The following is a 72,089-nucleotide window of genomic DNA, read 5'->3' as shown; positions in this document are numbered from 1 at the left end:
GGTTTCTTAGCTGATCTAACTGAAAATCCATCTCTGTCTGAAAGTTAGTATTTTTAAATCTATAATTTAATTCTATACTCTCAAATTTTGTACATCTTTTTGCTTATTTAGAGAATGCAGACACCATATAAATGACCTATATGTATATACAGAGGAAGAAAGAGTGGAGTGTTATTATAGCAAGCAGTTGGAATTCAAGATTGTTGTGGGTCCTTTCCAAAAGAAATTATTCTATTCTATTCTATTCTATTCTATTCTATTCTATTCTATTCTATAGACCAGAATGTAGGAGAATGATCTCTTGAGCAAAATTTGCCACAAAATATCACTTGGTAATTTATGTAAACTTTGTTTCTTTGCTTCTGTTCTGCTACTTTTCACACTGGGATAAGACTTACATAGGCATCACCTCTGGTGCTCCCACAAATTACAAAAGATTTTTACAATCCTTGCTAATGCCAAACAACTCAGTACTCTGTTCTCCCCAGCTTCTACTGAATTCAGTGAGAGTAGGGATAGGCACAATGCAACTGATTGTATTAATTCAAACACCATATATGCTGGCTTGTTTGTGATGCAAGCTAAAACTACCTGAATCTTTGGTTGAAAGTTGCATTTTAAAAACCCAAGTGAGCAGAATTTTGCAAAGGAAAGAAAATATGAGGGATGAGAAACAGGACTTGAGATGTTCAAATGGAAACCGGTGCTTTCTTCTGCAGGTGAATTTAATCCTTCCTGTGAAACAAAAAATCTTGCCCTGCTTAAGACTTTATTTTGTTAGTCAAGCAGTGTAGCTGGATAGTGTCAAGTCTTGGATTCCCCTACCTGTGTAATGCTTAATAGGGACCTTTCACTAGATACCAGAGGACAAAGTGATCTTTCAGCTAACTACTTTAATTGGTCTTGGCAGCCTTGAACTGTTTTAGTTGTTTTGTTAAAACATAAAGTTTTCTTAGAAATTATTGCTGCCCCTGTGGCTTATTGAACATTTGGTTATAGCGAGTTATATTTCAAAGTGTTAAATTAGAAATGGATCTCTCTACATGTAAAGGTTCCTTGGGGAGAGATCATTAAACGGGATTTACTGACACTGTTGTATCAACTTTGATTCTGTTTGATGAATGAGTGAGGTCATGTCCATCTTCAGTTTGGTTGATATTGGTTGATAAGTTAGTTTCTTCCTCCTTCTTTGTTCTCTGGAATGGAAAATTTCTGTGATGAAGCAGCGCCCTAGAAGAGAGCTAAAATCAGATAAAAAGGGAGATTTCAGGCAGAGCCTTATTTAATGCTTTTGAACAGGTCTCTAGCATTCAAAAATGTTCATTTGAAGCAGTTCTGCTTAATCCTTTGAAATCTTCTAGGCAGGCAGCACCTTTGAAAAATGGCTTCTTGTTGCAGGTGCAAAAAACCTGGGAATGCTGACCAAAATACCACTATTCTCTCAGAGTCAGAATCTGATGTGACACAAATATTCCTTAGTCCAGGACAAGCTTTTCAAACATTAATAAATTAGGCTGATGCTGGTTTACTACTGTAAGTAAACTAGTACTCTTACTAGTACATTCACAGTTATGGAAATAAAGAGTAATTTAATAGGAGTCAGGATAGTTCCTCTTGCATAAAACCAGTTGGGAAAAAAAGCGCCTCTACTCTTTTTCTACCATTTCCAAAGTTGCAGTTGACTAAGAATATTGCAATACCTTAGACTTTTCTATCCTTAGGAAATGTAATATGGTGACTACTATCCTTCTAATACACTTGGAGGAACACCCAAACCACACAAATTAACTGTTACGTGTTCAGAGCCTTCTTCCTCTTTGATGGATGGAAAGTGACAGGAAGGTAATTTGGAGGAGAAGCCTGATCAGGGTCTAGGTCATTGCAGTTGAGCCCAGGAGGGCTACCCTGTGTACTGAGCTGGGTACAGGTTGTACTCTGTGTCAGCTTTTAACTTAATTCTAGGTGAAAGTCAGCTGTGCACCTCTACTTGGTGCTCTGGTTTTCATAAACGTAAACATATGAATGAAGGCCAAAGAGTTCCATTGTATCTCACAGAGGTCCTTACACATAGCCACTGCTGCCTTTTAGAGCAATCTCTCTCTTCCCACCAACTGCCACAGAAGCCTCAAAAGATATATTGGAAAGCTCAGCTTTCTACTGTTGGAGTGGTAAAATTCACTTTCCCCACAGTTGAGAAGCTTTGAGTGGACACTGCCTAAACCATGTCACAGGGCTGTACTCTTTCTGAATGCTAATGCACAAAGTCACCTCCTTTGCCATCACGTACATGCTTCAGGCATCCCACACCTTTACAAGGTGATTTCATTAGGATTCTAATTAAAAGCCTGTGAAGAAGTCTCTGTTGCTCTTTTCCTTGTAAATATTGTACCTTTGGTTTGCTACTGGAATTTTGAAACTGATATCTGTGCAATTATAGTACCAATTATACTGTTTTTCAGCTTCATTTTGTTATTCACTTCCTGATAAGCACCCTTACTATAGCTAATAAATTTAAAAAAAAAGAACTAATCAGAAAAAAAGAAATGCATGAAATTCTAAAGATATGATCTAACCTTTATAAGACTCAGAAAACCACTTAGCACCAGCATTTGTTATACTGTTCAGCTCCATGAGGGCAACAGCAGTATACCTACTATAGTAATGTTTTTGCCTCTTTATAATATTAATTGATTGAATTTAAAATGGCAACATCAGTGTCAGCAGGACATCTTCAAATCCCTGCCACAACTTTCAGAATGTGTACAGAGCATTTCTGGTTGGAGCAGCATGTGGACAGCCTCTGGCTGGTGCAGAGCTCTGCTTGATCTCCGTGGTTGGCTGATGTAAGCACTAAAGTGTTTTCCCCTCATGGAACAACTCACCTTTGCTACAATGGACAATGTAACAAGCAACCAGCACTGATTATGGGTAATGCTGCTGTGCACTCCTGTACCCTGTTGCAGCTGTTGGCTTCTAAACTAAAAGTGACAGAGGAAAATTGATATAGTATGTATAAAAAGAAGACTGCTTTTAAAGGCATGAATACATATCTTGCTACCAAACAATTTTTTTTTAACAATAAGATATCATTTTCTAGCTGATATTGGTTTGGTCTAAAGCCCAAGAAAAGCATGGGGAATGGTTTCTACTTCCTTCTTTAGGCTATGGATAAAGTCCTTCAAGTAAATTTTTTTGTCACATCCATAACTCATGTAAGTGATGTGTAGAATCCCTGATTAAAAAAAGTATTCCTTAAATTGTGCTTTGTAAGAAAGGAGCAGGAGTTTTTCCTATGCCTTTTCACATCGGAAATATACCCGAAGCTGGGAAGTACTGCATGTCACTGCGGCCATAAGCGTAAAAATAGCTCATCTGTTTATACGTGGGACCAGATGTTCAGAAATGCTCATCTTGCACAGAAGGACTAAACTAAATAGCCAGAGCCATGATACGAGCTAGATGACATCAGTCGTAGCAGTCCTCTGGTGGTCTTGGGGCAGGATATGATGGTTGTGGATCCATCTGATGGCTTCTAGCGGCCAACACCACATTAGTCCATATTGACTTTGGCCTCTTTTCAATGCCACAGATTAAGGTCATCATTTCAGATGAACAGAAACAGAAGCTGAGCCCTTTCTGTGAGCCTTCACTTGAAAATTTAGCCTCATATATACCTATGTCAAGTAGCTGTGAATAAATGCTGCATTAATAGTGAGACTGCTGTACATGTGGAAGCCACACTTGGCACCCATAAAAAGATAAATCTATGTCATTTTCCTCTTCCATTTTATCTCTTGCGACAGTATTAATCGGTCCCAAGTGACATATTTTATGATGGCCTTTTTTTATTAAGTGCTAAGCAAAACCTGTATTTCTCCAGAGCACTAAGGGGCCACCAGTGTGAATCTGTCATTAACATGCTAAAGAGTTCTGCTCCAAGAATAGTGTGACCTGTTCGTTTGTATGTTAATAGAGCTTGTGTCTAGAAATACTGGAAGGCAGTCTTCCACCAGGCATTGCCTGCTCCTGAGAACAATGCTCAGGGATCCGGTGAAACAACAACAGCAACAATATTAGTACCTTTCCTCTTCTATAGCACCTTTCATTCAACCAACTCCAAGCACCCTGAAAATTTATTAGGCCTCACAGCAATTTTAGGACATTGCATCCCCAGCAATCTGTTGTGGGAACTAAGAGGGTGTAGGTTGGGAAAGAGTGAGATTCGCCATAAACTCCAAGGGAAGTCAATGGGAGAGCTGTGGAGAGAAGCTGGTGTCCCAGTTCATACTCCCCTGAAGCTAGCCTATATAAGGCAACTTTGCTCTATACAGTGCAAGGAACACAGTGGGTTTAGAAGACTGAGAATGAAATTTCTCTGTAATAAAATATCCATATCAGTTATTAATTTTCAGTCTGGGTTCCTGAAATCAGGAAACATAAACACATACATAAAAGTGCCCTTCTTTTCAGTGACATTGAGCATAAACAGCTAAATCTCAGCTTAAATTTAGGCATCTCAGTCTGAATTTAGATATCTGGCTGAAAGCGTCTGGGAACCAAACTCTTGGCAATTCAGCACCACAGGTAAAGAAAATGGATGTTTTTTGAATGTACAGTTGATCTGTTTGGTTTTGTTGTGGTTAAGCTGCAACATATCTATGTTAAAATAATAGAATCATCTCATAGGATCAGGTTATGTTGCAAAAACCTACTGCTGACAGGGAGACAGACTGACGAGAGAAGATCATAATGCCATGCAGCTTCAGAGGCATCACCCGAGTGCAAAAGTGACAAAGGTCTGTGGAAACACTGGGAAGTTTTCCTCGCATCAATCCAGGAACCCACAGCCTTCTGTAAGCACAGACTCCTCCCCACTGTGTGTGGTTAGAAACACCTCTCCTGTAGCTTATCCAGTACAGGATTTCAATGACTATATAAATACAGTCCTATAGGCCATATTAAATACTTTTGAAAGAAATTCAAAAGACTCACTGCAGAGAATGGAAAAGATTGTCTCTGCTTTGTACCCCAATTTCCTTGTCATCTAGACAGAATTAAGGGGAAGAATGCAAAAGTCAATTGCTTTTCCTCACTTGGTCCAGATTTAAAAACACGCCTCCTCAGGAAAGCTGTGAATTGCACATCCCCAGCTCCGTACTTGTTCTAGGCAGCTTTTTGTATTGCACAGACAGTGTAAATGGGCTGAATGAAATTTAGTAGGGCAGGTCAGCAAAATTCAATTTGTAGTTTTGCTCTGTTCCCAGGTTTGCAGGTTTTGCAACTCTTCAATTCCCCTTGTTGGTCATTCACGTGGACTGATAAATAGAGCAAAGCAGGTGCATGTGTGTAGTAGAAAAAGTTACATCTTTAATCAGAAGGAGAGTATGTGGCTCACCTCTGTACCAGTGTTCATTTGTGCATTTGCTGTTGTGCTCACAGTGGATGTAGAGCAGACCATGATGAGCACTGAATCTGAGGGACAAGGAGAAACAACAAATCATACATATAATTACTTTGCCAGAGGAATAAGTGAGTTTCATCTGGCCAATTACAAGGACATGTATTTAAATGAAGAATTTAGGGGAAAAAAGTAATTGCTTTGTGGAAATAATGGCAGGTACCTGGGAAGAGATGCATAAAAAGAATAAAAATTATTCATTAGGCAGGAATCAGAAGAGACCTCAAACACACCAAGGATTTTCTTGCTGCATTCAGATGAAGCCAGAAGTTGGCATTATATAATGACAAGGTTGTTTTTTTTTTTTTTAATTCAGGTGGAAAGTAAGTGTCTAAAACTCCTGCATATTCTGCACTCCTGCATATTCTGGCTCTCATCCAAGCCATGGTTTAGCCATGTTGTGTAGAAATTCTTCCTATTTTTCCTCAAGAATTTCCTACTTTATGCTAAGGATTAATGTTGTCTGTCACTCAACAATATATCAAATTATTTAATTTATCCAGCAAGGTAAATGTCAGACAATAAATAGAAATATCACTTGATAAACTAACAGTAGAGTCTAGTAACAAGGAGTTTTATCAAACAAAACAAAACAAAACAAACCTGAGTAATTTCCACTTTATTCCCTTTATGGTTCAAGGAATGGGTTGAAGTTTACTTGGATTGAAGGAGGTAAAATCAAACAAATCATACTCTGTCTGTGTGGATTTGAATCCATGATGTCTAATGATAGAGGGAAAGTTTTGAAAACCCAAGAGATGTGAAAGAGAAAAGAAGCATAAAAGTAAAAAAAAAAAAATAATTCAAACAGTATGGAGGAGATCGAAAAAGGAAAACTGGGAGATAACACAATATTTTGGAGAGGGCTTTCTGTAAATGAATGGTTTTGAGGGGCATTTTTTTTCCATACATGTTCATGCGATACAGAGTTCATTCAGGCTAAGGACCACAGCTAATTCACTCACAGTTGCACCCCAACTGCAGATAATTGAACTCAGAATATTTTTAAAGTTTGTTTTGCTAATTACAATATTCAGAGTTCCTCATCATCCATGCAAGGCTATGTCACTTTAGGCCATTTGATGTATCTCAGCCTAGTGGTAAAACTAGACATAAAATTTACTTAACTGAGAGAGTCATATCAAAATCAGCAACATACTTCTAATTGCAACAGCCCAATTTAGATGTGACAAATCAGCTAAGGAAAAGTTAGCATCAGCTCATAAAAGCACTCATGACCTTCTTCCAAAGGGCAATGACAGAGCATTTTGGTAAAAGAATTAATGTGAGTCAGATTAGGGTTACAAGTGTCTCTGGGAATTACCTGTCATGTAGAAGTGAAAGAGATGATGTCTATCTTACTGAAGTCCAGAGATGTAAATTTTATTGCAGGTTGTATGAAACTGTCTCCCTAGGTATTTTTTCTCCTGAAAAACAAATACATTTTTACATTATTTAAAAAGCGTGTAATTAAGTAGCCAGGTTCCCATCTTGTTTAAATGAGGAAAAACCTCCAAAACTTCCCTATGTGTCATGCACTCCAGTCTCAGAGGGTGACTTAGGAGCATAGTAAGGGGGGGGGGGGGGAGGAAGAAACAGAGAATGTTTAACATTCAGAATTTGTCCACAGCTGATAATTTATTGGAACTCATCTGTAACAAGGCCTGGCACTGATTTATAAGTTGATTTGAAAAATAAATAAAAGTGATAGAAACCTGCATTTGGTTTTAATGATAGACTGTTGCAGCATGAAAAGTAAGGATATGAAACATTGCAAGGAAATTAGATATTATGCCCTGAAGACAACTGCAGCTACCAGCCCATTAATTGTTAGATATTTATTATTAAAAATTTCTTTTCATGAGCGAGTGCAGAATATTTGCACTCTTAAAGTTGTTGAGTTCTGACATGAGTGAAGCATATGAAGCTCATTTTTTCTTCCCTCTGTGTGTGTATGTGTGTTTGTGTTTGTGGAGCTGACAAGGTAGCTGACCCAAGAAAATGATGAATCCTTCCTGCACAAACCAAACACACAAGTGCTGCCTCTGAATTGATACTGAATAGGATAATGAATGTTGGGAAGTTTGCTACTGTTCTGAATTTCAATAGCAAGGGTCTTGACAGTGCTTGAAAACAAGTCTCTCTGGAAGAACAGAGGGCCCAACACTCTTTCCAGTGAGACGAACAACATTCCCAAAGAGCTCTGACAGTACGTATGGATAGCATATAATTTCCTGTGTGTTCCCAGAGCTGAACTGATTATACACCAAATGCTGCAGAAAGGAGGAGACAGGTATGTAGCAAAAACCAGCAGTATGTGTTTGACAAATCAAAAGGAAAGCAAGTATAATTTTTAAAAGTGCTCTAAAGCTCTTGGCAAACCGAGGCATTATATCACGCCTTAAAACTACAGAGGAAATTCAATGAAATGAATTATGAAACAACATAAGTTCACAGAAAGGCAAGACAGTCTAACATACCCACCTACTTCTCCACTCTCAACTTAAAAAAATAGGCAGCATTGGTGGCCTTTTGACTAAGCAGTATCTAAGGGAAAGAACATGTATAGGACTGATGCCCATGAGGCATGGCGCAGGGAGGGGGGGGTGTGTGTGTGTGCGTGCATGTGTGTTGATTGCCACATGTAATGGCTGAATAACTGTGGGTGCTGACCTGCCTGTAGAAATAGAGACATTAACATGCCCTTTCTTTCAAAAGCACTTTGAGCACAACCAAGGAAAATGGGAAAGGGCCAGGGAGAGAGAAACATAATGTTTTATTATTACATGGTTGCTCTATTGTATTAGTATCTAGACTCACAAAACATTGCACAAGTACACAAAGAGAAAAGGTCCCCATCACAATCGACCTACGATTTACCTGTCTCAGAATTGTCTATGAATTATTAGAAGCATTTATATTAATTAAATATGATAATAATGTGGCCACAGAAAATGGAGGAAGATCAGATTTAAAATCCTTGTTCCTTGGATTGTCTGAGGCAAATCATGATGAGCTTGTACAGTGTTTTGATCATAAGAGGCAACTCTTGACTCTGTTCCAAGCAAAGCAATATATGTGTCCTTGTTCCTCTTTTCCCTTCCAAGTTGTACAAGCAATTTATCCCCATTTCTCTATACTCAATTCACTCAGAAGGCTGGATCTCTAAGGCCACATGCACAATAAAAACAAGATTTTCAAAGGCAGGGATGTATTCAGCTCATGGTAAAAGATATCTGATACTTCATCCTTGGGATGTGAACATTTCTTTCTCCATAATGAAATGTAACTTACTTTTCTTTCCTCACAGATACTTCTGAGTTGTTTCTAATGAAGATACACTCTGGGAGGGCAATACCTCCTTTTCAGAACATGGATTTAAAAACAGAGGAATATTTTATGCAGTGCAAAAAAGATAGGCAGCTATTAAATAAGATTCACAGTTATAGGCAAATATATTAGTGGTAGGGTTAGCTTTTGAAATGAGAATTTATAACATGCCTTAACCTAATCCCTCATTAAGATAATTTATTTCCACCCTCAAGGTCTCACATCCCAGCTAGCACTAGGCAAATAATTAGTAACAAACAATTCATTTGATCAATTTCAACTCCTCTTTTTTAATGAATTGTCAATCAATGCAGTACAATTTTCTCAAACATATTTATAATTCAATGTTATTTTCAAATTTTTGTGGTGCATTTGTAGTCTGTTGTTTATCCAGGAAGAGTTGGGTTCTTGATGGTTGAGTGGATGCAGAAGGTGTATGATATAATTGTGTTCTCTGTCTGTAAAGTGGGATGAAGGGGTCAATTTTACTTGGCGAATACTCAGGTTTTCAAGATTTTAATATTATTTCCCCTAAATGAAGTTGAGCACATGAACATTTTAATCCATAACTCGTAGATGACGATGGGATCACATTGCCCAAGAGACTGACAGCTCCCTTTGTAGTAAGGTGGGAAAGGGACCTACTTCTGTCTTGCTGCTGTGAGATAGCATCCTGGCAGCAGGATGGTTGCAAGCCTATGTGCTAATTAAGGTAGCCTTAGGAAGTTACTGCATCAGAAGCATTTCTTGATTAATCTCCAGCAAGTATCCAAACACTTGCTGAAGTACTGACTAAGCTCCTTGCTCATCTGCCCTACTGCCTGCTGTGGAGAAACCTGTGGGAGTCTAGTTAGTAAACGTGGCATCCAGAGGACTGAAAGGTTGTGAAATGAATTGGGGTCTCTGACACAGCCCTATCTGGGCCACCACAGCAGCCCTGGAAGGTATTTTCAAACTACATTTTTTCATTTTATATCAGCCAGAATGAGAGCAGTTATCAAGCTAATGAAATTCTTACATCTCTGTCAGCTGATGGGAATATAGTCATGCAATACTGTTTCCTAGAACAGCCACATAAAGCCACCGACTGTAAGTGCAACTTATAAAACAAAGGAAGAGACATACAGAGGTTATGGTATGAAGGCAACAGGCTGGAATCCAGCAGGCCCACATCAAAGTCACCCTGCCCAGCATCTCTGTGTCAGCCATCCTCTCTTCTTTTTCTCTGAAATGGGGGAGAAATGTTTTGTCATTTTTCACATGTAGCTGATTGGGAACCAGCAAGGCAGAGCTGGTTGTATGTTACCCAAAACAAACAGTGATAGATGGTTCAAATAATCTCCCTAAACCAAGTACTGTAACTCCAGAAGATTCAATTAAAGTTACATTTATGAGAACACACAGAATATAACTAAAGCGCCCAGCCTCACCTCAGCCTTGCAGAGACATAAAGCTGCAGCTATTCAACGACAGACAAGCATTTTAGCTCTTCAAATTAAGCACTTTTAAAACTATTCCATACATTTTTTCTTCAGTGTTTTATCCTTTGCATGGCTGGATGCAAGGCAGAGAAAAGGTGTGGGGTCTTTGGGACGGGGATATTGGTAGGTGGGTAAAGTGACAAACTGTACTGTTCTGATTGGGGTAGTTACATCCCCACAACATTTATATTCTGTAGATTACAATATCAAAATATGATCTTAATTTTAATTTCTCAAGATTTTCCTTAAGATAAACTATTAAAAATCTGTTACATTAATGCCAGTTAAGAAACTCTACTAAAGTACAAGCACTCAATATTCCTAATGAAGACACCACTAAAAATAAAAAAATCTCAACACACATACAGATCCCTACTCCAAAAAAAGTCTAGAGAAAATCAAAGAAAAACAAGGAAGTATTTTGACAGTTTCCCCCCCATTCACTTGTGGGTTTAGAGGAGTTCTAGAGTAGCAAGATCTCAAAAGGATCACATGCAGAATGCACTCTTGACCTCCTGCTAAACTAGCATCGCAGTCTGATTTTGGAGGAGTAACAGAAGTGTAAGGAACAGACTCCCAGGTATTGATGTCCAATGACAATGCTAGTGAAATATAAAGAATAAAATTCAACAGAATAATTTGTCCTAATTCTATTCAACCTGTAAAATTGGTAAGATACAATGCACCATTTATAGAAAACCTACATAGAAGACCTAATTCTTTTATTTCACTTCTCTTCTAGCTACAAAATGGCCGAGTAAATTCTGTTGCACAATGTAGTGGGATAGTGTTCCTCCATGTTTTCATCCTCATATTTGAAGCAACTCTATGAATTAGTATCATTACAGCCTTCTCAAGGAAAAGAGAAGAAAGGTATTCCAGGAGCCAAAATGAGTGGCCTGGTAACTAGATCACCGGGTAAAGGTCTCCTATTCCAGCACTTCCAGTTGTCATGGTGAAAGTGATACTAAATGATTTAAAAAAATCTTGCTCAGTATAAAACTAGTAACTAGGATACCAGGTTTTAATCTGTATTCTCCAGTTATGAAGAAATGAAAAGGGTGAGGGTAGAGGAGCAAATACAGCGATAAAGCCATAAGCAATCCAGTGTGGGTTGCTCCTCTAACTAAAAGGAGCAACATTCTCCCAAAGGCTCACATCCCCATGTAGCTACCTCAGCTCTTTTTCTGTTCCTGCCTTACAACATCCACGGGCAGAAGAATTAAGCTTTTTGTGAGAAATAACAGAGGTAACGGATGTACTGCCAGGCCTCCCTGCTGTGGCAATTTGGAGAGGATGATGCATTACGCACCATCTTATTTGCTGTTGTAATGAGCTTCAGACATGTACCATTATTTATTACATGATACTGAGAAAATAATGCATGTTACCAATTCTATTGAAGAGAGATTACAATAATAGAAATGAATATGGAGAAGAAGAGATGCAGACAGTTCTTACTGTGAAAATAAATAAATGAAACAGAGAAGATAAAAGCTTAACATTGAAAATTACTTACAAAGACTCCCCTGTACCACAGAATTTTAATTAGGAAAAATAAAATAAATAAAAAAAAATCAACCTAACTCCCCAAACTGTGCAAAAAGCAAGTATCCACACTTTCAAAAAAACCCACATTTTAACACTGCAAGTTACTAGTGGAAAGAGAACAGTTAAACTGATCAAACAACCACAGCTCCAGAAGAAGAAATCTAGCAGATTGAAGAGACTGCACACTAAATCATACACAGCTCCCTTCAGCCACCTGCATACCTACCAAACATGGCTCATTCATTTTCAATTTGGCTCAGCTATTCTCAGATTCAAAGGACCCGCAATAAAGATGACTGAAAGGAGCCATCCTTCCAAAGGATGAATCATACCACATTGTACCTTTCTGATATACAGCTACACCTATTCTCCATACAAATTTAGCTCTCAGTAGGAAGAAAGCTAGTTCTCTTAACATTTCTATTTAGAAGTCAAACCATGTATCATTTGTACATAATCTATGCTTCAGCTTCTTGGAAAAAAAATCTGTGAAAGAATAGATGATATTCAAGCTGTGTCATACCAAGTCTAAGATGGTCTATTCAAATAGCCTTTACCTATGTGCCTAGGGATCCAAAAGCTTTAGGCAATAACTGGTCTCATCCCTGGCAAGCATGCAAGCAAGCATGATTGCTTAATCTCAGGTTGCTTTAATCCCAGGAAAGATGAAGTCTGAAAACCAAGCTTTCAGAGACAGGCATGACTTATTTATTAAGGATAAGAAGTCCAGGGAAATCAGGTGTGACTCATAGTAAGGATGAACTACTTTTAAATCAGTTCTTATCTACATAGTTACACAGAATTTGTTTTCTTTTATATAAATTTTCTAACAGCAAGAATACAGTCTTCATTTGAAGAGGCCAAGTGCTCACACTCAGATTTTGCATATTAGCTGCACTACACAGGATAGTGTAAACTAGGTATACAATACTATCAGCTGTTAAGTTGAACTGCTTATTAAGGGCAATTTTTAGTGTATATTTCACTAAAATGATTTTCCAGTACCAAAATTTGGATAGTACATAAAATAAACAATCCTAACTTTAGGCTACATCAACAAAAGATTAAAGACATGTTAAAGCCTAAGGAGCTTAAATTCTGCTTGTCACTGCCTGAAGCCTATATGATCTCCGCTTTATGCATTAAAGCCTTCCAGGAGCCTCAAATCCTCTTTGAGGACATAGAATCATAGAATAGTTTGGTTTAGAAGGGGTCTTTAAAGGTAACCTACTCCAACATCCCCTGTGATGTGCGGGAACATCTTCAATTAGATCAGATTGCTCAGACCCCAGTCAAACAAGACCTTGAAAGTTTCTAGGGATGAGGCATCTACCACCTCACTGAGCAACCCGTTCCAGTGTTTTGCCACTCTCATTGTAAAAAATTTCTTCCTTACACCTAATCTAAATCTACCCTCTTTTACTTTAAAACCACTACACCTTTTCCTACTGCAACAGTCCCTGGTAAACAGTTTTTCCCCATGTTTCCTGTGGACCCTCTTTAGGTACTGACAGGCTGCAATCAGGAGCCTTCTCCAGGCTGAACAATCCCAACTCACTCAGCTTTCCCTTACAGGAGAGGTGCTCCAGCCCTCTGATCATCTTTGTAGCCCTCCTCTGGACTTGCTCCCAGCAAGTCCATGTCCTTCCTGTGCTGGGAGCATCCCAAGCTGGATGCAGTACTCCATGTCCACGATTGTCCAAATCTTGTGGCTGCAATGTCTATCTCAAAATGAAACATCCATCAAGTTCAAAATAAATCGCTATACCTTTACCAATTTGTAAGAATAAGCATTACTGGATCAGGAAAGGGAGTATTTAATATAGAAGCTACATTTAAAGACACAATGAGCAGAGAAGCCATACTGATCTTTAAACAGAACCATTCATCATTGGGTGTTGTAGCTTTTCTCTCCTCAGCCATAGATGTCAGAGACCCACTTCCCCCTCAGCTCTCTTCTGAAGGGGTACTTTTAAACCATTCTTAAAGTCGACTGGGGCACTTCCAATTCTTAGTACTATCACTGTTCTTCTCAAGAGGGACATTAAGCTGGACCCTGACATTCAAAGTAAGGCTCAGATGAGTTTGAATAATTCACCTACCTACAAATTTGAGTGCCTATACTTTCTAGAAACAGCCTATAAGGTAACCCACTTACTAAGCATAGCGTGTGGTGCCCTTAATTTTCTATGCAGAGGGCTCTCTATCTAGAATGCATAGTTCTGCAAAAGACTGTGATAGGTCTCACGTAATGAAGCTACCACAAGGGCTTGGAGTTTTTGAAGTCACAGAGAAGCACACAAGGAGGAAGAGCCTCTGTATGCAATAAGCAACACCACATTATGTGTGAAATGGGGCCATGGAGTTTTCACAATGCTTCATCACCGAGATACCACTGCTGCATCATTCCTGTTCCCCTGCTGTGGACAAGGACTTTTCAGAGGTTTGATTATATCCATATTTATGTTAGCACTGAGTACCAGTAGTTACTGTAGTGCTATGGAAACCTAAAAGAGTTCAGGAACTGAGAATGAGGCAAAAATGAAAAAACAGGAACTGTAGCCTGTCAGGAAATTCTACAAATGGTACCAGTAAATGGAACCTATAAATATGTCTAAATTCCCAAAGATGATTCTAGTGGCCTACTGATCCACTCACCAATTGTTTCATAGGCTATAACTGAAGCTATAACCTTTCTCATGTAATAGCACTGTGTTTGTCCATCATAGGGAGGATACTCTGTTCCAAATAGATCAAAAATACACCTTCCATTTTCTTATGAAGACTAGAGACTTTCGGGATGTCTATGTTTCCTCAATATGTAGATTGCACAGGACTTACACATAGATGCTCTTCTTAAAACACGCGCATAGCTTGGCTTGGTAAATCCAGCTTACTGCTAGTGCTACCTAGAAAATTCAGTAATAAGCTGAGGACAGAGAGACTTGCTCTATTAACATAGAGCAAAGCTGACGTACTGACAGCATGGAATCAACCAGACTGTGCATGTCCAAAGCCTGTTGTAATGCAGCCCTCTCCCATGTCTGACTGGGTGTCACCCAGAACATGTCATCACCAAGTCTATTTCAGGACAGTTTCCAGCAGAAGCCAAATTTACAATATTCTGTATTCAAAGGTACTGCACTAACAGACGTGCAGGGCAGATCTATTTAATGAACTTCCCCTTTACTGCTGTAGTTGCAGGTAAACCACAGATTACCCGAGGCAGGCTGTTATTCATGGATAACAGTGGTATTCGTTTTGTGTGTGTGTGTGTGTGCACGAGTTCCAGTGCTGTTGGGATTCAAATGTTCAACCTGACACAGCATCTTTGCTGCAGTTTTCCATTATAAAAGATTTTTGCACAGATATGCTCATATTAATGCCTGTTACTACAGAATTGTATTTAAATGGAATTTATACTGGGGTTCTGAACAAGTACGAAGACATCTACCACAGTTGTCCATGTTCATGCAAAATGCTGACAACAGGCAGAAAGCAGTGTAGCAACACTTCTGGCAGATACCTGCAGATGGTGCACTAAAACACTAAGCAGCACTGCAAGATCTAAACGAAGAAAATAAAAAGCAACTTTGAACTCCTTCATGAATACCTTCAAATAGTTCTGTATTGACAGTATCAATTTCATGTACAAGTGTCTTGCATTTGCTCTTAGAGGTTCACATACTCTTGTTTTGCATTGAGCAGCAGTTACCAAATGGTCTCTCTCTCTCCAAGGGAATGTGCTCTGATAGTCATAGTTCAGCAAGAATCACACTATCAGGTGGTGTCAGCATGACTTTGCCAGCTTCAGCGGAGTTACTGTAGCCAACCCAGTGATGCCTTAGGATTTTCTGGAATCTCGGAGAAGCTCCAAAGACACTATGTACTGTGAAGAACAGGAAGATGAGGAAGAAAGGGGTCTTGGGACCTCTGACTCAATTTCTGGGTAGGCGTGCCAAGGGGGCAGATCTGGGGGTGGGTAGTTCTCGGATCAGACCATAAATTGTGGAACCCCTGGACACAGGGGCACATGCCTTTTCGTACTCCTTGCACCAGAAGGTCTTCATTAAAGACCTGTTCTCTATTTTATCTCTACTAAATTAGCCTGGTTTTTTGCTCCCAATTTTTAAGCAACATCAGAGATGCTTGGTTTATGTTTTAAGTACATTTATTAACACTTTGTAAACAGGAGAAAAAGTGAAAGATACACAGAGATATTAAGATTTACGATCACAGAATGACTGAGGTTGGAAGGCACCTCTGGAGGCCATATGGTACAACCTCCCCTGCTCAAGTAAAGCCAGTTGACCAGGACCATGTCCAGAGTTTTTGAATATATCTAATGGTGGAGACTCCACAAGCTCTCTGGCTAACCTCTGCCAGTCATCCTGATAGTAGAAAGTGGTTCCTGCTGTTCAGAGGAAACCTCCCGTATTTCTGTTTGTGTCCATTGCCTTCGTCCTGTCACTAGGCACCGCTGAAAAGAGCCTGGCTCCATCTTCTTCGCACGCTCTCTTCAGTGTTGATGAGACTCCCCTGAGCTGTCTCTTCTCCAGGATGAACAAACCCAGATGCTCCAGTTCATCATCTTCACGTCCCTTTGCTGGACTCTCTCCTGTAGCCCCATCTCTCTCTTGTGGTGGGGGGCCCAGAAGTGGACACAATACTACAGGCGTAATGAAAATTACAAGGTAAAACTTTACACTTAAAATACAAGTAAGGGAAAAAAACCCCAAGGAAGCATAAACCCGAGAAATCTAGGAAAGAAAACATCTAAATAACCAAAAGTGTAGAGAAGCAATACATTATTATTAAACCTCAAAACCCCAGCAAACTAGCAGAATCCAGGTGTAGAAAAGTATTAAGTCAGCATCATATTCTAAGCTGAGTATTTGTGCATGAATGTTCTCTATTGCATTAGTCTTTGCTTCTCTACAAATGAACGGTGAAAAGATACAGACCTGGCATGACACCATTATGCTCAATTCCTCATGTGATGATAGTTCCTCACAGTTTTCCAATGGCAGCAGCTTTTGACCAGCAGCAAGACGCACCAGTCACCTTAAAGTGAAGGATATTATGCTTCTCATACAACTGCTAATCTCTCTGGTTTGCTTCCATAGCAGTGTTCACAGAAAACGGAACAAATCAACAAGAACGTAACAATGCAAAGAAGCTTCAAATAAAATGCAGGAAATCTATTTTATGGCTGTCTTAATTTCCCTTTAAATTACACTAGTATAGAACAAGGAACAGAAACAATTTAACATCTCTACAACTGGAGTAAAAGAAAACTGAGCTTACGTTGGTACTGCTTTGTTTAAGGTACAGAAGGGCTCTGCTGGACTTGGGGCATAGAACAATTTAGGGTGTTAACATCTATTCCTTGCCCACAGCAGACTCACTAAGGCAACTTTGGGCAAGTTACCATTTCTACATCAGTGAAATGGAGACAGGACTTCTCTGCCTCATAGGCAAGACTGAAATTAATCTCTATAAACTGCCTGAACAGTCAGGAGTTTTATATTAAATATTAAAATTAATATAAAGATTTTTAAGCAGGTAAAACGTAAAAGGAAAAAAAAAACCCCTTCCACTAACAAATTCTGAGCTATTACCTAAACCATATATAAAATCCCTCCAGAAAAAAGTATTAATCCATTTAATTACTTCCTTAACTTGTGAAGTATACTTATTATTTCCTGCCCTCCAGAGTATACATGCAATTTTATACCTCTTTTCAGAACAGTAAACAACTCAAAAAGTTTCCATGACTGAACAAGCAGTGGTCAAACATGAGACAAGGGCTTGTTTCTGCCTGGGAGCATGGGAGGCAGAAAAAAAAAGAAACAATTAAGACACACCAGGTTAGTACGGAAGGCACTTATTAAAGAAAAAAATAGCACTTGCAATAATTTATTTCCTCTTCCTTTAGTTCTCAAAGGCAAGCAAGGGAGAAGAGAGATTTTCTTGGAAGATGGAATGAGGTCAAGGAGTTAACTCATACGTGTACTCATCAAGACCTTTCCAAAAATAACGGAATGTATGAAAGGAAAGAATTTTTTTCATGGAGAAAAGAGGATTTAAAAGAATCATCCAGATGGCTATGACTGATATGAAACAGAAAATATGGAATGTGACCAACCTGCAATAGTATGATGTAAGCCCTTAAATGAAGAAATATAAACCTGAAACAATGCACAGTGCATCAACAGAGCATGCTAAAAACGGAGTTACCATCCAAAGGTAAGAAAGATAAGTAAGGAAGTAAGGAAGACAAGTAGGAATGATGTATGCCTAAGTTTGACTTAAAATGTTTCATAAGTTCAAAGCACGGGAGTGGTAAAACAAGATTACAAAACCCAGTTTAATACAGTATCAGAAAACACTGTAGGTTTGGGGGGCAGGAGTGCAGGCTCAGAGCATTAGTTCTCTCATACTTGTATTCACACATAGGTACCTGAATAATTAGCAGTTCTGGTAATACTGACATACTGAATGAAGAAATAATGAAGAAATCTACTGCACAGTCAATTACTTTGTTACTGAAGTGTGCTAAATAAATGCAAAAATGTAATGTGAAAGCAACTACAAATGCATGCTAATTTAGGAAAACAGAGCTCCCTCAGTTTTCCAAAGGAGGCAGAAGTAGAGGGTGTCACAGAGGTAGATTGCTGACATCAGTGGAGACCTTAGTCAGACTTAAATTTTACTGTGAACTTCAATGCCATTATAACTAATTTTTACATCATAGATTTTTTGTAGAGAGGAGAAAGTTGTGTAGCATAAGAATAAGAGGCAACTATTTCACATTATATTTAGATAATAAATCTTCTGGTGAGAGAACTGAATGTTTTTTTCTGTGGTTTCATCATGCCTACTATAAAGAGCACAGGAGCCAATGAGTATAAAATGCAATAGTTATCATGGCCAGAAAGGATTAAACAACACCTCAATATAAGTGCTCTTACACAAAAACAAAAAAAGAATTTACAGTTACTTTGCGGACAAGCCCTTATTCATATTTCAAAACCAACATACGTATACAGTACAGAAGACTCTAAAACAAAATTTTGTGATAAGAACACTTGTAGTTTTGTAAGGTTCTCTTCCTTGCATGCACTATGAAGCTTATTAAAAGAAACCACAACCCCACAAACAGCATTTCACTGAAATGAAGGCTTTCTTAACGAAAGCATGAAACTGCACAGACCATGATGGGTGGCAAATTATGAACTACTCTCACTCGTGTATGTATTTTCTTTATCACACATATTGTTGATTTGCAAGTACTAGACTCACACCTATGAAAATGAAGAGCTGACTCTTAAATTTATGCTATTAACAGTAAACCTATAATATTCATTTGTGTATAAAAATAATTTTAAAGTACACCTGTAAAACAAAACATACATTTCTACAGTTAAGAAAATTAATAAAAAAATAAATCAAAACTTCCCCCAATGTGACCTTCATTAACTCAGTCTTGTATAAAATAGAGAATAAGTTAAAAGGTGAATTATTGTGATTGCTATGCTCTCCAAAGAGAGAAAATGGAGACAAAACTGGATTATATAAACAGCTTGGAAACCTACATATGACATTTGAATTCTAGTCGGAAACTTTGTGAGTTCTCATCTATTTAAATAAAACAGATGCCAAATGAATTATATTTACTATGACTTTCTGCATGTATGGTAGCTTTCACATAGTTTGTTTTCCTGAAGTTCAATAAAGTTTAGCAACAGACAGAGTTTACAGATGGCAAAACTGAGACTGGAAAATTATCTTACCCTCACTGGAAAGAGCAACTTCATATAGTGAAAAGAATACAAGGGAATGTAAGAAATCATGAATATTATGGGGAAAGAAGTGTATCAATCCACTTGACTTGGTCAAATGCACTCTTACACCAAATCTGAAATTGTAACACTTACCATAAAATTGTAACCTTACCATAAAACTTTGGCTGTAACATGAAAATGGAAGGTCATGGCAGGCCATCCTTCTCTTTCAAGGTGTATCTGTTCATCAAATTCACACCTCTCTACCTTATCCAGGACACAATCAATCATGCAGCAGCTGGGATTTTAAGAAACAAAATTGTCACATGCAATAAACTCTCCCAGCTTGGCAACAGTGGGTTTGTATGGGTTGAAAGGCTTTGCTGACACACCAGAGTAGCTTGAGTGCTAGAGACAGTGCAGTTATGTTAGCACAGCTCTTGACTTATTCATTCCATGTGCTAAGATGGCTATGCTATTCTGTGTTCTATTCCATAACATACTTAATATAGCACATGCTAGCTACCAATTTAATAAGCAAAATTTAAGGCACATTTTGTGTCTGTGCTTTGATTACAAGCTCCTTGGAACAGATATTCTTCCTAAATGTCTGAAAAAGATTTTGCACATTGTGAATACTTTCATCAACTAGTAGTTTGACAGAGGGCAATCCTGTGAGATATTTCAATTCTTTGTACATTCTTTCTGACTATATGTTTCTATTATCGAATTTACTTTTGTCTAAGTTGAAAGAACACACACCAAGACGCATCTAAGGAACACAACAAAAAGAAAAACCATGACCACATAAGAACAGTGATTTGTAAGGTGATTGGTATTTTTAAAGTGCTTTGTTAACTATATAAAATGAAAGAGATGGCAAGTGATTCAAAAGCGAGTTGGATATGAAAGTAAGAGAGATAAATGGACTTAGTCTTCCTAAATTCATGATGAAAAAGACAGACTGGTAGCACATTGTCTCCTCCTGTCATTAAAGAAAGAAAATTGTAATCTGTACCCTAATCCTCTTAACTTCATCAGAAGACCACACAAACACAATACATATTCCAAACAGATTAGCAGATGCTGTTACTTTTTACTCCAATATCGAAATTGAAGAATTTCAATTTGATGACATTAATTTAAAGAGAACTTCCATGTCTCTTTACACCACTACGATACAGAGGGCTATAGGCCACTAAAATTTTTGTACTTCACCACAAAATAAGCAAATAACACTTTCTTCCACCACTGCTTCAATCACGATTTTTTTCACTCTGTGTTCTCACTCTGTTCAGGCCTAAAAGCCCATTCCCCCTTATCAAAGTATGGGTGTTGACTAAACAAACTCAGTCTCAGTTTTGTTACTCGCAAGCAATAGTCAAAAGGAGCAACACTAAGATTTCCATAAAAATTTCAATTATTACGATAAATACCAAGTTCTGAGGTGATCTAAATAATAACTTAAAAAAATCCCAATATTTTTATTTAAAATGTAAAAGAGTGACAACATACCATATTCTAAACCTTCCACCTTTAAAATTGCAATTTAGTCGACCAGTTGGTGATCAGGTTCCATTAAAAGTTAATACAGTATTACATTTAAATTACTCCATCTAGACAATTAACAAAGAACCACTAATCTCAGACCAGCCACATGGCCAGTATTATTAAAATGCCCAAACTAGTCTTCTACAGTGTCCCACTTGAGTGCAGCTTCTCAGCAGTTTGCCAGGAGCTGCTGTCCTTCATTGCCTGATAAAGCCATCTGACAATGGCCTCCAACACCTTTTACGATGAATTCAAGTGCTCTGAAGAAAGGACTCACAAAAGTGTGCATTTACAGCAATCTGCAAGCAGATAATATGCCTTCAGCTCCTTTGGTTTTAATTATGTTCCCTTTGGAAAGTGAATCAGTTGAAGACTGTTCCAACAAAATTGGAAGTCAAAGTCTAGACAAGGCATAAACCACTGCCTATACAGTTTGTGACAACGTCCTTGTTTTTCTCTCTTCCACAGTTTTTTTCCAAAGACCATGTACTGAAGGCAGTTTGATTTTATCCATATTCTTACTGTAAACATTAAGAAATATACCAAGGACAACAAGTAAGCCTGACCACACGTACCTAAAGGGGAGGGAGAGGAGAGGAGGGAAAAAAAGTTACCATTAGCACTTATCTGTAGCAATTACATATCAATATATGTGGATTAAATAAAGCCCCTACATTAAAGAGAGAGGAGTTGAAGAAAAAAAACCCTACAAATCAGTGGGCTCTGAATATCCTTGAATCTTTATTATTACTATCCTTGCACCCTTCTTTCTTCCTGTCCTGGCTGGAGAGCTTTTTAAGGTGCATTTATAGTTAAATAATAACTAAATAGTATCTGTTATTTCTCACATGAATAAAATAATCCTGAGGATTTTAGTATGTTTTTCCTTCCTATGGTTATGAGAGCTATACACTCTATTACTGACCCAAAATGTGTTCTTACTCAGTGCCTTATATCCATACTTCCCAATGTAGGCACATTTTTCTTTCAGCTCTCCATTATTTTAAGCCTCAAGACTTTTAGCTGGAGTAAATTCCATTTGGGTGTTTGGGTGTAAACTTTGTTCTTAAATCTCAAATAAATTTATATATAGAAATAAAATGGAATATTATTTTGTTTCAAACCAGAAACAATTAGGATCAATGTAGCAACTTAGCTGCATTTTTCAATATAAGCTCTCCCTTGAAATTAAAAAAAGGGAATAAACCCAAGCTCAAAAATGTTGTCATTTAATATCTCAAGATAATAGAAGCTTGCAGTTATTTAAAAAGGCTAGTTAAGGACTAAAATCTGAGCTTATAAAAGCAGAAACAATACCGTAATGGAGAAAATCCCTTTCTTTAGCCAAATCTTCCTCCACAGAGAAAGTACCCAAACAATTTATTAAGTATCATAAGCATTAGAAATTATGTAATGTTTTTCTTTAAAAAAAAAACACAACAAAAAATGTCAACACATGGAATAGTTTGTCTTTCAGACCTTTAGAAAAATGGAAACTATTTTCTCTAGTATGATTAGTATCAACAAGCCCGTCAATATTTACAGCAAATTGCCAACATTAGAAGATATGAAATTACAAGCATTAAACCCTGATTAATTACTGTTGTTATATTTCCATGATCAAGACATGATTTCTTATAAAATATTTAATAAAGCATTTAAAACTGTAAATACTTACTGTAATGTAAATGGCTTTGCAAAGAACAAAAAAGAAAGCACAATGGTCATTGCTTTTCTTCCTGTTGTTACTGCAGAGGAAAACAAATATTTACCTCTTTAAGAATTCAGTTGCATCAAAAGAACATAAAATAGGCTTTGGTATTAGCAGGCAACCTTATTACATAATTAAGTGTCTGGCTAAAACGATGATCACCCTTGGTGCAAACACACACTGTGAATGTAGTGCTAGAACTCTACACTGTTTGAAAACAAGGACACTGTGACAGTAGTATTACCCCAGTCACACTATTTGCAGCGAAAAAACTTCCAGAAGAAAATTTGCTCTTTAATAACTTCATGCTAATCAATTCATAGTCTCTGAAAGCAACAAACAACTCTTGCAATTATCTGATGGTATAAACTAATCTGTTAAAGCTTGGATACAACAAATCTCTTGCCATTTCCACCTCATGTTATTAGAGTTCAGCGGTGTTTTGGGCTCTGTTTTTAAGTGGAATGGGATTATCATCTCATCATTCTTTTGAAATTACTATAAATTTACCTAACAGTGCAGGGAAATACAATTTTAGTTAGAAACCTAAGAGAAAAAGGATGTTCTCTTCTGACTTCAATGACTGCATTAGGAAGTTTTCCTCAAAACCATTAAGAGATCCTCTTCTACATGTAATCTGATCACTAAAAAAAAAAATCAAAGTAGTAAGAAGAGTGAAGAACATAATCCTGTTTCCAAAATGGCAGTAACCTCTTTGGTTACTCGCAAATTAACTATAGCTCCAACAATTATTTGAACAATTTCAATGCAAACTGCTATGAACAAGGATACACCAAACTGAGTGCTGGGTAGCATATATAGTTTATCAAAGAAGTTGTAGAAAATGTTTTAAAACAAAGTAATAATGTGGCCAGGCTCACAAGTTTAGCTGCAGAGCTAAAGGGCCTGAGAAGGTGTTATTCTATATAATAGCACAGGATTCTTACTTGAGAAAGACCCCCAGTACAGGGTGCAGTAGGTCTGTACCTAAAGAATATGATGTTTATTAACAGAAAATACTGTGCTTACCATGAGATACTTTTTACTAAAATATACTGGAAAGTCTTACTTGCTTAAGTAAGATTTGTATAACATCTAAATTAGTGTTACTGCAACGTACTGGCAAAAGTTACCAATGACTACTGAGGTGTATTTCATGCTGCAATGGTTAGTCAAGCAAGTTTCATTCTAACCAACTCTCCCCCACAAACAAATATTTACTTAAAAGTATGTTTCACAGGGGAAGAAACAGACTTCACTACTGCTTCATCTGCCCCAACCTCAACTTTTTAGTAATTTTAGTAATTTTTACTGATTTTCTTTACATTTTAAGAAATTTGTGCACATCAAATAAAATGATTTCCTATTACATGAAAAATTAAAGGAGAATGAAAAAGAAAATTGAGTTTTAATTAGAAAACAGTTTACAGATGAATAATTTAAAAAATGGTTAAATTACTTCAGTTTTACTAATTACAATTATTTCTGTTCTTTCAAATCAGTTATTAATTAAAATATTTATGTAACCATTTCCTTCTAATTTAAGTGCCTTTTCTTCTTTTTCCCAATTAAGTCTGATAATTTCTCATTCTGTTAATAGAAATACAATTTTCATTAAACTCTTTCACCCCACTCCCCCCATGAAGGGGGAGAGTGGATGGGGGAGGTGGGAGGGACAGTAATGAATGTGGTGTTCATTGTGGCACAATAAACATTTTCACATTGCTACAGGCAAGACAGAAAGGGCTCAAGTGTTAGAATTGTCAAGGTCAGCATAGGAAAACCTGGGAGAGGTTTGCTATTCCACAGCATTTTTAACATTTTTTAGTACAGTGAGACCATTTTTTTTTTTTTAAGAGCTATTTTAATACATGAACCAACCCTCTCACCTGGGTCAATTTCCAGTCAGGAGACCTACTGAACATTGTTAAAAACAAATGCAAAACAGACATGCTGCAGAGGAAATAACTGATAGGAAATCAGAGCATGCGATCCTCAGGTCAGAAAACAATGTTTTCAACTCTACTAATGTGAGTGAATTAGAGCATCACCTGACCGAAAACAGGGGTTTCTTTTAGCGGTAGAAGTAATAAAGGAAAGTAGCTACATGGCATCTTGCTACACCTTCCACCCCCCTGGCTCTTGTGATTAATGTTTGTATTTTCATGCACTTAGAAACAATGTCACTGCCTACTATGTTTTTCTGGAACATCCTTACTTTTCCTTCCAGGTTTTAAATGATACGTGTCTTTTCCTTACACTTTGCTATATTTTCCCATGAAGGCAGGTTGAAAGAGTTGGGGTTGTTGAGCCTGGAGAAGAGAAGGCTCTGGGAAGACCTTATAGCAGCCTTCCAATACCTAAGGGGGGCCTGCAGGAGAGCTGGAGAAGGACTTTTTACAAGGCCATGTAGTGATAGGACAAGGAGGAATGGCTTTAAACAGAGAGTAGGTTTAGACTAGATGTTAGGAAGAAATTCTTTACTGCCAGGGTAGCGAGACACAGATTGCCCACAGAAACTGTGTTTGCCTCATCCCTGAAAGTGTTAAAGGTCAGGCTGGATGGGCCTTTTGAGTAAACTGGTCTAGTGGAAGGTATCCTTGCCCATGGCAGGGGTTTTGGACCTAGATGTCCTCTGAAGTTCCTTCCAGCATAAGTCATTCCATCATTCTATTTAAATTTTTTGGTTTAGAACAGTGTTGTTTGTTTCTGCACTAAAACACAGTGCACAAGTTTACTTAACAGGCTCTTCAAGGTTGAGATTGTGGCACAAAAAGAACCAGGGAGCTCTCAAACACATTCTACTAGTGCTACAGAAATCAGCCAGCACAAAGAACAGAAAAAAAGCCAGAGCAAGAACAATTCTCAAAAGCTCTGTCCTAAATAATAGAATAGGATTACTTTGTTTTTATACAAAAGCAGAAAAGATATCATTTGTTCATACCTGTTACAGCAAGAAGGGCACCAAAGATTTTAATCAAAGCTAGAACAAAGGATATGCCAAAATACCCAGTCAGGGAGAAAAGGAATGCATAACCGTAAGTCTGAATTAGATGCTGCAACAATAAAAAAAGCTGGTTAGGAAAATGTAAAACAAACCCTGAGGTATTGCAAAATGACATAAAACTACAGACTTTAATCAACTGCTTGAGCAATAATAAGCTGTTTAACAATGCATTCATGCAAAAATCCTTATTTAATTTTAGTTAAATAATGGAAAAATAATAATGAAATTATAAGCTTATAAGTCTGGTCCTGTGATTTTGTTGCTTTTTAAAACATTACACTATCTTATACATCAAAGACTGGAAAAACTTCCTTAATATATGAATTATACAAGTTAACCAGTTTACATGATGAAAATAGGACATTAGAGAGAGAAGTGGTGGGATTTTCTAAACCATACAGAAGAAGGTTTTCATAGAGAAAAAGAAATCTTTACACCTACCTTTGAGCAAAATGTTACCGCAGGGCTTAATCCACTAGTGCATGTTAATCCAAATAAAATATACACAAAACCTATTGAATAGGAATACAAAACCTAGAACAGTGTAAGAGAAAATAATTACCAGGTGATACTATACAAAAGGATAGAATTAAATGTTTTCAAATGCTTGGCCCTGCTAATATGCTCAGCTTCTCAGAGCTGAATTTGCAGCCTTTGAAGATATTTTAACTAGGATTTCTATAGTTGATGTACAGTGAAAAGTCAATAATAAGTGTTAGACACATTCTTCCTACCCACAACAACATAAAAGAAGTTTGGAAAGCTAGTCAGTTAATAATATCCTGAGGTCAGAGTCAACAGCGATAAATCCTTCAAGTTCAGGATTTCACAGCCTAAATAAAACTTCACACAACTATTTAGTTTAATAGTCTGAAAAACACGTTAAACTTATTTCATTTTCCACTACTTATCCGGCACAGTAAAGATCTGTATTACCTTAAAAGTGCAAAGGGTAGCACAGAATCACCATGAACTGCCAGAAGTGTCACATTAGTTTCAGCTGTGTCACTTCCGTTCACATACATAGCACATATGTATCATGGTTATAGGGTATAAGATTTTCAAATATGACCAGCTCTGGCCCAGTTCAGCACTCAGAATACTTAGCAAACAGGTAGGTTCTTTACTTTGTCTGCATCCTTATTTAAATCATAGTTTCATAGACCAACAGAAGAATCTTCACCCTATCCTTTCCCACGTTGAGTCAACAGAATTAGAAGCTGGAACCCATCCACACATCCTCTCATGAAGCAGGAGGCAGTCAGCTGTTTGTGCAACATTTAGTAGCCTTTTCTTATGAAAAAGAGAGACAGTAAACAGAACTGTTCTACACAGTACTGCCTAGAACATGTTGATCATGCTTTCAAAACTCATTGTCAACAACAGGCCTACTTCTTTTGACACAGGTTTCATCAATTGTTTTCTTGTTAGAGTAATCTCAATTATTTGGAAAAAAAATCTATTAACAATTGTTAGCAATGCCATGAGACAACAGCTTTACAATAAAGGAGGATGAATACACGTCTAAAAGAGCAGACCTGCTTTTATTTGACATTGTTCATATACACAGAAGTCAGTCCCTAGTTATTCACTTGCCTCTGCATCCAGCTTTTCTCCCAAACTGCCGTAAGACCTCCCTTTTCACAACCAGGAATGAGCACCACATTGCTATTTCCTTGTTAGACAGTGTGATGTAAGACAAACAAGACAAAAGTCAGGTATAATCTTCCAGAGCAGCAGTTACTATTCCAGCCACAAGACATCTTTTCTCTTTTCATAATTGCTTAAATCCAGGGCAATTTCCAAATTTGACAATGAAACAGAGATGCTGTGGATGACAGGTTCCTTTACTATTCGATTTTATTTACAGATCGCTGTCCATTAAATATAATCTGTGATTCAGATGCAATTTTTACCCTCAGTCTCAAGTAAATGACTTCTAAAATTCTGCTTGTACTTCTCCACTGAATTCTCTAAACAAAATCCTAGAGTGTAATCCCTAAGCCTCAAACAAGTAAAACTTTTATATCCTTAATCATTACACTCATCCTCTATTAGTTGTATGAGTATACAATACGAGGACCGACATCTGTCAGACTGATGCAGAATAAAAGCAAAGTCCTGGAGATAACTGGAGGTCCATAGGTAAGGCAGCAACAACTGTCAGATGACTACTGGGAAGATGCAAAGTAGGCAAGAAAAGTTACAGATTGTACTTTAGTTTGGATTTTGGAGATGACAGCTACAGAAAGCTGCACTGGGTCACGTAAGGTCCATGTACCTAAAATCTCTGCCTTCAGCAGCAGTCAACAGTGAATACTAAGAAAAAGTACAAAAATAAAAACAAGAATACACTTTTAGGTATATATTCTTCCACGTTTCAGACACTTGTAGCTCAAATGTCTTGAGCCATCCTAAATCACTTTGAGCCCTAAACGAAGATTCCTTTTATCTTTTTCTCCATTTTTCAAGCTACATTCATAATGAGAAACTAGATCTTCTAGTTAAATGTCAAATAATGTGCCAAATATGGAAAATAAATTCCAGTAACTTTTTACTCGTGGCATATTCAAATCATGCCTGTTATAATGAAAGATTTACTTGTATTTACTCAACTTCACAGAAAAATATGCCAAATTCAAACATAAGGTTTGTCTAAAAAGAAAAATAACCTCAGATCACATGAACAGATAATCCATATTCCAAGTTAAGTATATAAAAAATGCTGAGCAAGACTTTTGCAAAATTATGTATTTCGCTGAATCAGGAACACACATATTCACCCATTCTGAAAGTCAGAGTTTTACAGATTTCAAAAGATTCAAAAAAGGTAGCCTCCCAAGTGCTAGCACACTCTAGAATTGGAAGTCTAGTAAGTGAGAAAAGCAATGTGTTCCATATAACACATGCTCAACTACACCAGAAGGACAGTATATATTTTTCAGAGATTAAGCACATGATCATAGAGAAAACACTCCGTTGATTTCAGGCCTGCAGGGTAGACAAAGGAATTGTTGCCAGAAATGAGTGTTTCTGTAGCTGCAAGATACATTTCAAGTTGCGCACAGAAAGCAGCAGCCTTGAAAGGTTGAAAAACAAAACAAAAAACCAGCAAAAGTCCCCAAAGAAACAAGCAGAAAACCCCAAGAATAGTACACCAAGAGCTTTTTCTTTCATAAGCAAGAGAAAAGCATATTAAGTTTCATATTTTGTTATTGTAGGCCTTGTCTATGATAGATCATATTCTTTTAAAATTGCAAATCTGGTATTTACCATTTCTGAATTAGAACCATTGTGCAACTTCATAGCTTTTTCCTGTACATTTCCTATAACTGCATCTGCGCAGAGGGCAAGGGATATTAGGACCACACCTAATATAAGAAAACAAACAAACAAACAAAAACCTGTTCAGAATATTTATCAGCAGAGTAGCAGCAAAAACCACTCTGTACTTATCCTGAAAAAAAATATCTCAGGAATAGAAAAATAATAATAACTCCCCTCTATAACATATTCTAAATGCCAGCAAAAATATTTAATTACACCAGTACAAAGCAGTGCCCACCTCCACTCCCTCCACTAGTTACACTCCTGAGCACTGTGTGTCTCTAAGCTTCATGGGAACATCTGGACACTGCTATAAAGAAGCCAGCTGTAGTTTTTGTAGTAACAACAGTGAAAGAGTGTCAATTGCATTTAGTTAGGTATCTTTAATGAAGATAAATAACCAGAAAACATACTCCTTTTCAGTATTTAATCTCATATTATTTGTTTTCCTGACAAAGGCAAATAGAAACTTTATGTGTAATGGTAAAACAAATACAAGGGGATTCATAGTGGAAATCTCTAATTACTGAAACATTAATTTAAAAAAAACACTCTTCGGGTACAAACCCCATGGTTTTAGGTTACCACATATGCTCACAACAAAGTCACTACACAGTCAATAATGTAATGAGCTTTCCAATAACAAAAATAACCCTTTATCCATGTCAGTCACAATTCATTTCTCAAACTCTAAACTCTGATTCTTTCATGACTGTTGTATTTAATGATCCACACACGTTGAAATACCACTTTTTCTAAGTATACATTACAGAAGATATTAATCAAAATCACATTTACTGTCTGCTCTAGTCTTGGTTCCTTAAAAGATCATGTCAGGCAAGAATCAGGAGTGGAAGACTAGAAACAAGCAGTGTTATATTTTCTTAATATGATGTTCTTACAATCAGAGGTCTCAAAATAGGCATTCAGATGAAGTATAAGCTCCCAATAGAGAAAAAAAAAATAAAAATCCTAGTTCCTAGGATTTTCAGAATTGTAAGATTTAACATTTTTAAGGCACATGAAGTTTAAGGTGGTATTTATCTGAATATATGAGAACTTCTAAAACCAGCATTTTTGTTTTGGGAACTACTTCCTTTCCATGCTACACTGTCTATGTCTCCTCATCATTGAAAGTTATCAGACCTTGGAAAAGGTGTGACTCAAAGGAAAATCCACGATAACATGAACAACATTGTTTATGCTAAAGATATAGATATCTCATCTGCATGGATTCAGCTCTGGTCCAAAGATACAGTAAGACTCCAGCTCAGCAACAGCCTTGCTGCAAGTCACTTCTGTAAAGTGACAGAGCATATCTCATCTGTGTTCTCCATCATGCTTGTTCCAGCAGCGCTTAAGGGCCCAGGCACACCACTGGACAAATGCACTGGTTCAGGACTGGACCGAGATGAAAAGGTTACCTGGAATCTGAAGCGCAAGCGTGCACAGGGAGGAGAAATGTGGGGAAAATACAAATGTTAATCTTATGTCCTTACACAGTCTGGAGTGTAAGGAGAACTGTTCCATTCATTGTGGTAGCGCTGCACCTGCTGAGCAGCAGCAGCAGCAAAACCACGAACGGACCAGCAATGTTATACTGTATGTAAAGCATGAGTAAAAATAATTGGAAAACCTGGTCCTAAATCAGTTCTGAAAGAAAACCACATGGAAACAGTTCTAAATAAATCACTGGAATGAACTCAGGAATTGCCATTTGAGAAAGAAATTCAACTAAGCTTTTAAATCCAAGCAGGTTAAAATCTTCCCTTTGCTTCTTTTAGACAGTATAAAAAACTCAGAATGTGGGCACTCCACCTAAAAACTACAGCAAAATTGAGTGAGATCATCAATTAATATAAAATAAATGGTTCTGAAATGGAAAAATACTTAAAAAGTTTAACAAGAAAAGACAACTAATCATTTGAAGTTTTAAAACAGTCCAACTGAGTTTTATCATACTCATTTTAACATATTTACTGGGGTAATTATTTCTTGAGAACATGCATGAGACATTTCAAACAAAAGGGTGGGATTTCCAGAAATTTCAGGAACCTAAAAACTTAACGCTTGGAATAAAGGTCTCTTCTGTTACAGGTAGGAGTTCTGCTAGTGCAAAGTTACAATGAAACTTGCAATTTCTGTACAATACCCGAAGGCACTCCACCAAGAACTCACAGAACTTCCATGGAATGCGTATTGTAGGAAAAAAACAAGCACTTTCCTAAACTCTAAAATATAATATATCTTTACCTGTCAAGTTGAAGTTTGGTGCAACTGTGCTGTCCGCTAAAGTAAACCATATTAATCCAAGACTCATACATAGGGCAGCAGACACATCTACAATATTGTAACGTTTTCCTACAAAAGCAATACAAACAGCATGAATGGACTGTTAGTACTCTCAGAATTTCACATTTATCCTGTTTAACAGACTAGAAGGCAAAGGAAACACTGTTACAACTCTTTTACTTAAACAGAGGACTTAATGCTCTGGTCTTTCTTGAACGGAATTAGTTTCTTTTACAACACCAGTTCCTATCACGGAGGAGGATCCTAACAGGTAGTATCCGATGCTTTTGGTCAGTTTTGGTTTGATTCCTAATGCATGTCCTCCCCAAAAAAGCATTCTCTTAGCAACTTCAGGACAGCTTAGATGTTTTCTTCATACTTTCCCCTCCTGCAAGACATTTCAACTGTCTTTTCTGGTACTTCTAGAACCCTACACTGTCTTTTAGTTTGGGAAAGACAAGATGTGGAGGGGGATGGCAAAAAAAAAGAAAGGAAATAAAAGGCAGGAGCTAGTATATCTTGTTTGAAATATTATATTCCTTTCCCAGAAGCTGTAGTTTCAGTATGAGCTTCCAAGGGAACTTTTTTGAACTGATTTCTTTTTTTACAATAAAATTAAAAAAATAAAATCAAAGCTTCTGAGAATACAATACTACTACAACACAATATAAAGTTTCAAAAAGCTTTAAGGGAATACCAGTCATTTTACATTAAAATGATACAAAATTCTTCCTAGTAAAATGTAAATATGTGCATGTCCATATGTATATAAGTTGTAACCTTCTCTGAAAATTCAGCTTTGCAACCAGAAGGCCAAAATTAACTACAGAAACAGAAATACAGCATTCTAGATGTTGTTCCATAACACTTGCCCATGTGGAGTTTTACTCAATGAATCTTTGTGCACTGAACAAACAAACTTTTATAATATATTTGTCTTCTAAATCCAGACATACTGAAGTATATTTATTCACATAACTATAACCTTTATCTGTTTTTCTCCAGATCTCTTTTTCTCTTCTTGGAATATGAACTATGACTTTTAGGACTAGCCAAAGACATACAAAAACAGGGATATTTCTGATAAACATTCAATCAAAATTCAGGAATTTGTATTAGGAATTTAGGGATTAAGATTTGCAAACAAGAAGAGTAAGGGATTTCTCCACAAATCATGGTTGGATTTTTTTTCCATTTCAAGTTCTCCATTTCAGTATTGAAGCTGTTTGATATATGATGTGATTTGGTTTATAAAACAAACTTAAATTTCGTAAAAATTAAGAAACCTTGTATAAAAATGAAGTTTTGCAAGTGACCTGTAGAATGGTTTTCCCCCACATTTTCTGTCCATACAATTATATTTTCTGAGAAGATGCTTCAGAAATTCTCATTTTTCCCCCCATAGAAAAAATAGTACCATGGGAATTTAACAAAGTACAGGTTTCCACATATAATCGCCTCCCAAAGAAACAATAAAAATTCACCTAAAAGCAAGACTAACACTTACCTTGTATAAAAACCCCGCCTATCATAACTGGAATGAGCTTACAGCACTTGAAGATGACTTGAGTAGGGTAATTCAGATATCCTAAAGAGGTATTTGACAAACCCATAGTTCCCACTGTCAAAAACGCTATTATCATGTAGGTTTTGCCAGGAATTCTACAAAATATAAACATACGAATCTTGGTATTGCAGACTCATCTAGAGATTTAGCTTGGAAAATTTAGATAAAGAAATATGTTTGTAATATAGCTTCAACATCTTTCTCACTGAATTTCAATCCATAACAGAAATTTTAAAATGTACATAAATGTCTGATTTCATATTTCATTTCTTACAGTTACTGTGAATAAACAGTAATCAAATACAAAACAATAAAAACTTCATGGCTCATGAAGTATTCAAGCAGTAATTCTTTAACCTCCTTTGGAGAAGGTATATTGTTTACCCATGAATCAAGACAAAGGCTTCAGGTTATTTGTCAAGGGAAACACAGAATATTGGTAAACCAAGATATCCTGAATCTTAGTCCTTTCAGGTCACTGTGCCAGTTTTTTTGGTGACATTTTCACATGAACCTTGACACTTTTAAAATGAAGAAAGTTGAAAAAAGTACCATTGTTTTACGAAACTCAGCAAAACTAAGAGAGCAGTGATTCAGCTACCGTGAACAGAGGGGCTCATTGAACATTTTCAGATATTTTGTTCACAACTTTATGAAATTATCACCTGACAACAGATGATCCAACAGTAATTTTTAGCAATCGCTGTGCTCACTTCGTGATATTTTACAGCTATCGATGTACATATGTTCAGCTTTTTCTTACGCATACTCAGAGCCACATTAAGCAACATAAGGAGCTGTATTGCTGTAATCCTGTCTTATCCATAACTCATTATGTGATGTAAACATACTCTGAGGCACGCAAGAAAAATTTAACAGATTTCTGCATGTCTACAAGAAGACGGCTAGGTGCTGGAAAATGAAATGTACAATATATTTAAAATCTATATTTCCAACACAACTTACTTAAAGGGTCATGCTCTGAAGCATTATCAATTATTTGATAATAAAACCCCTAAATACTAGTAACAGAACACCCAAAAGGGAACTATGCAATATTATCTGATGTATCTCAAAAAGTCAGATAACCTGAAATATAAGCTGTCAGTGTTTAAAATAAAAGGAATAGTTTATTGAAGTTATGTTGTTTGGATACAATGGAATTCTGTAACCTAAAATCAGTTTTTGCAAAACAATCCAAGGTTGACTATGGGTAAGGAAAACTAGTTATGCTCAACTAGGATACAAGGCAATTTTAAAATTCATGTACACCATGACACCCTCTGTTCAACTCTCCAGAGGGCCTCAATATACAGTTTGCAGAGGCTGTAGCTGGATAGGGAGCCACAAAATGGCCATATTGAGGCAGAACAAACTATCCCATTCCCATAGGATTCAAATTAACAAAAACTTCCTTGGTCAACTGCAGTGAAAACACAGAAGAGTTTTGTGGCAGGGTGTTATGAGTGCTATCTTAAATGAAAAACACAAAACCTCAGCATACCCTTTGAAGCAAACCTACTCAGCCACATGGTAAACAGACAGTAGAGCTCTGACACTCTCCAAGATGCACAGCATGCTGGAGGAACCTTTTGGTGAGGAGGTGCCAATATTTGAGGAAAACATATTCAATGACAGATGGCTTCAAGTGCATGGACTCTATTCTACGTGTGATGATCCCAAGCAACACATACATGAGTCAGTCTCTATCAGCTACCTTAGGGATATAACATGTTCTTTAAGTGGGACAAAATGACGGTAGAGTCAACAAAACTACTTACAGGTCTGAAATCTAAGTGGGTGCTTAAAAAGCATTTTCTAACATTATCCAGCAAATTCACTTTTGTGCAACTGCTACCAAAGCCTCACACTACTCACATTCAAACAACAGAAGCTAAATTTAGTATAAATGTAAAATGATTCTAACTTGATGGACAATGGGTAAAATGCTTGGAAAAACACATACCTTCTCCTTTTGTCCTGAATCAACTGCAATTCTATTAGTCCAAAAATGGAATAAAATCCAAATTGCACTAAAGTGAGGTACCAACCAAAAGGTTTAAAACCTTCCACTGAAAATATCAATTCCTATAAAAACAAAAGCCCACCAAGGTCACGTACATACACCAAAATATCAACTTGACAAATAATCAACAGATCTTTTTCCTTCACATACATGCAAATCTAGCCTTTGCAGCTGCTGGTTATTAACTCAAATTCACCTGCCACATGTAACTTGCAAGTAGTGGAAAAGACAATTTAAGTTTCCAAAATTCATGAAGATAATTTACTGCTGGTGTAAATACAATGAAATTAATGGATCAATTCATCAGGGGATTACATCTCACCATTAATATTTATATAAAATTATAGATAGCGTCCTGTCTGCTTTTCTCTTTTTTTTTTTTTTCAGTTCATTTACATCAGTAGAAGACTTTGTTTTTATCTGGTTTTATTCAGAATTTATAAATATCTTGTGATAAGTTAAACACAAACTTTCTCTAACAAACATACTTACTGACGTAATTTTCAGCTCCTAGGAATGCACACCTAATATTTTGAGTGCCTATATCAAATAGCACTTGTGAGTTTATAAATTTGCAGGCTGTAGGAACATTTTAAACCAGAGCAATTTGTTATAGAAAAATACATGCACTGTATAAAGATTTTTGTAGATGTGTCAGCTATAGAAACAAAAGGCTACCTAATATTTTCCTTTTTGATGCTTTCAGTTACTGATAACGTTGTCTAACTCTTTTAAAGAAAACTTTATATTAAAAATATAAACTTTTGTATACTTATATATATTATATATATTTTTATATATTATATATTTAAATATTTATATTTAGCTGCTTTTGAAAACTGCATTGGAAAGAGGGTGATTTTTAATTATCAACTTCTAAAATCACTGTTTTATTGAAAATGCTTGATGAACTCAATAATAATTAAAAAAAAGGAACAGAAATGTAGCTGTTCAAGATAAAGGAGAAAAGGTTAACAGAAAGATAAATGTTTAACTAAAATTGCATAAACATTATGCTTCCGCTTAAGAAACTACCACAGTATATTTCAGCTCTCTCCTGAGAGCAGAGAGAAAAATAAGAGAACTGTAACTCTACAGCACTCATGGAACTTTGAGAGCTCTAAAGGTTTCAACACCAATGAAGACTTAGGTCTATCTTGCACATGGGAGTAAAAGATCAAGTTAAGAAAGCCCAATTGATCTAAACCTTTTAGGCACATGAACTATAATGGAATCTCACATTATACAGTTACTTGATGCTCTTGAATACTGAAAGCTTGACTTTGCAATAATATCTACTTTAAACATCTATACATATTAAAATACATATTATATTATTATGGTATTGAAAAAAATAGAGGTAGAAGGAATTGGCCTAAGACATGTGTACATAGCATTTACCTGTAAATATCCATAGATTAGATAAAACATAAAAACTCCAGAAACACAGATGAAAAATTGAGTAGGTTTGCTAAATTTGCTGAGATTCATGCCAAGAACTACAACATCATCTACTGATTTGATATGAGGAGACATAGTTTGAGATTGGGAAGGTACACTGATGGAAATATATTTTCTTGATGAAGTGAATTTCAGATCCATGGTTCCTGGCTCTCTGCATTCGGTGCTATTGTTATCTTCTTTCTGCTTTTCTCTTTCTGTGTGTCTTCTGCCTGAAAGCTGAAAGAAATGCTAAAGTCAGACAAGACATAACATACAGCCCTTCAACAACAGCAAATGAATGTGACATTTATAGAGTAAATACAAAGGTTTCAGAGTTTTGCTGGATTGTTTCTATTTTATTTATCTTTTCTGATGTCCAAAGTTAACATCAGTTACTTTGTTAACACCAAAGTTAACACCAGAGGCCAACAACACTTTATGGGTAAGTAGTATTCCTGCACTCTACAAAGCAAGCAAACCAATGACTCAACCCTAAAACATCAGCAACAGAAAACCAACTTCAGTTTCAGCTTTAAGTAGTCCTTTTATGCCAGTACTCACAGGAGTGACTGCTTGGGAGAGAAGTGATCTCCATGATGAACTCACAATAAAAGAAGTGGTTTGAAGCACTGTGGTTCTGTCTACTATGCTTCATTTTCACAGCAAAACATAGACTAGACCATTACATGGCAAGCCTTGCTAAAAACGACAGATTTGAGCCTATGACTAATTAAAAGTGTTGAAGTGGAAGAAGTTACCCCCCCATTCTCACATTTATTCACCATTTCTCGCAACTTCTGCAGAAAAGAACATGGAGATGAAAACAAGCAGACTGAAAAGCCAGTCTCAGAAACGCAACTTTTTATTTGATGAGGTCTATGGTATGGCAATCCCATGGCAATATTTATCACATACAGCTCTTGCCATATGTAACAGAAAACAAAACTGGATGACTAAATCCTATACAAGGAATTTCGACTGAGATGCAAATAATTCTGTTCTCCAGCTCGGCAGGCAGTATGACGTTTGAGGCTTTTTTTTCCTTTTGACCCTCAAGATAAACACAGTGATCAGCCAATTATCCCAAGACTTTTAAGTGTTGGTCAGCATCTAGCTCAGTGAGCAGTCAGTAATTAACTCTGTTTGTCTCAACTATTAAGTGGTTTGTTTTCCCCAGCTCAAGAATAATTCTCATCACACATGCATAAACATTGCTTTTCCCATTGCTTTTAAACAGAAATTGTGCTAGTATATTATAACTAGATCACGCAATAAATGTAGTCTGAAGGAATGCTGGCAATTTATTATACAATATATTATACAAGAAATTACAATCTTAGTTGAAAAATTAAGGATTAGTATAAAACTTGCAATGTGCTTATGTTTCCTTTTTTTCATACAACCTACTATCAGGCTGGAAAAGACTCCTACTAGAGTTCTGAAAGAATAGCTTGGGAAGCATAACAGGGGCTTAGGAATCACAATAATTATTTGTGCTTATATTCATAGCTCTTCAGTCAAAGATCAAAAGTGAGAGGTAGAAAGTTAACCCTTGTGGATTGTTAGCTTATACTAAAATGAGGTGGCCATAAAAAAAACAAAAAAAGGAAAAAGTTTAAGTAGGCTATTTTTAGTAAAAACAGAAAAGTACCAATGTCAGGCAATGTGGCATGAATGAGCCTTCATGTATAATATCACAGAGTTCTGATCACCCTCAAAGACACACTGAAAGAACAATTGAAAAAAAAAGTTATCAGGATGGAGGAACAGATTGTCTGTCTTAAGAACTGAAATAAGACAAAAGTGTTGCTTGTCTAGGCTAGCAAAACCCTGATGAAAACAGACTTTCTTTCAATAAAATTATCAAGGGATTACCACGAAGGAGAAACAAACAATTCTAATTTTAAGGACAGAAGAATGAGAGCAAATGGGCATACAGATCATGAACAAACCCAAAACTACCTTTCCATCTCTAGACTATCTGCATTCTAGAGCAGCCTAAAAATGAAAGAAGGAACAACTGAACTGTTTGTTAAGGTGAAGCTTAAGAAAGCAATTATGTGCAGCTGTTGAGACTGGGCATGATGACTGAGCAGCCCTCATTAATCTCATGTTTATGGCATCCCACCACTATGGAAAGTAGAGTAAAGGTGCCTGTAGAAGATACTTGGTGATCCTACTTGATCACTAAAGCCAGGACATGAAATACTTCTCTCCCCAAACAATTGCAGGCAAAGTTAGAACTTCCAAGTTCAAGCCCAAAGAGCAATTTTCCATGAAGGCAATTAACACAGTTAAAAACCTATCCACTGTTGGCATCTCAGCTCAACTTTTATTTTTTGTTGATGCCTGTTCAGATCTTTTCTGTCCAGTGTACACTTCCTCTTGATAGTCACACTTTCTCAGCAGGAACAAGAGCTACAGAAGTAATATGAGCCTCATTTTTCACCTAAATTAAAACTGAGTATGACATACGCCCAGGACAAGACACAGCCATATACTATCATGGGTGCTTCATGAATCCAAAAATTGAGTGAATTGTGTAATGCATATTTTTATACCTACATTTTTCACTCTGGTTACTAATCTAAATATTATTTGTGTTACCTGAGTTAGCATCAGAAGAAGTAGAAGTAGAAGGAAGAAGAAATAACAAGTGTATTTATGTATTGTGTCTGGCTGAGATGGAGACAATTTTTTTCAGAACAGCTTGCATGGTGCTGTGTTTCAGACTTGTGACCAAAATGATGTTGATAACACAGTAATGTTTTGGCAAGCAGGAGAGGGGGTACAACCAGACAGATGACCTGAACTAATCAGAGATATTCCAGGCTATAAATCCTCATGCCTGGCAATGAAAAGCAAGAGGAGGGGGTTCAGAGAGGTTAGCCAGCTTTTGCTCAGGAACTGAATGGGTATTGATCTATCTGTGGAAGAAGTGATTGCCTTTACATCACCTGTTTTGTTTTGCATCTCTTTTTCCATTTTTCCTCCACTTCTTAAACAATTTTTCTCTCAACCCATAAATTTTCTTTTTTACTCTTCTTTTCCTCTTCCCTCACCCCTCTGGGGTTAGCGGGGAAAGTGAGCAAGTGGCTGTGTAGTGCTTAGCTGCCTACTGGAATTAAACCACACAATTAACACAGTCTTTTCAATTTTCAACTATTTATATTCAACACATTTCCTCAGGAATGCCATCAGATTTTACAATCTGTTCATTTAATTTCTTGCAGATGACTGAGTCTATCATCAAAGTAGTAAGAAACAATACTGATTGCTCTAGTCACGCCCACGGCCATCCATAAAACAATGATACATAGTAATTGTTTTTCTCTACATCCTTCAAAAAACATTTCAAGGAACAGTATTTAACAGCTTAAAAAACTGTAAATGTATGCATCCATTTGCAACACCCTCCACCAAGTAATTTCATTATCAACAGTGACAGAACTCTTCTGAAGTTCACTGTGACTTCTCAAACTGTTACTATTCTAAGTATGAAAATTGTTATTAATCCTCCTCTTGCTAAAATCCCTCAAGCAACTAATTCACTTCTTGAACGAAGCTGCAGCAAAAATCTGTTGTATGAAGAGTCAAGTGGCTTAAGAGCTGTCCTGATGTGCGTAAAAAACCAAATTCCCTCTTTTGTTTTTTCCTCCTGTGTTTAAAAATGAAAACAACACATACTTTAAATCAAAGACTTTGCTTCTTCCCCTCTAAAAAAAGTCACCTGCAGAGCAATATTTGCTACCTTGCACACAGAATGGTAATTATTAAGCAAAAAAGAAACAAATGAACAAGTGACTAGACAGGAAAGGTTTCTCTGGCCTCCAAAAAGTTAACTTTTACCAAACATGGAAAAGACATTATGGAGGGCCTGGGACTTTTTTTTTTTCCACCTTGAAGAACATCAATTGAAAACATAATTTTGGCAGAACCTAGCATCTCAGCACACTCAGAAAATCTGCCCGCCTGGGCCACGCAAGGCAAGTTCCACGTTGGCCCTGGCCACGATCCATTTCCTCTGGAAACACTGCCAGAAATGCTTGGTGGTAAGACAGCAGCTGGCACCGCAAGAGGGATGCTCCCGGTAACAGGGACGGAAACGCACATTTGTGAGGAAACCTGAAGGGATACTTTGCTCCACGGTATCCGCCTCCTGCCCCGGAGGCAGAAGAGGGAAGGGAGACAAGGTCCAGGACGATCCCTGAACCTTCCTCTCTCCGCCCACCGAGCTGCCGGGGGCTGTCCCACGCCCAGGTGTAGCCCTGCCCGAGCATTTGCTAGCTGTCCCGGACAGGGCTGCCACGGAGGCTCCCCAGCCGCCACAGGCCGCCCTTCCCCTCAGGAAAGGAACCGTCCCGCTGCCCGCGGACGCCGCCGCCTCGGACCAGCCAAATCCCTCCCGTCGGCCACAGCCGGACTCCTTCCCCTCCAGCTCCTGTCCCCACTCCCGGCGCCCCTCACCGTCGCGCCCATGGCCCCCTGATGCCGGGTGACGCTTCCCAGGAAGCGACCCCGCCTCCTTCCCGCTAGCCCCTCGTCCCTGAGGGAGGGAGGGAGGAGCGGTCCCGCCCCGTACCTGTCCGACAGGCGAGGAGGGGCAGGGCGGCCCCGGCCAGCTGCCCCCCGCCGCTGCCAGCCCGTGCCGCCCTCCCTCCCGCCGGGATCGCTCCCTGCTCCAGCCCCGCGCGCCGCCGGAAGTGGCCGCGGGAATGCGCCAGGGGCCGGCGCGAGAGGCGAGCGCATCGAGGCAGCGCCGCTCGCTCGCTCGGCGTTCTGCTACCCGGCCTGGGGCGGGAGGCGGTGGCACCCCCCAGCTCCCGCCCGCGCGTGGGCAGGGCCTATGCAGAGACCACCCACTGCGAGGGAGGGGCGGGGCCGGCCGGGGTTCCTGATCCCGGCTGTCGGCGGCTGCTCATGTGGGGATTCTTGGTGCGTCCCTCAGGGCCGGCGGGGATCATAGAATCACAGAGTGGTTAGGGTTGGAAGGGACCTCTGGAAATCATCCTGTTCAATCCCCCCACCAAGACAGGGTCATCTAGAGCAAGTGACACAGAAACGTGTCTTGGTGAGTTTGGAATGTCTCCAGAGAGGGAGACTCACTACCTCCCTGGGCAGCATGTTCCAGTGCTCTGCCACCCTCAGAATAAAAAAGTTCTTCCTCATGTTGAGGTGGAACTTCTTGTGGTTCAGTTTATGGCCATTGATCCTTGTCCTATTGCTGGGCATCACTGAAAAGAATCTGGCACCATCCTCTTGGCACCCACCTGCGAGATATTTATATGCATTGATGAGACCCTCTCAGTCTTCTCCAGGCCCAGCTCCCACAGTCTCTCCTCATAAAAGAGATGCTCCTGACCCCTCATTGTCTTTGTGTTCTCCCCTGGATCCTCTCCAGTAGCTACTTGTCTTTCTTGTACGGAGGAGCCAGAACTGGACACAGCACTCCAGATGTGGCCTCACAGGGCTGAGCAGAGGGGGAGGATCCTCTCCCTCAACCTGCTGGTCACACTTCCCGGTGCACCCCAGGATACCACTGGCCCTCCTGGCCAACAACTCTACCATGTGCCCTGTCCCACCACAGCACAACAGGACGTGAAGAAGGAGCCTGGGGCAGCAGGAACCCAGGAGGGCCTGAGGGGCTCCTCACCTGACTGCACCCTCTGTGGCCACCTGGAGGGGGCACCGCAGTGACAGGGGCAGGTGTGAAGGTGTCACTTCCCTGCCCAGGTGTGGTTTGTTCAGCGCTGCTTTAGGTCCTCAGTGAGCAGGATCACCTTAAATGCTCTGGCAAATGGGGGCTGACCTGGTGGAAAGTAGCTCTGCAGAAAAGGACTTGGGGGTCCTGGTGGGCAACAAACTGTCCGTGAGCCAGTGTGTCCTTGTGGCCAAGAAGGCCAATGGAATCCTGGGATGTGTTAGGAAGAGCATTGCCAACAGGACAAGGGAGATGATCCTGCCCCTCTATTCAACCCTGGTGAGGCCGTATCTGGAGTGTTGTGTCTAGTTCTGGGCTCCTTGGTAAAAGAGAGACATGGAGCAGGTCCAGTGGAGAGCAACAAGGGTAATTGGGGGACTGGAGCATCTCTCATGATGAAAGGCTGAAGGAGTTGGGCCTGTTCAGCCTTGAGAAGAGGCAACTGAGAAGGGACCTCATTAATATGTGTAAATATCTAAAGGGTGGGTGCCAAGAAGATGGAGCCAGGCTCTTCTTGGTGATGCTAACCACTAGGACAAGAGGCAATGGGCAGAAACTGAATCACAGGAAGTTCCACCTGAATACGAATAAGAAATTCTTTGCTGTGCAGGTGACCACACACTGGAACAGATTACCCAGAGAGGTTGTGGAGTCTCCCTCACTCGAAATACTCAGGAACTGTCTGGATGCAATCCTGTGCCATGTGCTCTAGGATGACCCTTCCTAAGCATGGAGGTTGGACCAGATGACTCACTGTGGTCTCTTCCAACCTGACTGATGCTGTGATTCTGTTAAAAGCCCCAGGAGAAGGTGACTGTTTCATGCTGCAGTGAAATTGAGACTGTTTAGAATCCTTGACAAGTTTTGTTCTGGGGTTTGGTTGATGCTCTGCCATTCTGATGTGTGCAGTGAAGTACCCATGCAAAGCTGCTGCCTTCATAAAAAATGGCAAAAATGTGTTGCCAGGGAGGCCTTCTTGTGATCTATCCGTGTGAGGCTGCAGGTAGGAAATAATAAAGGTATTTAATAATGACAAGCAAAAAGGTAAATGAGAGCAATAACAGCAGAATGCATAGAGAGCATAATGACCAAAGGAATCAGGCAAAGAACTGGGAAGAAAGGTAGCTAAAGGCATTTTTTGGAAAATGTGCAAATTAGAGGTAACTTGAAGATACATAAAGTCTAGTTATTATTAATCATATCAGGCTATAAAATGGCAGTGTAAAATTTTCTGTAACAATATGCAGAACTATTTAACATTATACATAAACACTACAGGACAATAGATATGTATTTAGGAAATTCAAGCTTTTATGTTTACACTGTTTTAAAAGTTTTCCTTTACCTTTTCCAGTGCCAGCATAGGAAATCAGTATGTATTATAGATATTAGCAACAAGTGCACCAGGATTTAAAATCATGTTTTAAAGGGTATTTGTTAAGTGACAAACATCAAAAAGAAAATGTGTACTTTGAGTCGACTTAAGAAAGAAAACAAAAAAAAAACCAAATAAAAATTTGAACCCCCTCTAACCTTTCAGCAAAATAGCTGTTTCTGAAAAAGGGGATTAGTGATTGTTGAGAAAAATACTTGGAGCCATCTTCTTGAGAGGTTCTTGGTTTGGATTTCCTTTACCTGTGTTGAGGGACTTCACAGTAAGCAAATATTGTGGTTTTTTACAACAATACGGATGGTGCTTTTCTCTGTCTCCATGACAGAAGTAATGACCCCAATGATTCAAGAAAATATATTCAAGCTTGCACGTGACCCGCTGGCATTTCCTAGCTTCCTATAAGTTCTCTAGATACGTCATCTGTAATAAACCTTACTGTTATGGATATAAGTGGAGTGATTACACAGGAAGTTCCCCCTGGACATGAGGAAGAACTTCTTTACTGTGCAGGTGACCGCACTGGAACAGATTGCCCAGAGAGGTTGTGGAGTCTCCCTCACCAGAGATATTCAAAAGCTGTTTGGGCACAATCCTGAGTAACATGTTCTAGGGGATTCTGCTTGAGCAGAGAGGTTGGACCAGATGACTTGCAGTGGTCCCTTCCAATCTTACCCATTTTGTGACTCTGTGATTGTGTCTTAATGATTCAGAAGCAGGCAGAAAGCAGGAAAAAGCAAACTGCACCACTAAATTGTATTGACTAAGTAACCTTTAAGTGGATGGAAGGAACCTAGGTATGTGAGGCTCTTGACTAATAAGAACGTTGAGGAGAGACACACTGGCAGATATGATTTGATATTCCCTGATATCTGAGACTTGTGGATATCTTATTGTTATTTTTTTTTTAATTCAGAAATGTAGAAGTTAGGCTGCTTTATTTTGACTCGGGAGTTCTCCTGCTTATTAATATAGAACATGTATTTTCCTATTTGCAATGTATTCTTCTAATTCTATTACCCATATTCCATCATTCAAACTCGAGAAAGTGTAGAGTGGGGTGTATGCTGGAGAATGTTCTCTTTAAATAAAGCAGAAGAGTAAACGACGAGTAGGATGTTTATTATTGATCTCACAGATGCTTTTGCAGTCTGCAATATGAACACATATGGATTACTGGTAAAGCTGGAAAGCAAATTACATTTTCTTTTATCGTTTGTAAAAATGAAGTTAGGGCTTATGAAAGGTACTGGATTCAGGCTCTGGGGACTTAACTTCTCTGTTTATCCAGGAAATAGATATTGTACATCACAAGCAGAGGCAGTGGAAGTATTAAAGATCTAAAGTTCTCACACTGCTTGTCTGTACTTCTTCTTGACCAACTCAAGGTATCAATGGGGAAGCTTAGTCTGTGCACAGACTTAATCCTATGTTTTTCTTCTGGAATACATAAGTGAAGATACACAATAATACTGTTGGCTGAAGTTTTATTGACAAGAGCTTTTGTTCACTACAGTCCAATTTAGAAATGCCAACTTCATAATAGGCTTTGTTGCTTTTTTTGTCTAGCTTAGGTTGTTTTCCTGTTTCTTTGACTAAGAGCATTTCTAATTTTCAGCAGTGAAATGGTACCCGTGTTCCCATGCCCTATATAGCAGGTTGTGAATTAACCAGAACAAAGGTGTTGGGCATTTCTTGTTTGTGGAAGGGCTTACAAATATGGAATATTTATAACAGGTGCACATTTTACATTTTGCTTATGGGTCGTGGAAAGTAATATCTTTGTGGCATAGGGTGTATTCCTATTAAGAATTTAAAGGAGTAAAAAATATTTCCTATGTGTGTAAATATTACCCAATACAGGTATGTTTCCCCATGAAACACGTGCATAGGTATACCATTAGTGACACAAGTATCCACAAATATTCAACCTGGGTGATAGGTAAATGAAGTTAATGAAGCAGAACAGTGAGGGGTTTTGTTATATTTCAGCATGAAAGGCAAATTAATACCATTTTCAAATGCTTGAAGCCACCCTCTCAGATCTGTGTGTTATTGGCATAAATAATTTTAGAATCTGCTATGTTGATTAAATCATGACATATGCAAACGAGGATGCAGTTTGTGAGTCTTGAAACAGCTAAACCCAATGTCATTTACTGGTTTAATACCTTTACCAAAAATGGGAATTACATGCAAAGCAGCCAATTTTTTCTGTGAAAATTTTTTTAGGATTTACATTTGAGACAAATAAGCATCACACAAAAGTAAATATTTTGGTTAGATGAAAGTGGATTTTGGCCATCATATCCAGTCATCCGCTGAGTTAGTGGGAGTTAAGTGAACCTATAAACTTGGTTGACAAAAGAAGAGCATCTGTTTACCTCTGTAGCATGAGGAAGAGGAGTAAAAGCAATAGTTCTCCTCTGTTGAAAAATGTAATAGTGTAACTGATAATTTAATACTGTGTGTTCCACAGTAAGATTTTTCTGCCAGCTTTGTACAGGTTTTTATTGCTATTACTCTGAGACATGGTGGAATGAGAACACAATAAATAAGACACACATAGAAGAAAGACTTGATGGGCTTTTTGCTAGGATTATTTTTAAAATTAGGAATAAGTGCCCATCCAAGATGGGGATGGCTAATTAAGTATCACAATATCAATGCAATTAAAAATCCATGTATTTTAATGTATATGCTATTAAAAAATATATGTTACTTAGACATCTCTAATAAATGTTTTCTGAATATTTTCCTCTAATTTTCTGTACTTAAATTCCAGCTACAATGATTTTTCTTAGCCTGATTTTAAAAAACCATTTCTAATGTATTCCTTGTACTACTGCATTTTATGTCCTCAGAAACTAAATTGTGGTTTTAACATTAACAAAAAGCTGTATGATTATAGAATACTGTGTTTGAAATGTGTGATACATCACTTCATATTCAAAGGAAAGCTATTGTATCTAGAATTATAAAGTTAAATTAAGGTTCTGCCTTCTGACATTACAAAGTACTGTAATACTGATTTTTAAATTTTTAAATTGCACTTAAAACACGGAACACAGGGCCAGGCATATAATCTATCAAGTGTTGATAACAGTCTAGATATAACTTCATTATTTCTGTCTCGTCACTGGTGCTTATAAATGCTAGTACTTAGAAATGCAAACAGTAAGTAATGTTTTCCAGAAAGAGTGGATGTGCAGTTGTATATTCTACAACTTGTTTGGAATAACAATTTATGGAATTTTGCAGTCATAACTGGTTGATATCAGAAAAATTGTGCTTAAGCCAGGATGCATTCAAATTGTTTTGTACTTTGTGTTTGGAGGTGGTTAAAGTAACTTTACCAGTCAGTTTAGGTCACAAGCAGCCTTTTTTGGAATAACTTCCTTTTATTCATACGCAGTTCTGAACAGGCTTATGACTTGAAATTGACAGCATTACACTGATGACACTCCAGAGCATGGGAGTAAAAGCTGTCTCACTTGTGCCTGCAGGTCATTTGCTCCGCTGGAGACAATGGCAGAGTAAGTACTAGTGAGGAAGGTTGGTTGATAGAATGTTTTCTATAAAAAAATTTCTCACTGTCCTATTGCATGATTTTTGTAATAGTTTAGGGCCTTCTAGATTGTAAATGTGTGTTGTGGCTGTGCAAGGTTTGAAGTCAGGTCCTGACTGTTGAGGGGTTGAAGTCAGGTCCCTCCCTAAATGTTGACGGATTTCTGCTCTTGAAAGTTAACCTAAGAACAAGTATTAGGTCATATCAAAGGTCTGTCTAGTCATTCTCTGTGATAGAGTCCAAGGAACTGAGAATAGCTAAGTAGTTCTCCTCTTAGCGTAGCCTCCTGGCTTGTGCTAGTAACTTGCTGAGGGTGTGCTCAATCTCACTGTTCATGTCACAAACGAAAATATTAAGCAGTGATAGTCCCAATACTGACTCCTGAGGAACGCCACTCGTTGCTGGTCTCCACAGTGGCCATTGACCACAACTCTTTGACTGCAACCATCCAGCAGATTCCTTATCCGCCAGGCAGTCTAACCATCAAATCCCTGTCTCTCCAGTTTAAAGATGATGACGTAGTTTGGGGCAGTGTCAAATGCTTTGCACAAATCCAGGTAAATTTCTTCAATTGCTTTTCCCTCATTTACCGCCACTGTAACCCCATCATAGAAGGCCACCAGATTTGTCAGGCTGTCACAAGTTGCCTCCTTGTTTTCCATGTGGCTTAGCATAGTTTCCAGGAGGATCTGCTCCATGATCTTGCCAGGCACAGAGGTGATACTGATGAGCTTGTACTTCCCCAGGTCTTCCTTTTTTCCCTTTTTAAAAATGGGTATTATATTTCCCCTTTTCCAGTAAATGGGAGCTTTACCATACTGCCACGAATCCTCAAATATGTTGGATAGTGGCTTAGCCACTTCCTCCACCATTATAGATATACATATGCATGTATAATATTTCGAAGTACATAAACTTGGAAGATGGTGTTTTACAGGCAAGGCATGTTTCTGGAAGACAAACAAACAGGTTTTTTGGTGTCAAGTGGGTTTTGGAAAGGCAAGATTGATAGTTTTTTGGAAGAAGGAAAGGAGAATACAAGGTCTGTTTTATACTTCTGTTTGGTAGCTTCGGGGAGAGAATAAGTTTGGACAGGCTGGGCTGAAGAATGATACTTTTATATAAGCATCAAAATATTTTATATTGTGTTGAAATAAATTTGAAGCAAAATTTCTGAGTTTCTGAACTTCATTCATCATTACATCTTAATTCCTCCTAAAAGGAGATTGAAGTAATTTTTACACTACATTATTTTCTTCTTCTCAATTAATTTATAATATTAGTTAATATTTGAGTCAAAGAATTCTGTGTACTTTGGTCATGTGCTAGAAAAATAAAGCCAGCTGGGAATTAGCCACAATTGCAGTTAAAAGCAGTATACTGTATTTATTACTAAGGACCTAGTATAATAAATAATGGATTTTATCCGAATTTCAAATTTTCTGAAGGCAAGACTGTGAAAACCTCCATAACATAATGTAATCTGAAGAAACTAACATGTTATGCGTAGGAAAGTATTGAAATGAATTTTCACATCACTTGTTTTGTACTCATGGGTGTTTTTACGATATTTTATAGTGTCTTGTGAGTATCTTTCAAACTAAAGCAGCACTCCTGTGAAGCAGTTTTGTCACTGCTTTATGGACATCAAAACTGATATGCTTATGTTTATATGCACTTCATATGGACAGTGTCTAAAGTAAGAAGGGAATGCAGATCTCCCTCCTGTGTTAATTTTTCCTTATGTTTTAGAAGGGTTGAGGACTTGTTCTCTGTGTGCTGAACTGTTTTTATTGTAAATTCTGTTAAACTATCCTAATCTCTACCCTGCAGTTATCTGAGAATGGATCCATATGACACCTAAGAGTACCTACTGAAACTGTTTAAAACTAAGTCTATTTCTCCCTGCCCTAAATCAACATAAAATTATATCTTTCATGGGTGAAAAGAAAATTTACAGGGATCATGCCCAAATTTGTGCTTAACTCATTACACAAACATTCAGGAGAGGACAGTGTAAAAAGCATTTTAAGTTCTAGAAGATAGCAAGAAATTGGAAAAAAAAATAGAGTCCAAAATAGTTTGGATATTATTTCTATTATTTTTTGAATGTTTTATTTTACAATTATATTGGCATAGTTTTTATAGCAACTGAGTCACTCCTGTAGGCATTAAGTTATTTAAAAAGCGCTGCATTTCTTTGAGTGCTTATTAAGTTATCATAAGTATTTAATTTTTTATTTCATTTTTATTAACAATTCATGCACTCAATAGAAGGGAAAAGTTTACTGATTTTGCATGAAATTGCTAATTCCACACACTGTGAGTACCCATTACACCATGAAGCAAAGAATACATTTCTTTTCAACCTGCTACAAAAAAGAATACCTTTTTTTAAAAAAAAAAAAGCACCACAATTTTTGCCCCTTAATTTTTGCTGGAAATAGTAATTGCAATAAAATAGCACACCATCTCCAAATATGCTGAAATGTCAGACTATTTACTGCCACAGTATAGGTGCATAAAGAAACTAGTTTTGCTTTACTGAGTAAACAACCAAGAATATTTTGATTATGAATATGTAAGCGTCATTTATATATGGGGTGACTGACTTTTTCCTATCTGTCAAATCTACACAGATTAAGAGTCTGATGTAAATGTCAATATAAATCCTAGTATGACAGCTCTATTTATTTCTAAACATGATGTACAGTATGGTGCCTGTTTCTGTAACCAGGTGTGTCTGAAAATTAAGTGTGTCATATGCATTCATTTAAAGAAACAGCCTACAGTCTGCTCAAGACATCATATAAAGAAAAATATCCTTTTCAAGAAGGGAATTGGTTACTTGACTGTTTTAATGTGAATTGTTTCTTCTTTGCAGCATGTCTACTATGTCGTTGGTAGCCAACCTGATTACCCCATATCATAAAAATTTAGTACCTTTCTACTGCAGTAGTTACTGGGTTATTGTTCATTTTGAAGGTATAATCAAGTCCATAAATTGCTAACTCTGCTGCTGAACTTAGGCCAATAATCTAAAGTCTTTTTTTCCCCCGTGGTCCATATTGCAAGCTTTTTTCCTTTGCTAAGCAATTTAAACTGATATTTACAAATAAGTTAAGTAGCACTATAACATGCTTATTATTCTCAGTTTATTACAGTTGTATCTTGATTGCTTGGTTATGTTGAAGGTAGTGTGTTTCTATCTTTTTTTTTTCTTTTTCCTTATTTTGAACCCACACAGCATTATTATTTGGGATGATCTGGCTAATTCTGCCAAGGCCTTCAGCATGTTCTTTATAGACCCAAATCACATTGCACCATGGCTAGGTTGCAGTGTACTTAGGCTCCATTAATTATGTTGTTTAGTGATACCTGGAGCAGTAGCATTATTAATGGTGTGTGAGAAAGATGAAAATTACTTGGGGCACAAAAGCTGGTGGCAGAAAATCCTTCTATGAGCAAGAATCAGCAGGGTATGCTGTAAAGGATTAAAGGTAGTGTTAAGCAATTTTTGTTTAGATAGAAACTAGCGGCCTTTAGTTCCAGTGAACCCACTACATTTAAATTTTGAAGATTAATCCATTCTTTTAAAGAAAGAGAAAAATAAATTTTGTAGATTTACTAAAATAAAGAACTGTTCTTTTATGGTCATGGCTGTGACAAATGCCTTGACTGGTAAGCGTGGTTAGAATTTTTCTATTTGTTTGTGTGAGCAATAATGGCAATCAGCCATTCTGAAAATGTGCTATACTACAGTTGTATTAGAAGAGCACCTGCTTTATGAAAATATTCATTTCATGTTCCTTTGCTTCTAAGATATTGCACTTCATCTATCTTAAAGGCCATTCCTTATGGGAAGTAGCTATAACTCTGCTAGTTTGGAACCCCTCTATTAGGAGCTCTTTGATAGTTCACTCCCCAGCCCAGTTCTTCCAGGGTTCACTAACAAGGATCATTGCTTTCTTCTGAGGTGTCTGGACATCTTTCAGTGACTCTTCCAAAACCAACAGATATATACTTTTTTAGTATATACACAAGTTCCTTTGTGTAATTTTCTGTGGGCTTCTTCAGTCTAGAATGTTGTCTTTTGCATGCTGGAGTGTCCATGCAGGTATTTAAATTGCATGACTACAAAACTAAACATCTACTCAGCTCAGTTTAAAGTGAGTGTAGTGACAGGCATGACCTTAAGCAGGGAACACTGATGTTTCATGACATACACTGTCTATTTATAACATTTTCCATTATGAAAGAATGAAAACCATTCTGTTTGCTTGTTTCCTGAAGTGAAAAGTCATCTGCATAGAAATGTGGCCTTTTAATCTAATCATTTATCTGTAATACTTTGATCTAGTACAGTGTCTGATAATTTCTGAAGTTGATGTAAGCTCTCAGAAGTAGTCTTCCAACACCATGCTGTTTTTATTCTAGCTCCTGTTTGCAGGTGAGAAAACTGAAGAAGTGAGAGAAGCATTTATAACACAGTGGGCAGTAGTACTTGTAGTGTTAGAGCTCATTAATTCCTTTCACAGCCCAGTGATCATTGTCCCAGAATGCTTCAGCTTTAAGGAGAGTTTGACTTGACTTTGCGATCTAAAATATAGTCTGATTCTTATATTATAATTTTTTGAATTTGTTGTTGAAGACAGGCAGATTTGTCTTTGTTCTCAAAATTTTGCTGGCTCAGTGCCTTTGTCACTTTTTTTTAAATTTACTTATATGTATATGTTTCTGTTCTGTGATTTATTTTTTTTAGAAATATTTGTGCATGTGTGATAGTCATAGAAAAAGTTTCATCCAAACTGATTTTAGTTGGATGAAATTCAAGAGTTAGTCAGGATCAAGAAAGCTTCTCTAATCATGTATATGAATAGTATTATGGGATAAGTAAATTTTCCTTGTAATAGTTTGTGCCCGTTTCATTACTGGAAGATGAAGCCTGTGGATCAAGTCATAAGTTTTAAGGAACAAAAATGCAATCGAATTACTAAACAAGCTTTTCACATAGATTTCAATTTCTGTGATTTTTTTGGGGAGTAAAGGGTTTGTTTCCCACCAAACTGAGAGTCTGAAAGATTAATCTTTGGTCTTGCTACTTTTGTGGCCATGTGCTCAAATGCTATTAGGCTCAGCAAATGTTGCCTGAATTTAATATTCTTTGCAAAACTATTTTTCATTTTAAGCAATTGGACTATCACCATGAGGTTACTGAAAATGATGAGGTGTTTTCACCTAATACTGAACTGGAAGTCTGGTAGAAGGACGAATAGTTTTCCTGCTGCACACAATACTTGGCAGCCTATGCCTGGACTTCTGCTAGATTTAATTTTGCTGTTCTTGAACCTTGCTTGGTGCTCACTGCTGCTCTGTAGACCTGGAGAAAGACTATTTCATTCAGCTGTTTTGTTATAAATACTGTTAGTTGTGTTTGTTGGTTTTTTTTTTAAGTGAAAGTGCTTTTTAATCTGCTCAGTGCTGCAGTTTGATTCCATGTTTTCCTGGGTAATGGATTCAGGTGCATTTGATGTTGTTCTTCAGAGTTGGAAGTGACTAACCTAATTTCAGCTTTGAATGTATTCTCCACAGTTGCTTTGGATATTTGGCTGGTTGAATAAAAAGAACAGAAATATTAAGGATGCACTTTTCCATGCCCTGGAGGGATGCTCCTAGAAGTAACCTTTGTACAGTTTCTGGTGATAACTAGAAGTGGATATAATACAGACAGACAACAAGGTATTTTGCTATATGTTTATCATGAACATATAAGAGTGTGGACAATCTTGAAGGAGCAGAGAAGAGTAACTCAGTGGTTATATTCATAATGCAATCTGTTATATAAACATGTCTAAAGCTTTCCAAACTTATTCAACTCCTGCTATTTTTGACCTGCTGAATAGAATTTGAGGAAGATAACACATTCACCATGAGCAGAAAATACTTTCTGTTTATTAGTTTTTTATATTTTATATACCTTTCTAATGTTAGTAAATCCTCTGCATAAATATATACACTGTTTCACAAAAGCTTGTCTAAGAAGTGATATTTGCAGAAATGTGAGTTGTAATTTTTTTTCTTTGTGCCAATTTGTTAGAGGAAAGGATAGAGTGCAGTAGTACTTACTCTAGGATACAATAAAAATTAGATACAACAGTATTTCTCAATAAACCACCTTGGTTAAACTGAAACTGTGTCTGAGAGTCGCAGAGTCAGAAGTCAAAAGTGCTATGGGCTGGACTGGGGAGATCTGCAAGCCAAAAGCAATCACCAGCAGCACTACCCCAGGATGGTGGCTGAACATGAACTATTAGGAGAGATGACTTACACCAGAAGTCCTGTGTCTTCTTCACAGGGCAATGGCTGGCTAGGAAACAAACTCGTTTTGGCAAATTCTGTTGGCAGCAGCAAGGAGACTTTGCATTCTCACATTTCTGAAACGAATTTTGATTGCTAGATGGACTACAGTATGCAGGATGATAACTAAATTTTTATCACAAAGTAAGAATTCTTGGAAAACCATAGTACATTTAAAAATCTTTGTTAAACTTGCGTATTGGTTTTGTAATTCTGCTTATTTCTAATAGTCAGAATAAGGATTTGTGAGACCTTCTTTAAAGGATGCTTTTTTAGTACTCAGTTTATATAGTGATGCTGCAACTACATAGTTTTTAACCCTCATTGCACTGTTATGTGTTCTCCTTTGAGATAATGGTGAACAGTTTTTTTATGGGGAAGGCAGCCTTAGTAATAGAAAATGCTTTTAAACATGCAAAACATCAGGTGTGAGCCCACTCTGCTTGTCATTTATCTAGGGTTGTGGGTGTCCATACAAGATTTTTTTTTACTAGACTTTACTGGTGTCACATCTGATTGTGAATTTTGTATACGCAAGAGGTTTGGGCCAAGTAAATGTCATCTACTCCTAGACTGTGCCCATCATTTCTATAATGAGTGGTTCAAGGAAAATTTTTGTCTTATGTAAGGAGAAGAAAAAACTTTGCATCCTCCTACATGACAGAAGTATATTATATGACTTTCACTGCCTCTTGCTTGATTAGTGGGTTACTAAAGACATCTAGGTCAAAGCAACCTTGTTAGACGGTATGGATTATTCCCTCCTTGGTATAGTCCTCCCATATGGTTGCTTCAATTCCAACAGTGCAAATTTCTGCAACCTGTAATTTACTAGAAATGCCAGCATAGCTTCATAGGGAATTGACACCAAGGAAACCAGGTTAAACAGTATGGTGTGATATAGACATACATATAAATATAACATGGTATATAAGTTTTCCATGCCTTTTTGGGTATTAATTGCCCCAGAAGACTGTCCATGTTCTATCACAAGGATGGAAACAGAGAACATTTATAGAAATTAATGTTGTGTGGTTAGCCAACACCAGGACCCTAAGAACTTTGAAAGTATGAATAAACGTATTGCAATTACTGACTAATGCAGGTAATGGGTTTATGGTACTTATAGGGCTGAATCTGTTCCCTGACTGCCTGCAGACATTAGGGGCCCCTCATGACCAGCCTGCAATGTAGGCATTATGGAGTGATTTTTACTTTACTGACTTTTCCATCAGATCATCCCCTTTCTTTCACACACAAGGTTAATTCACTTCTTGATCACATTATTTCCTCGCTGCTCTTTGACAATATAAAAATTCTGAGTGGACAGCTCAATCCCTCTTCCATCTCAGATTTGATTGTTATGGTATTGCCTGGCGTCCCTCAGAGGCCTCCAGCAGCCTTTGCTGCACTTTATGACACTTAAATGGCTGGGCTACAATTTCTCCATCTATTCACGAAATGCTGTTAATAACTCATTTTCAAAGAGGCCCTTCTTTATGTCTTGGCATTAAAGGATTTTTTATTAGGTGCCAGGATAGGTGACACACAGCCCCAGTAACCAAAGAGTTAATTAATCTGTTGAAATTTATTGCCTTTTATACTGCACTCAGTGTGACAGTCCCTAAGAGAAACAGATACTATATTTACAACCGAGCTGAAATATTCAGTAATATAGTCTGCATACTGACCCACTCCATCAGTGTATGCCTTCTGCTTGAGTACTCATTAATCAACTAAGATGGATTTGTGTAATCTGTCTTCTTTCTTATTCTGAGATTCCAATAAATATTGAAATAATAATTTATTGATTACTCTGCAATATAAATGTGTAGTAAAGGCACCCAAGATATTTGCATAGTAATGTATTTCAAAGCTTTTGGCATTCTGTAAGTATGAGGAAGGGAACGATTGTAAAAGGGGTTAAGAGTGATGGAATTCCTTTGGAATACAGAAAACCAAGTTCCGTGTTAGCAGGATATGGTGGTCCTCTACGGTCATTTTTGAGATTGGTGAAGTATAAACTGTAACAGGGTTATAGTCATTCTCTAAAATCTGTATACTGAGGGTAAACCTAAGTTGTGTTATTGGCCTTTCATTTGGGTGACAATAAACACAGGGGTATTTGACTATTTTATTTTGTAAACAAAACTGTTTCCATTCTTTTCAAGTGAGGTGTTTATCAGAAGATACTGGCTTTGTTCTTTCTAGAAATAACAGTGTGGGCTGCCCACTGTATTGAAATCCTGACATAAAGGATGTGCATTCCTATAGTATGCATGACTCAGTGGGTTAGATTATTTGATGCAACTCTCCTGAGAGGTGAAATAGGGAAGATTCTGTCAGGGGAGGGATTATGACAGTTTCTGGCATAAATGAGAGAATTTATGTGGAGTACTGTAATTCATAGCAGACTTTCTTTAGCAGTGGGATGCAGTATACCATGTATTTGCTGTACACTGAGATCCAAGGTTTCCACACACCTAACCATGCTCTGTACTAGGGCCTGGCATGGACTGTAAGGCAGTTTTGTTTACTCTGTGCAGCATTCCTGTGGTAATTTCTCCCCACCTCCTTGTGGTTTACTCATTTGTCTTGTTTATCTTGTTAGCAACAGTTAATCCAAACAGCTCTGCATAACTACTGAAATGTCGTGTACAAGTAGAACAGTTTGCATTCATTTGCAGAGCAAATTTCTTTGTTTATGACCTTGTGTGATACATAGTATTAAATAGGACTAAAACTGTGATAAATTTTAATTCTGTTTTAGAAAAACTACTGCATCAAAAAGTTAAGGATGGACATTCTACTTGGAATATAACCTGATCAATATTGAATTACTTTTGTGAGGTATTCAAAAAAGTAATATCTTTACGCTTTCTCTTCTCTTCCTCATTTCTTTCTGATTATAAGAGCTAGAAGTAGCCTTACAGTAGACAGTGAGACTGTGGTATTTTTACCAGAGAAACTTGCAAGAGAAAAGCTGAGCAAGGCTTTTGGATTGTTCTTGGAGATATATTCTTTTACTGACTCCAAATGGAAGTTTTGCATTTATTTCATGAAGCAGAGCAATGATTACGTAACATTTTCCTGGCTGCCATTTAGGAAAACCAGATCATTGTCTTTTATTTGAGAATACCTACAAGAAACAGTCTGCTCTGGCAAATCTTTTTGCCCTAATTAGAAGAATTAGAATTAGAAGAACCAGTCAGTATACCTGATGATTTGCACTTCACTTTCTAGTATGGCCTAAATTTGTTTTAAAGTTTTCAGTGGTCTGTTTAGGAGACCCTACTGGCTCAAATACTGAGAAAGATCAATTTTCAAGAATTAACACAGAAATACATCCCTCTAATAAAGTAGCTTTCTAATTAAGAGATTACTTATGATTATCAACATGATTGCCATGTGGTGTATGAGATGTTTAGTTCTGCTTATTTCTTATGCAGTGAATTCAAGAGTTTTCTCTTTCATATATATGTGGATAACCACTGTGTGAGACTTTCAATGCAACTGTTGTTCTGTAGGATAAACATGTCTATTTTCCCCTGAAGATTCAAATGTGGGGGGAGATGGCAGGCCCATAGAACCCCCGAGCCCCCTGGAAGTAGAAGAGCTTGAAGTTTTGCAGGGTGTCAGGCCTTTCCCCTGAGAAAAGTAAGGCTAATCACATGTTCCCATAGATACAGCCTTGGGTGTTAGGGAGTACAAGGCCAAAGCTGTATGATAATGTGCAGGTGTTAAATTCCTGTGTGTTTTGTGGAAATATGTTTATGTTCTGAGTGTGAGAAAGTAGAAGTTAGTTAACTCAATAAAAGGCTGCCTGCTGGGCTAAGCAGGCAGACATCTCTTTGTCTCACTATCCTCGTGTGTCTCGTGTGTCTTTCTTTCCCCCTCAGACCAAGACTTCACGACAGGTACCCTGCGACATTCAAATGCAAAATATAATTACTGGTTATCTTTTCTAAATTCCAAATAAGTTACCAAGACAGGAATATTTATGTTTTTTGTTTATGAAGAACTTTATTCTGCTTCTGGTGCTCTGTTAGCCCAATGCTTTGGTACCAATCAATATTATCTACTTCTCTAGTATTGAACATAGCATATTCTCACTCATGAAAGCCATGATCATGAGTGGAGTTTTGGAGGATAATCTTTTTCCTTGAAAAGTGTAGAAGCCCTTAGTTGAATTCAGTCACAAGTGGTTTATGCAGCACATTTCAAGTCTCCATAACAATTTTTCATGGTTTTGGGTAACTGCTTCTGATCAGAATAACACTGCACAGGATTTGTTTTCTAGTGTCTTGTAGATAAGGTTAACCAGATGGTGAAGTATAATCATCTGGGCAGTACCATAGATCATCACACACACCCACACACACAAATAGGTAAAAATGGAGGTTGATAAATTTTCTGTTAGTTTTATGTGTACATGAATAAAAAAACCCCTTGAAACCTACAGAAAACTAACCTTTTGAAACTAAAGAAAACCAATGCCATTCTATATTTTTGTCTATAGCACAACATTCTAAGGAAGTCTAAACCTTTTGGTCACACTTTTTTCTTTAATGAGATTTCACCTATTGTGAATTTTATGTCAACTTTCAGGAATGCATATTGTGTTTCATAATTCATGATGTTAAGTATCTTAATAGCAAACACAAGGGGTTAAAAATGAACAACTTAATATGTTTTTCTTATGTCATGTTGCTTTAAGCAATCTGAAGTCAGCTATTGTAGGAAGATCACAGAATTAAGCTTCTTTGCACTGTGATCAGGCTGTTAACCCACAATTGTATAATGTTATAAATAAGCAATTTTTAAAATTTTTTTCCTAATTATTTAATCCCTGTTCTCAGGAACAAGGACTTCAGTGACAGAAATTCTAGTGACAACAAAAATACCAGCATGGTCCTACGGTATCTAGTGAGAATGTGCATTTTGAATATTAAGTTATCAGTTGTTTCTTTAGTCAATAGCATTCCCCAGGGCAGTCTAGAGATTACAGGGGCTTGATATAAAAATGATTTCAGGACACAGCGTTGCAAGATGCACAGGACTCAATAACTGTGCTTCTTTAGCCACAAATTAAGTTGTATTGAGATTGACTGTACTGATTGGATATGATAGACTTTGGGTGTCATGAGATACATTGCTGCTTTCCGTTATAATAGTGGGAATTTTGATTCATTGAAACCCTTTTTGGAATGCAAGATCAGGTCTAGTATCACATGTTTGTAATCATATTAAATAATACGAGACTGGGGTTTGCAAGCTTTTCAGGGATGTCTGAATTTAGTTTTTACTGTAAGTTCATATCTGAATTAACACACACTGACTGTCAGTGTAAATGATGAACAAAATGACTGGAAACAAACTATAGCAAAGTATTGCTTGTGGAAGGAGTTACATGAGTTGACTGTTAGGAATGTGCTAGGATTTGACTAGAGGAGAGAAGTCAGAAGAACAGAGGATTGTTCCATGGGTAGCTGTGAGAATCGTGCAGCTACATATTGTCTTTCTTAGGAAGTACTGATTTATGTACTACTGTTTCATGGTGGTTTCTAGGAGGAGACCATTTATTTCAGTTTTATAGATGCTTATATTTCTGGAAATACTTCTCCAGTTTTATGCAGAACTTTTTTTATTGTTTTCCCTACTCAGATTAAAAATATTATCCTTTATAAGTTCAGGAGTTTATATTTCTTCTATTATTTTCAGCAGTTGCTATCCATTATTCAACTTGGGACTGAAGAATCATTTTCTAACCAACTATTTTTGTGGAAAATTTACTATTTCTATTTCCAGATGTGTCTCTATATGTGACATTTTTATTTTTATTTTACCTTTAGAGAAATTACAGTGTAGTAAGAACTGTTGCAGGTGAATGAACCCATCACTTAAGCACTGAAACAGCATATATGTTCTAAGTGAGTATATTCAGGAAAGAAACATTGAACGGCTTAAAGGTGATTTCTGCTTCACTCTGCTTTTAATGCTTTCATAATAACCCTGAAAGTAATGAACGTTATATATGTGTGTGTATGTATATGTCTTTACTATTATGCCTGTGATTAACACAAACGTGACATTTCTTTAAATTGAAAGTCATTTGGGACCATGTACAGCTGTGGTGTAAGGAAGTGTTACACCATCCAAAGTCAATGGCAGTTGTGCCTTTATGTGCCAGGCCTGCCTATGGCCTCTGTCTGTTTAGCCATACTGTATTAATATCATTTGGATATTCCCAAAGGTTATGTTTTCTTACAAGCTACATATTACGGTTGGCAACTTGTGACAGGTGCGTTCTGGTTCTCATATGTCTTATGCAAAACTGCAGGAAAATATATCCGTGTTCTTCACATCAATATGCCAAAATGTCAAGAGTCACCTCCCAGCATAAAGACCCTCCGAAATACAAAAGGAAAGTGCTTGGCATCATCCCTTGTAAATGCAGGCCTGTCTGAGAAGCTGTCTGTAGAAATACATCCATCAATCATTGCGGAGTCTTGTGTGTGAGGGAACTCCAAGCAACGCCATTGCAGCTTGAGCACTGCACCTGCCTTCCATGTAGTGGTGCATGAATGCCAGCTGACCACAGAACTGAATGACACTCAAGGTCAGTCTGTCATTTGCTGTTGGCTTTTAATAAACCACCTTCTAAAAGTGTGGAATTAAAGCTAGGCAGGTTGTAATGGATCATCTATGAACCTATAGATACTTATCTCCACAGATCTTCACCTTGCTCAGGTTTGCCTCTTTGTAATTTTTTAGAGTTTCGATGCATGTACCTGAACTGTTTTTTTCTGGTCTTTGTTTAAGATACAACCTTAATTTGCTGTTATGTAAGGTTATATTAGACCCGCTTTGGAAAAAGGAAAACACAAGATGTGTGGGAGTTCATCTCTGTATCTTACCCAACTCTGAGTTGTTTTCTTTTATGTTTCTCCATAGTTGCTACTAATTAAGAATACTTTATAGAAATTAAGTTTAGAAAGCAAAACTGAAAGGCAATATGAGAATATGTGTAATATTTAATTTACATCTGAATAAAACTAAATTAAACTAGTGGAATTAAATTATAGTCTACATTCGTATCATCGAGAATTAAAAGTTGAGTTATACCAAACTAAAACATCCATGAACTTGACAGAAAGGAGAACTTCTGTCATTTAAAAGTCAGGAAAAATCTCTTAATGCTATCTGTAGGTCCTTTTTTAGGTGATTTTTTTTTAATGTGTTTTTATTTGTTTGTTTGTTTGGGGTTTTTGTTTATTTTTTAAATTAATAATTTCATTTTTTCCTGAAAACCATGAGAAATTTACATATGGAACATGAGCCTTCTGCTCATGAAATCTGCTTCAAACAATGCTAAAATTCTCACATACTAAAACTTGCTACTTGTTTAAAAAAAAAATAAAAACAAAAAAATAGAAAAGGTGCTGGAGGATAGCATGTGAAAATTTCAGATTGTACAAGTGTGAAATTTTATCTTTTGGATGTTTTATCTTCTTTCAGTTATGGTCATAAAATTCTGTGTTTATTTGGGCAAATGGCAGTATCAAATTTAATACATTCTGGATGACTATTTTTCCTGCACCAAGAAAATCCTAGAAATTAGGTACAGAACAGTATAAGACACCTGATACTTTATATTGTGTTCTGTATGGATTTAGAGATTTAGAAATTGGGGATTCAGTTTGCCCATACTTACTCTTGTTGATTATCACCTTCTTGCCTTTATTTTTTGTCAAGTAAATACTTTATTTAATGCCTGTCATCATTGAAGCTGGCAAAAATTTTCTTTAATTCCTCTTTGTTGAGCTGGACTTTGTGTGTGGGGAAAGATTGTTTATTACCTGCTAATGTTAGCATTGCTAATGTGAACATTGGTGGGAAAGGGAATATTCCATAACCAAATTATCTGAGACAAAGGAAATTTACAAGTGCTTGTTTTAATATTCAAAACATTCTGATTCTCTGTGCTCTATAAGAACATCCTCTGTCATTCTTTCATATAACAATAACAAGTGATGAAGGTGTGATTGCACAAAAATTAAAGTAGCATTTTGTTTATAGATTTTTTTCTAAAATGTCATGTTTTGAAGAGCCTCCCATTATAGGAAAATTTTGGTACTGTATCAAAACATACATTTAAGAAAAACCTTTTAATATTAGATCATTCTACCCATAAAATTTATTTTAATTCAATGCAAGAGAAACATGAAAGAATCATTTAAGACCCATTTTGACCTACAACATAAATTCCACATGCAAAATATTTTTTCTTTTTGATTTTTCTGAATACTTCATAACTTTTTCAATGAGAAATACTTTTGTTTTTATCAAATTACTGATTGCCTTGAACTTCCAGGACAATATTGTTAGAGGAAGCCAAGTGATTTTCACTTTTTCCTCCTGACTTGATTTTTTTCCGAAGGAAAAAAATAGTGATGTATAAGCTACAGTTCATATTGAGAGACACAGGAGTTTAATATTCCAGAACCCGTTTTAACTAAGGATCTTTTAAATAATTTGCTGATATAAACATTTATAAATTATCATTTCATAGAACCCCTGTGAGTGCTGTGGCAGAACTGGTTAGAAAAATTGCAACTGAACACTTTAATGTTAGAAAATTAATCTCTTTTAAGATAAATCTGCTTCATGAAATCATATCTTTCATGAAAACATATTTTGAAAAACATCATCATCATCATGGCTAGGCTTCGCAAACTAAGATTTGGGAAGGGCTCTACTCACGTTTGTTGCAAGTGCGTTGGTGGCTAAAAAGGTCAACACGAGATAGGCATGTCCAGTTGCAAAAGGCACAGCAGAAAGACTCCTTAGGTATACTTATTATTACTGAGGTGTTTTACTAAGAATGATGATGGTATGAATGCTTGGTGTAGTAACTTAACTGTACTAGCTCTTTAGTATGTTAACCAAAGAAACCCCAACAAACCAAAACACCAAAACCCCCCCAAAAAAGCCTAACTAGGATACAAATCAGAGTTAGTCTCAGTGTCTGGATAATAAATGAAGGAAGGCAAGTTAAAGAAATAGGAGAGGTATTAAAGGGAATCTATGTGGTTATATCCAGTTGGTGGAGGGGGGAAAGGATCCTTTTTTGAAGAAATTTGTTGCTGTGAGTTCATACCGAAATCCAACAGAGCATAAATCTTAAAGCACAAGAGAACAGAAAAATATTTTTTCATGTCCTTCCTCAGTTTGTCATCATTAACCAGTGAACTCTTCAGCTTTGAGTGACGGGGGCTGCACAGTGAAACCTCTCTGTTTTTTATTGTACCAGTTAGGGTTGACAGGATTTTCAGCAAAGGAGCAGCTGCAAGTCTCCTAGGAGAGGCAGTATAATGTCCCAGAAAAGTATTGGTTTGGAAAGCACATTGTTTTAAATACAAAACTTAATGTTGGCTTTTGTCAGGAATGTATTACAGTAATTGGGATTGTGAAAAAAAATGGATTTCATGAAATTTCTCCAGGGTACAATTCAAAAAAGGCATATAGTGCTTTTGGAAAACTCCATAAACGAGTATAGCGTAATAAACACTTGAAGAAAAGCACCAAGATCAGTGTTTACAGAGCCATAGTGCTGTCTACTCTTTTATATGGTTCCGAATCATGGGCCATCTACCGCCACCACCTGCGTCTCCTAGAACGCTTCCATCAACGCTGCCTCCGTACAATCCTTAACATCCACTGGTCAGACTATGTGACCAATACATCTGTTCTCGAACAGGCAGCAATCACAAGTATTGAGGCCATGTTACTGAGAACGCAACTGCGATGGGCAGGGCACGTCTCCAGGATGAAGGACCACCGCCTCCCTAAGATCCTGCTCTATGGTGAACTTGCCTCCGGCTGCCGCAAGAGAGGAGCGCCGAAGAAAAGATACAAGGACTCCCTGAAGCAACAACTCAGCCTCGGGCATATTGATCACCATAACTGGTCCACTCTGGCCTCTAATCGGGAGGCCTGGAGACACACCATTTATAACGCTGCTGATGCTTTTGAGAAAGCACGCAGATTCACCCTTGAGGAGAAAAGACAACGCAGAAAGATTCGTGTCTTGCAGAATATACCCTCTAAGGAGTCTTTCTGCTGTGTCTTTTGCAACCGGACTTGCCTTTCTCGTATTGGCCTTTTTAGCCACCAACGCGCTTGCAAGAAAAGTGGGTAGAGCCCTTCCCAAATCTTCGTTCGCGAAGCCTAGCCATGATGATGACTGACAATTCAAAAAGAGGGATGAACGTAGGAGAAATGATGCCCAGAGAAGAACAGAAGGTGATCAAACTAGGCAAATGGCTGAACTTGGTCTGCTTTAACAAACTAACGTGGAACAGCAAACACACAGTTCTATGTCAATCCTTATTCTGTGTGTATTTCAATAGAAGAACTTGACTGTTGGCATCATCCCCAAATTCTTCATTATTTTTTAGACCTTAAGAAACAGAATAAAACTTCAGGCCCTGTGGATGTCCTGTCATTTCTATTTTCCTTTCTTTTCATGGGAGTTAACAAGGAAGTTTTTGTTGCTGCTTTTCAGACATTTCTTTATTGTTTCTTTGTTACTTTATCTAGCTATATATTTGTAGATATACTTGTACATGGTGTTTCTGTGGATAACTGTTGCCAGTTATCTCTCAAGCATCTTTTAACATTGTGTTAAAATATTATGGTGATTTTTTGGATGAGTTTCTTTCTTTGTTATTTTGTAAAAAATGACCATCAATAGTTTTTGCATCTTCTCTTCTTTCTCTATCGTTTATTTGGCCGATCTAATTTCCTTGGATGAGGTCCAAAGTAACTTCTGAACGTATAAGACCAGACAGTTATGTATTCAACTCTAAAATTATGTTATCAATTACAATAGGTTTTACTGATTTCCCAAGGAGTTGTTCTTTCAGTTCAGCTTAGTATTTCCACACTTCTTGGTACAAATCCATATATTACTTTTTATTTACCTTTTGGTAAAAACATAATATATGCTCTTAATTGAGCACTGGCACTGTTAGTAGTATAGTTTGGTTCTTGGATGTAATACGTGGAAAGGAGATATTCTGATTTGGGGGCCTTTCTTAAAGAAAAACAACCCCCCAAAACATTATTGAGCTTACATTGCCGCAGGTACCAGCAGGTGTTTGCATTACATTGCAACATTGTTGGAAATTACCAGGTTAGCCAGGGCCAACTGGGGAATGACTTTTTTTTTTTTTTTTTAATATGCTATTAAATAATCTTTCAGTTTAGCTTTACCTGTTTGGGGTTTTTTACAGTTTCTTTCTTTTGAAGAATGCACATTCATTACAAGAACAGTGAGTTAGACACCTGTTTCTGAGACCTGTGCTAATATTTGGTTATGAATAAGGTAATCTATACATAAAGTTCAAGAGAGCAGATACATGACCTTCACTAAAGAGTTTTTTGAAAATTATCTCATCTGTGGACTAATTTCTGAAAATATATTATAAAAATGTTTGGATGAATTTGATGTAAACTAAAATTAGATTGATACTATAATTTTATATCCTACAGATTATCTGATTTCAATTAAAAGAGTAAAATCACAGTTTAGCTTCCTCCAGCTTTGGCCAGAAGAGGGAACCATCTCACTGTATCAGCCACTTCTTAGACTGCACTTAAAAACTTTTTTGCTTTTGGTTTTATTCCTGCATTACAATTACGTACAAATGCAAGGCTGTCCCATCTTGGGCCTCCCTCAGAATAGTGAAGATATTTATGGAGTTTAGGATTTATTATCAGTTTATAATCACAGTGAGTGTATAATGTTCTGCATTTCCTACTGGGGGGGGGAAGGAAAAAAAGTCAGTCAATTTGATTGCTTAGCATGTTAATTTGATTGTTTTGCATGCTAAGAGCTTACATCTACGTTATTTGTGCACCACTAAAACAATATAATTTTCAATAATAGGGTGTTTGAGAAGTACAGGGAATAGAAAAAAAAAGGTGAATATGAGAGTTTGAGGCATTCATGGTGTATATTAGTGCAGCTTTTGTTACATGACTAGTCTACACATCTGGAAGATTTCCAGATTGCAGAGAATGTAAAGTACTCAGGACTGACTGATGGAGTTAGGGGCTTTAAGCATGGGAATGTTGCTGCCAGAAACGAGTAATTCCTCTTCACTGCATAGAAATCTCCCTGTAGATAGTTGCAGATACTGGGTTTCATTGATTGGAAAGGGACAAGAATTATGTTTTCCCTCAGCACACAAACATTATTTTAAAAATATATTGAAATCTCATTTACTTTACTTGGATTTTGGCACAGGGGACCTATGTCCAGTTCCTGAAGTTGTTATGAGATGGGTAGGCAGAACAACACCAAGTATAATTCTCAGGCATCCTTCAGCTGCCTGAGATTGGTATATCTCCTTTTATGCAAGTAAATGATTGGAAGGAAAATGAATTCACAAGTCAGTTTTCCCCATGTTGAGGGAGGAAGATCCCCCTTGCAGATAGGCAGAGGAGAACAATATTATTTCCTTACTCTTTTTCCCAATAGAGCAAAGGCTCTCTGCAAAGTGGTTCTGGCACCTGGGATGCAAAACGTGCAATGGTAGAATATTTTTCAAGCTTTCTAGCTTTAATCCCCAACATAAGTAATGCTAGTGCCCAAATACTAAGGTAACTGTTTAAAAAAAAAAAGTCAATCAGCTTTGAACTGGTCTTTACTTGTTAAGTTTCATTGTGTTCCTGAGATTATTCACTTGTCAGGATGCCACTTTGGTCTGGGATGAGTTGCAGAAGCCCTTGTACATTGTGCCCTCAGGACAGCAAGGCTTTACATGTTGGATGACGCTGGAATGCATTAGTGTGTTATGTCAAGGTGTCTTTTGGCTTTAGTTTTGTTTTTTTGGCTTCTGTTTACTAGTTTGCCTCAGTTAATTTAAAACGTCTGGTAATGATAAGAGGTGATAAACACTCAAATGTATAATTTAACTGATCTACTGTTTCTTAGGGTCAATGGCTCTGAACTGAAAGCAGATAGAGCAGGCTGTTTTCTGATAAAATTTTGTAGTCTTTGTACTGAGGTTTTGTCATTCAGTGTCAGATATTGTTCATTGTGTGCCAGAATTATCAAACTTATTTTAGGAGAAATTTAATTTTTTAGTTGTAGTGACTAGATTTCCCATGTACATTTACTAAAGTCAACTGGAGCTGTAATGCCTCAGATTCAGGGGAATAAAGATACTGTTAGGTTCTTAAACATGATTGTAAAAGTATGGCTTTAAGCACCTAGTTGTAAAAATGTTAAACATACTGATAGACATAACATTATAAAGTGACGCTGAAACACTCTTAGGAGGACCATCCATTTTAAGAAAATGGAGTCAAGAAAAGGTTATGACCAATTGAAAATGCAGCACTGAGCATAAAGGGGAGAAAATTTAATTGTCCGAGATGTACATTTCCTAGGGCATACGATTAATTGTAGTGGAAATGTTCAATTGCTTGTAATTTTGCAGAAAATTCCCTCCTGGGCTCTGAAACTTTTACATGCTTAGTCATAGCCTAACAGAGCATTTTCTTAGAAAGTTCAGCTAATTGTTTTTAGTTATACATATGGGAATAAAAACAATTTTGGGGGACTAAGCTAAAAATGGCTCAAACTGACAATAAAAATTTTAGATTTACACAAGACTAGTAGAGATCAAAATTAGGACTTTTTTGTGGTTTTTTTTAATTTTGTTTTTAGTAAATTCATGTCTTTTAATACATTTTTGAGGAAAAAGATGAAATAAATTTATTTGTCTAAATAAATTTATAATACATAGTATGTACTATAACAGTTTATAGCTGCAGCTACTTACAGTATTAATATGGCATATGCTCACCTGTATGCTGAAATATGTACTGATGTCTCATAGAACAACTTAAAGTATTTAGAATATCGAAGCCAGATAAGCAGTATGAGCATGTAGCATTCACAAAATTTTCCTTAATTTAAGAAAGTCTTGTGAAGCTTTGCTTTAATAAAAGTACTGGCTAGACCAGCACACCTTGTATACAGTAGGTATCTCACTGGACTGTTCAAGTGATGGTATTTGTTTATGAGAATACCCTGATGGTGATTTTGTGCTGAGGTATGGTCTCTGCCTGTCCCTTCACTGACTTATATTCCATTTTCAATTCATATTGCATTGGAATTAAAGTTGTGGTTATTTCATGATTAATCTTATTTTTGTAGTTATTTTCCTTTGCTGGAGATTTGCACACTTAACAAACATTCATTTCTAGTATTTCTTTCTCACAGAACCATACAATCTTCTAAAAAGTATTAAGATCATGTGAGTGATTGTAAGAAAACTGATCAATTTGAGGTGTATGTGTAAACATCTTATATTTGGATTTTTCAGGACATTTTCAACATCTAAATTGGAATGTTTCTCATCTTCTAATGGTATATTTATTAATATTTTTAGTTTCTATTACATTCATAACACTTTACAATGTTTTTGGTTGTGCATTGAAGTAGAGTTTTAGACAAGTTGGGTACTTCTAATGGTGAACTAATCTTTTCTTAGCTGGATAGTATGAAACTAGAGAGCATGCTGGCATGTAAAAGTTCCTCTATTTGTGGTGTATTATATCAGAGTTTATTATTTGGTATTATATAATTCTTCCCCAGAGAGTATGCCCATATGGAATAATTTTTATTATCTACTTTGGAAGTTTTCACAGTAATTTTGCTACATTTTAGTTAAAAATGACCTTGGATGAAGCTAGTGGATTTTTTTGGTCCTCCTGTGATTACCCAAGGCAAGTTTCATTGTGTATCCTGCCTCAAATCTTGGTGGTAAATCTCTAGTTAATGGAAGAGAAAATTTTGCTCTAAATGCCTGTAACTGTAGTTGTTAAATACACATATGATAATATAGAGTTAGTTTTGTATTTCTCCTCCATGGTTATAGAACTGTAGTTGCAACTCTTTAATTGGACATTTTTGCGAGTTTAGGTAATGGAGGATTTAGAGTCGGAGTTCTCAGTATTTACTGAAGAAGTTAAAAGTGGCTGGATTTGCACAGACTTAAAGAGAGAATAGGTATGTTCCCAGTGGGGGTGATTTTGCCTCTGTCTTTCGAGTTACACTCTTCCCAAATGGGAGGCTGTAGAATAAATTTTGATCTGATGAGATGCTGTTATTCATGAAGCCTATGTAACCATCATCTCCCTTGACCATCCTGTTTGTGCCTTTGTAGCACATATAGCCCTAAATACTCAGTACCACACTGGCTTAAAATAATATTTGCTCAGGTTCTGAAAATGCAGGAAACATTCTTCAACTGTGGCTAGCATTTGTGGAAGTAAAATATTATATAGTTGGGGTTTTTTTTCTGAACTTTGCAAAAGTGGTTTTGCTGATTAAAAAGAAGACTCACCACCTAGATGTATATAAAACTGTCTACACTCTACTTCATCTGGGTTTAAATGGCTATTAAAAGTGTTATTAGCACAAAAGCAACTTCCATCATAGAACATTTGTTATATGCACAGAAAAAAAAAATGCAGCTAGTAAACCAGAGTGTTTATGGTTGTGTGAATTTTGCTTTTCTGTTTAAAATAAGGAACTGTGATTAATAATGGAATTGGAAACTAACGTACATAAGTTGTTATGTAGTATGCAGAGGTATGATTTACATGCTCAGGCGTAGTATTTGCTTCCCTTTCATTGCTATAAATTAGAGTGGTTAACATTTTTTTTATTATTATTATAAGCCAGTAATTCAGGAATACATGTTCAAAAGGGCCCACTATTTTTTGTGCTCTGCTGCTTGTGTGCCTGCATTGAAAAGTCTTCAGTGTGATTTTTCACAGGAGAAGAATGATCCTAGTTTCTGTAGAGCTCAGAGCACTGGGTACTGATTACCTTTCAAAGTTGTGCTTTGGGAGTCCCAAAATGAGAATCCGGATACTGAATTACTGAAATTTAGCAAATGGTTTTAAAGGCATAGACTGTGATATCTGTCTTTCATTTCCTTCATTTACAAGGAGGCAGAACAGCAATTCCCCTGTCTCATTAGGGTGTTAAAAGGTTTAGCTGAAAGTCTCTAGGATACTTGGAAAACGCAGAACATCATCAATGAACAATTTAATATAAGCCAGAATCAATTGTGTCCTGCTTGCTGGTGACAGAGAATCGAGGGGTTTTTTCTTTTCATGTAAGAGGTAGCAGTTTTGCAAGTTCCAAGGAGAATGGGAGTGTGTAATAGGGTGACTTAATATAGCCACTGAATGAACGGAAATCTCTGCAATGAGTTCTGGTTTGCTTCTCCCCTTCATAGGAGACACCGTTATCTCCAGTTATTCTGTATAACAAACTTGTCATATACCTTCTATATTCTTTATGCATTTACATTAAGATTGAATTAAAGAAAGTATAGACCACAGTTTAAACTGTTTAAGAGCTTGGGGTGGAATTCATCTTCTCTTTAGACTATAGTGTAGAACTCTAAACCTGATCCTGTAGTTTCTACTATTAGTCAACGTTAAGAAATGGGGGCACCTCTAGGATATGATTCATCCTGACCATCCTAAGTAAGAGATAGGCTGAATCTAGAACTACCATTGCCTGGCTAATGAGCAGACATCTACCTTATGGATGTTTAAAGTTAAAAAAGATGCATCCTATCATTGCTTTCTGGAACTCCCCTGAGGTTGGTAACTGGAGAGCTGCCAGATTCACACATCTCGGCTGTGCTCAGGTACAACATGAATGTTGCCTTGCTCAAATTAACTTGTCCATCTGCAGAAGGAGAACTACAGTTGTCTGAGGAACTTCAAAGCCAAACAGGATGACTTTAGTGGGTTTAGCTAATTCACTGGTTGAGTGGGAAGTTATTTCATCCTAAGTTTTTTTACAGGAGTGTCTTTGGTCTGTCTGGATTTTGTGCTAGCTGCCTACATCTTGTACTGGCTTTAGACCACTTTGCCTTTCCTTCATATTTATAAGCCAGTAGTTGCATATCAAAACCTGGAGTCACTTGAAACCTTTCAGCATGGGTTCTGAGCTCTCTCATGGCTTGAGAGTAGCAAACAGGAACAGGATTCAGTCTATGGTATCTTGGTAAGAGGTACACTAAGAAAAATGAGGTAACTTTTTGTCTACTATATAAAATTGCCCATTAAGTGTATTTGAAGTCCATTTAATCTTTCTTTCATTGATTGACTGAAGAAAACTCACTCACTTGAATAACTAAAAAGTCAGCAGAAGAAGGAAAAAAAAAGAAAAGGAAAACCAATTGTTAATTGTTGGATTCTAATGTGAATTTCTTTCCAAGGATAGACTCCTATTCAAAATTTCTGTGGAAATATCCTTGTATTGTGAAAGTTGCCTGAGAGGGCCTTTTATTTAAAAGCTTTTTCTTTAGCACAGAATTAAAATACAAACAATGTATTTTACAAACATGTAAAATCAAACAAACTATGAACTCTTCTGAGCAAAAGAAATGTGAACATGGGACGTTTTATTCTATGTAGGATCCGTGGGTGCTGCTCCAGCATGTATTTGAGTGGATACCTGCCATTGAATTAATAGTACAAGTTCTTAAATATTTGATATTAAGTTTTTGTTTTTCACATTGTCTTTTACAAGTATTCCACCTAATATCAGTCAATATTGTGAGTCCCTATGCAATATTGCATCCTGCTGGGATGCAGGGATGCCAGCCCCTAACAGGGCCAGATCCTGTTACCTTTGTATGCCTTGCCAGGAATGATGGAATATACTGCTCACAACATAGTGGTACTTTCTACCTCAGCAGAAGTCTGTTCCTGTAAGAGGACCTACATTCCACATATGTCCCTTTTATTTTAACGCAGAAATCTTTGAATATGTTGTTGTTTAGTGTCACAGAGAAAGACCAAATCTCCTACCTTGAAGGGTGAAACGAAAGTATTTTTGATAAATCAGATGAGAGTTGATGACAATGACCGGTGAAAAGCAAAGATAGCAGTTCAATGTTCAAATTAAATCAAAAGAGAGGAGTAAAAAAGTTTAAAATCATAAAGAATTTTTTGGCACTCCTCTGATACCTTATGTTGAATAGCCAGATCATTTTATTATTGAAAATACTGTGGCAGTAATCTTTTACTGCTTGCAGTATAGGCCTACAGCATTAAGTTAGTATAAAATTACATATAGTTTAATATATCTGTACACCTTTAAACAAGCTTCTCTAGGCAGGAAGGTTATCCGTCTTATAAATCTATTATTTCATTGTACATCTTGATAGCCTAGCATTGCTCCTAGCCATGTTTAAGCATTAAATAGTGCATTATTATTTCACATAAATCAACCAGAGATGTGTGAATTCATAAATTTTGCATTTGCACAGACAGTATTTTAAACGTTTTATGGCTTCGTGGGAACTTGGTATAAGAGCCTGTACACAAATCAGTGCCCAAGAAATTTAAGTAAAATTTAATATCGCAATTATTGCTTTTCAAAGTCATTGCTTGCATATTTTAGAAATGTTTTAACAGGGTCTAAAAATAAA

At 37.2% G+C, this 72,089-nt stretch overlaps 1 protein-coding gene across 7 annotated transcripts; it reads right to left on the bottom strand.

Moving 5' to 3' along the window:
• Positions 1-15,973: 15,973 nt before the first annotated feature.
• On the bottom strand, positions 15,974-41,241 carry SLC35B3 (solute carrier family 35 member B3). Of its 7 annotated transcripts, none has more exons than XR_003533124.1 (11): positions 41,114-41,217; positions 36,490-36,768; positions 35,029-35,150; positions 33,003-33,157; positions 31,457-31,564; positions 29,150-29,247; positions 26,318-26,410; positions 25,814-25,925; positions 22,837-22,906; positions 16,785-21,733; positions 15,974-16,489 (listed from the first exon to the last, which is right to left on the bottom strand). XR_003533124.1 is itself a non-coding variant. In XM_027676216.1 (10 exons), the coding sequence occupies exons 2-10, from the start codon at positions 36,688-36,690 to the stop codon at positions 21,583-21,585; spliced, it is 1,110 nt and encodes a 369-aa protein (XP_027532017.1). In that variant the 5' UTR covers positions 36,691-36,768; positions 41,114-41,241; the 3' UTR covers positions 15,974-21,582. The 7 variants fall into 7 exon arrangements, 2 of the variants coding, with proteins under 2 accessions (XP_027532017.1, XP_027532016.1); XR_003533123.1 differs by having other exon boundaries at positions 15,974-16,884; positions 19,780-21,733; XR_003533122.1 differs by having other exon boundaries at positions 15,974-19,905; positions 21,452-21,733.
• Between the last annotated feature and the right edge of the window lie 30,848 nt (positions 41,242-72,089).

Source organism: Neopelma chrysocephalum, unplaced genomic scaffold (assembly GCF_003984885.1).
Source record: "Neopelma chrysocephalum unplaced genomic scaffold, ASM398488v2 Primary Assembly neopelma1_26b, whole genome shotgun sequence".
Taxonomy (NCBI): Eukaryota; Metazoa; Chordata; class Aves; order Passeriformes; family Pipridae; genus Neopelma; species Neopelma chrysocephalum.
This window is presented reverse-complemented; position numbering and strand designations above follow the sequence as displayed.

Coding starts and splice junctions, on each gene's coding strand:
- SLC35B3 (XM_027676216.1), bottom strand. CDS start 36,690: ATGGATCTGAAATTCACTTCATCAAGAAAATATATTTCCATCAGTGTA. Junction 35,151..36,489: donor TAATCTATGGATATTTACAG/GTAAATGCTATG, acceptor TTGTTTTTATAG/GAATTGATATTTTCAGTGGA. Junction 21,734..22,836: donor GCAAAGCCATTTACATTACA/GTAAGTATTTAC, acceptor CCTCCCCTTTAG/GTACGTGTGGTCAGGCTTAC.